Consider the following 72,089-nt stretch of genomic DNA (forward strand, 5'->3'; position numbering starts at 1 on the left):
GCGTCGCTATTTGAGTCGGCCCCACTCTAAGAACGGCATTCATATGCAGGCACCCTATTTTGTAAACAGGTGCTGATAATGTCAGGTTAAAGATCCCTAGGTGTTCAAAATTATTCTGGAGCTGTCCACTATTGCAGCTCTTTCCCTATATTTAGAGCATGTTTTAGATCTGGGGAGGGGGAAGTGGGGGAGGCAAATTTGGCAGAGTGCCAGTGCCTCGACAGAAGTGTGTGTAGTGGCTTCGTCAATTGTTGAGTAATTTTTTGAAGCGACAGCTTCACTACACCATGGCAGGCTGCTTGCACTTTACCGAGCCAGAGGTCACAGTGTAGCAGTATAGCTTAGCCATGGCATACCATCACTTGACCTTTGACGGCAGATACAGCATCACATGTTCCCTCTTGTGGTTGTGAGCATCCTTGACTTCACAGTCTCAGTGATCTGCCTTTTTATCACCACTTCGTAAGCAGCTGCGTCTCCCAAGGGCATTTTCAACCAGACGCTAGAGTTCGCCACATCTTGTGAAAAAGACAAATTTGATCGCTGCAAAACCATGACTGCCCGTGTCTAAACCTAAGCCTAACCAAAGTAAAGCCACACTCTTGCTTTGCCTAGCTAGGTTTAACAGGGTTAAACCTCAGTCATTTCTTTTTACTGGACAAGCTGAGCAAGCCCCATGGGCATTCCTGTTAAGGGCACTGGCACTTTGCTAAGTTCACCCCCTCCACCACAGTGGTTAAGTTGTGGTAGTCTGGTATTCAGTATGTTTGATTTACCATGTCGCGATTGGGGCAGGCACAACACACACTGGAGAAAGTGTACGACATTGCCTGCCACATGTTGACCTGGCTTTCACAACGCACATTACCCGCCGTACACAGAGCAGTCAGAACAAACGCTAAAGAAAGTGTCAGGTGTTCTCCCTGCCACAACTTTTTGACGCATGCACAGTGTGTGCTGCTGTGAGTGAAAAGAGGAAATCTGGATGGAAGGGAAGAGAGAAGGCTAGGAGAATTTTTCCTACGTCCATGCTCCTGCACACCCATGGAAAAGGAAAGAACGAGCGCACCTTTGTGCCTTGCTCCTTTGTGTTGTTTCCCTTCTCCCCAACACCACTGCTGCATTGGCTGCATCTGCTCCACACCAGCCGCTGCCAAATTGGATCCCTCTTGTTTCTTCAAGCATGTGGCTTGCAAATGTTACGTGGTGCTGCGCACCAAACAATCACAGCAGATTTGCATGTCTTTTGGGAAAATACTTTCCATGGCATGGTGCTGCTCCAGACCGCCCGCCACCGATCGGTTCTCTCGTTCCTTCCGCATGTGGCTTGCAAACATCACACAATGTCACGTGGCAAATGACCCAGGGTGAGGCGATAGTTAGAAGGCACACTTTCCTGTGTACGGTGTGGAGTTCAATATTGCTACTTGGTGGCATATAACAAGCGATGAAACACGGTGACATAACAAGAACAGAATGACGTGATGACATGACGATGAAATATGCTTTTAATGGCCAGCGGGCTTGGCGCGAGCACTCCACCCCACGCCACTGCCCACACTGTCGTATTCGTAGCAATACAATAAACAACCGGTGAAATTGGAGTCCAATATCCGCGAGTTTAATATAGTGTTACGATTCGGCAAGCCGATGAAAACAGGAAAACAGAGAGATGGTTGATGACAGTGAGATGACGCTTAATAAAATGTTGCCGGGCCTAGCGCGAGCGCTCCTGTCCGCGTCACTGCCCGCTTCTTCTTCCTTGATGTTGTCTGTAACATGACCCGGGGCCACCGAGCGATGATCGTGGACGAAGTGTACAATGTTGATGATTGCATGGCATGATGATGGGCGTGTCTGGATTCTTGAAGAAGAGGAAGAAGGAAGAATAGAACGGCTTGCAGGCACAATGATTCCCGATAAACCTTGGCCACGAGACTTTCGGGCCACACGTTGCCACAACTCTATGGCGGAGGTCAAGGCACGCACCACATGGCATAGGCAGGGGAGGATGACTTGAAGTGTAGCGGTTTCCTGGGTCGTGGGGTCACATATGGTCGTTCGGGTCTCTTCTTGCGTCTTGTGGTCATGTGTGGCATCTTGGGTCAGTCTCTCCTTCGCTGTGTCTTGGGGTCGGGGCGGGGGGGATGGGGTGGAGGAACGGCAAGGTCTTGATAGGTCCAGCAGGCTGGGGAACGGCGATGCGGTGCCTCCTAACCTTTCGCCGATGGTGCAAGAAGTCTCAGGGCGCTGATGCTAAGGACCAGGATGAGGGGGTGATGATGAAAACAGGAGAACAGAGAATAGAGAGATGGTCGATGACAGCGAGATGACGTTTAATGAAATGTTGCCAGGTCTAGCGCGGGCGCTCCTGTCTACGCCACGGCCCGCTTCTTCCTTGATGTTGTCCGTAACAATAGTCTAAATTTGAAATATCCAGGCTCAACTGTATTATATAGGAGGACTCTGGCTTTTATAATCTGCAACATCAAAACTGGTGCACACCTACCAAGGAAGAGGAGATGCAAGACGAGGTCTTCTGATGTACAGTCGTGAGCAAAAGTGGTATACAACACTCAGCCAGTGGCAGAGCGTGGGAAAACTGCCTTCCAATTTTATTTAGCGACAGCTATCTGGGATCGAGACAATTGTGGCTGTGCCCCATTTTGTCCCAATCATGTGTCACTGTGGCTATCCCTGGCGCTGTTGCTAGACAACATTTTGAGGCAGTTGTCCCGAGCTCCATTACCGGCTGACTGTTGTATATCACTTTTGCTCACGACTGTACCTATGTTTGTTCCCAGTGAACAGGAAACAAAAATTTCATTTCCACAGGCTAGTCGGCCCACTGTACACGAATACAGATGACGCCATTTTGGAGAGGGCACAGTCGAAAGGAGCACTAATATACTACATAATTTCATTGTGTGCATCATGTCAATCAATTGGCTGAAAATCACTTGACTGAATATGACATTCTGGGCCAGAAGGCAGACCACAGCCATTTAAGCGAGTTCTCCCAAACTGAGAAATGCAAGTCTATTGCTGTCTGCAGATGCAGCTTAAATCTTCCGCATGGACATATTATAAAAAAAGCTCTCAGTGGCCCAATCTGCGGCGCTGAGCAGACGTATAAAACAGCCTGAAATCGCTCGGCACACTGCATATGACTAAACCACGCCACATCCTCCCCTCCGCATGAAGATGAAAAAGAAGGCATCGTCAGATGGTAGAAGGAGCAAGTGAGCAGCAAAAACAACAAAATGTCGAACTTCTCATTTATTCTTAGAAACACGCGTGCATGGATCCGAAGTGAATAAAAGAATATAACAGTATATATTATTTCTTCATAAAATATAGCTCTTTAAATCGTCCCTCGGGTATAGCTGCACGCACATCGTCACACATACAGCCAGCACCCCCCTATACTCTCATACTGCGTAAGTGTAACAAAATGACATCGTCCTGTAGATAGCCTTTCAGTGTAGGTATGCAGTGTCCAGGGCGGCGAATCCTGCGCAGATGCCTCCCTCACTCATGCCAGTCGTCTTAGTCCGTAGAATGTGGCCTGCCTCATAGTTCTCAATGATGTCGTCTTGGTCCCTGCACAGTGAGGACGGGAGAGCACAAGGCACACATGCATATAAGCATTTGGGTTACGTACCGAATTCATACAACCGGATGCAGTTGCCAGAATTATCAAAAGGCATCTCCGCAGTGTCACTGAGTGTTTTCAAGTTTCCTGGCCTATCAGAGTTGTGTTAAGATAAAAATGAAAGATTTGCAAATCCTAGAGCACGGATCCCACACAGTCCGCCCTTTGAAAAGCAAGCATATTCATTCAACCAACAAAAACCAGGCTCCACTGACACTCTTTTCACTTTCTGACTGCTGGCAAAATTTGCAGACTTTTTCACCAAACCCGCTCCAGGGTTCAAGGTAACCTGCTTCTAAGTGCCATATTGACTGGTATAAGTAGCATAACCAATCATGCAGTGCTACCTTGCTGCCATCATGGTTCTCAAAACTGACCCAGAGGCATCCACTACAGAGTCCTTCGTAGGTTGCAATGCAGCTCTGCAAACTCAAAATATCTGCTGAGCTTCCTCAGTGCGTTGAAGAACTACAGATGGTCAAAACTAATCGTACCCCTGCACGTGGCGAGCCTCTACCATGCAGCTTGGTGTACAATACCTATTAACCTAACACATAAAATTATTACTGTACACTGTAAATGACACAGCATGACAGTGACTATTTCAAAGATCCAGCTTGAGCACACTCACTGCTTTAGCCCTACTTTTCTCAGCGTTGTCCTTTCTTTGACCTCTGTAACCGTAAACATAGGATTTTTGGTGTGTCCTTTCTTTGGAACAACATGCAAGTAATTAATGAACACAAGTGATCATATGAAATTTACTTTCACATGGTACTATATTATTTTATGATTCAATTTCTTCTCCCAAGCAATACAACTGAGATTTCATGATTGTAATTTGTTCTCAATTTCCCAGCCTGTCAGATGAGCTAGAACTGCATAATAAAAAACCAGCACCATATTTAAAATGTCATCCACACCCACCTTCAACCACCCTTCAGCAGAGATTAAACTGAAAGTCGACATCCCTGGGATGGTGCGCAAGATTGAAACAACTCTGCTAAGTGTCACAATCCCAATCAAACATTATTAAATGCCTAAGTTCTATGCATAAGGCACAGATTTGCTAGCAGGAATTGCATGAATCCGCACTCACCCGAGGATGATGCCAAAAATGCCGATCTCGCTGACGACACTGTGCGCTGTGACTTTGTTACCTGGGCGCACAATGTAGTTAGTGGTTATGGGTGGCCGAATGAGGTCCATCAGGATGTATCCCTCGCGCTCCTTAGTGTGACCCATGGCCTGCAGCTGCTGCCGGACTTCCTTACCGTACACGTTGTTGCCTGCAAGGCACGCATAATATATGCATGGCACAGGCCACACGGGGTAACATGAAACAATGAGCACATGGCTATTAAAATCTTATCCTTATGGTTTAGGGCACAAGTTCTTAAAGTACCTGAAACCCTTGGGTTCCTCTTTATGTCTACTTCATTTCTGGGCAGATTATACACAGATGCTTCCAGCAGATTGTGTCATTACACAGCCAGTGATTATTTACTTAATTCAGTCGTATTTTTAGAAGCCATGCATTCACATCCTCCTTTCCGCATGAGTGTTAAGGTGGGAGGCACAGCAGCCAAGACTCATGAGGTTTCTTACATCTTTTTACTCTATTAGGGATCCTCGAGGCTAACCTATAGCTCCGGGTGATCTTTGAAGGTGAGTATACTGTATTTGTTGGCTTAATGAAGTCATTTTTTCTCAAGAGAAATTGAGGTTAGCTTAGGGGGATGGTTCATTACGTAGGAAAGACTCAACATTTTTTTTGCAAGAGTTGTGAATCCTTCCACCCATCAGCCATCAACGAAAGCACGCGGTCAGCTGCGATCATGAACCTGGCTTTAAGCACGTTCCTTCAAAAGGCATTTGCTGCTATCACGGGTTCCAATGGTTTTGCCCGCCCCAAAAACTGCATAATAAAGAGAACATACCGAAAATGAGACTTGCGCAACCGAACAAAGTTTGCCCCGCTCCTTTCGAGCTAACATCACAAGATAAACACACCATGATGTTATCCCTTGGCAGCATTTTTGTGCGCTGTCAAGAAATGCACTGAGCTGCGAGAGTGCCAGGCACGTGCTAACAACTAAGACTTTGCTTTTTTTTTCTTTCAAATTCTCAGCGGCCATAACGGGGGGGGGGGGGGGGGGGGTTCACAAAGCAAGTACATGTGGTACTAGAAACAAGGAGATAATAGTTAAAACGAGCATGGTAAAGAAAGATTCACACTTTTCTCATGCCGCAGCTTCAATGAAATACATGTCCTGGTTCTGTCCTCTGCCAAGGACAATTTCATCAGGTTTGAGAATTTTAGAAAGGTGCACAGCTCTTCTCCACATCTATATGGCTACACTCAAGTGTATGCCATAGTGACCAATTCACTTGCTTCAGAGTTAACGCACACCTAAGACTGGCCAAGATGCCTGGTACCAATGTGACGCCAGAACAGATATGCACAAACAATTCAGGTAGGTGTATGCATGGACGAAGGAAGGCCCTTCATACTATCGCATTCAGTCCCGGCTATAAAGAGCAAAGTCAAGGATGCCAGATCTGCACATGCCCTGAGCATTCTTTTTTCATGTTTGCTGTGGAGACGTTCTGGCTGCGAAAGCTACTGTGCCTTGCCTGTGATAAAACTAGGTAAGTACGACAAAAGTTTAGGAGTGCATTTTTTCACAATATTAGGCTGCAGAGCTTAGAAAGCTCACATGTTCAGGCCAAAATGAGTGCATTCCTTCGTTGCGTTTTCCATGACTCTTTAGGTTTTTCACTGGAAGAGAGGTTCCATGGCCAACAGCGTGATGTTAGTCAGATTCCAGCACACCACAGTTTTCCAAGCTCCAGGTTGAAGGAGTGGCAGCTTGTCTTATGCAATGGCTATAATAACGTAAACACCCGTAATAAGACTACGGACATGCATATAATACAAGGTATAATTTCAGGATAACAAAAACGGAAAAATTAAAAAGTTTTCATATGCGTATAATGTGAGTGAGGAAGAATGGCAAAAACGTTTTTATCCGCGTAAAATGTGACCAAGGAAAGATCAGCAAAAGTATTCATCTGTGCTACATTTCGCAGTTGTGGGAGTGCAGACATATGCGCCCCACACTTTCGCTACCAACCCACCCCACACCAGGCATCGAACAGTGACACGAGCCTTCATGTACCAGTACTGGTTCGCTCCCCTTCTCATGCAGAGGCACTTTATCAAAGAACTTCACGCACCGTGAGGAGAAGAGCAGCTAACATTAGTAGCAGCGATCGCGGAAGCGATGTGGTCCTGCAGTTGTTCTAAAACCAGCAGTTGGTTCCAGCTTGGACGCGGCATGGCAATGCAGGAACTGCTGGCCATCATGCGCTGTGCTCGCGTCTGTCCACATCTAGCATCACGCACAGGCGAGCGGCACGTGCACCTGGGAAGTAGTCTCAGATTTGGGGTTTTCACGATTGCCATCGTCCAATCTACCGTCTGCCGAGAGTCCCTTGCTAAAGACATCTTTCTGTGGAAGCTCTTCTGCGGTACCTCTAGATACATTCGATATCCCACATTTCTCAAAAGCACAATGACATACTTCTTGGGAATACTGGTCAAACGTCCACAATTCAGCTGCAGGGCGAGGCCAGCATAGCTGCAGAGGTCCGCGTGAGACTCTGGTAACGTACCGCGTGATCATTCCACTATCCCTACATCATGCGAGGTTTGATCGACGTGCTTCCGGTCACGTGTGCATCGCGAGAATCTCGGGGTCGGTGTGGTAAAACCGAAACCATTGAAAGTCAACTGACTCCCCCATTAGATAGCACCTCCTCTCGCTGGATGCCTAGTGCTGGTAGCGCTGATTAAAGATGAAGGCGGAAATGAGGGTTTAGGCTGAAATTTGTTCAGATCCACGTTAAATATCAGGCGGGAAGCTGACAGGATAACATTTGGAAAAAAAAGAAACTCGTGCAGGTTTTTACAGTAGTCATCTTCACACAGGGCACACTCAAATATGCCCTTTCTGTTTGGTGTTTCTTCAGAAATAGATACAACACAACACTGTCATTCAATGTGCAGCACTTAACCTAGCACAGGCAACCAGACAATGCAACAGCTACTACTCAACAATAAAAATATGGTGAATATGAAAAAAGAGGAGAACACAGCTTTTGGCAATGGCTCTATCATATTTTCTTTTTCACACACACTAAGAGCAGTTCTATTGCTTCAAATCTGAGAACCCACTTTCATCTAACGCATACTAAAGGAATCTTTTTGGAAGGACCCTTTAAACCTTCCTTGCAATCAGTTAAGTTGTTCACTATATATTCCGTTTGGAACCACCTATGTGAGTTATGACGATAGGCTCATTCTTATGATTCATTCCTGGTTTCAAATGGAATACAGAAGCTTGAGTTCATGAAAAGTTTTCACGCTCTTTTAAAACTTTCCTCACTATACAGGGCAAATAAAATGGACTCTCGTTCAAACTTGCTTAATTTAACCATTTAGTTTATGTTCGAAGTGGCGATTTTGTGCAGTGTAAATGCAAACTGTATTAAAAAAAGTCATGCCCTTAGCTTAATATTTGCATAATTCACTCAATTTTCCATACCCTTCGATTTATTGAGCCTACAGTGCAAAGATCTTAAGAAGTGAGAAAAGCCAAGAAAGAAGTGGGGTATGAAGCAAATAATATTCCCGCATGTGTGGGTTTCACATTTATGGTACAGTGCATATAATCATAATGAAATAAAAGGATGCTCACCTCCACCTTCCCTCTGGGGCTTCAGCACAAAATCATTTGGATTGGCAATGGCCATGTTGGCTGCCCTGTTTCCGTCGGGAGTCTGCAGGAACACAATAAATGAAACATTGACATCACTTATAAGCTGTTCCGTCCTCATGCCTGTCTAGATTTTCTTTGCATGAGCCCAATGCCCATCACATCCCTGTTCAGCTCAAAACACCACACTGTCCCCAGCCTCAAAACAGGCTATGAGCATTCCAAACGACCTAACACATCACTATGGCAGTGCTATTAGTATTATATAACGCCAAACTATCCCAGCCCGGAAGACACCTCCTTGCATTGTCTCTTTGACCATTCAGACAAAAAGCAGCAATAAAAAATGATGTAAAAAAAGTAGAAAGTTAACATTACAGAACAGAAAGGCAGCTGTGCAAATTTGGGACAAAATGCAACTTGATGGCAATTCTAGTTGAATATGCCAGATCTATTCAGCAAGGGCTGTATTTCTTCACAAGTCTTATGAGGCGCGGTCTTTACAGGTACAACAAGAGTAACAGATCAGGCTAGCTAGTAATTCATGGCAAAGTCTGAAAGTAAAAAACCGGTTGACAAGATCACAACACTGAACAGATACCATGATGACATTGTGGTGCTTATCCTTACGGTATGCCCGCCCTGTTGCTTTGTTTTGTGATTTCAGACTTTACAAGAAGGCAGCCTTAACTGGAACACTGTATTGACTGCACATATTGAAAATAATGATAAAAAGCAGCCTGTGACAACTCTGCAGGTAAGCAATGCCACTGCTGGCTGCATTCTTTATTTCTCAGACATAAGGCATGCCCAAGACTATTAAACAAGCTTCCGAGCTTGCTATCCCTACCATGTGACCATGGGTTTAAAAACGGACATTAGGCAAAGCAATTGAGTGCTTTGCATAGATTGGAACAATTAAAAAGCCACAAATCAAGTGAAAATAGATTGAGAGTAACAGATGTTTGGTTTGGGCGAGTTAAGAGTAATATTTGTGCCTCATTCTTGTTAAGGTGCTTGTACTGCTTCAGTAGCAAGTGGAATTCTTTTTAGAATGGTTAAGAAGGGATGACCAGACATCTCTTTCACCAGCTGTTATCAACAGTTCACAGTGACATGGACCGTCTCACGCTGCAACCATTATAAACATTGGAGAAGTTGAGTTGTAGCTCAAGTTTGGCATCGAGAAGGCAAGTTAGTCGGAGAAAGAGATAAAGAGGGAGGGAAGTAAAGCACGTCTTCTTGAAAGCCAGTCTGAGCTTGTCTCGAGAGACTAAGCTCCACGTTTGATATTGTCACATGAGAAGACCATGAAATGTTATCAGATGGCAAGCCAAAAGACAAGCCAATGTGATCAGAGGTAAAGGAACCATTTAGCGGCTGCGGGCCTAGCCTACAAGCTCCATTTCGCACCACTTTTCCCTGTGAGACCGTACATGCCAGGGAGCTACAGTTCTAATGCTCAACTGTGGTCTTCTAGTCTAGAAGCATTTTCAGAATGTGTCGAGATTCAAATAACTGAGAAAACAAATGTGCATTCGCTTCAGTATAAGCGCTGTAGTATAAGTGACCCAACTTCTTTTTCAAAGACAGATTATGAAAAACTATCTGTGAGGTTTTTAAAAAGAAAAACCCTGCAATATCAGCAAAGCATGCTGTAATAAAAAATAATGCCACAGAATCTCCAAGTACTTTCCGTGACAACGGAACTACAATGATAGCATAGTTGAAAACTGGAAGGAAAACTTCGAATTCTTTTCCACAGACTCATACTGAGAAATATCCTCCATCACTGCAGTGCTTTGCAAGCGACAAAATAATGAGAAAACCACTAAAAAAAAATGTTTTGTATTATTGATGTAATGAAATGACAAAAAAAAAAATGGATTCTGCTTCACTATGCACTATGTGGTCTCCACTAACGATGATTAAGGTCCTCAAATACAACAAAATTTGCACGACTTTTTTTACAAAACTATAACACTGAGGTGTTCACCGTGGCATTCTGGACCGCAGTAGTATGTATAGCAAAATGGGAAGTTCAGGCACTTCGATCGTGTTGTTGCTCTACAGTTGAACTCCTTTATAAGAGACATGTACGGGAGAGCAGTTTTTGTCTCTTATATGAGAGGTCTCTTATAAGCAGGGTACCATTTTTTTATTTTCTAATCAGCCCTTATTTCAAAGTAGGTACCTTACGACTAAAAGAAGCACAAAACACTGGTATAGCCTGTTGCAAAAAGTTTATTATCATTTGGATTCATATTATGGCCTGCTAGGTCTACAGTCACACACTGAACACAATCCACATTCCTTCCACCAGAACTTTCTCACACTGCTTTGCGGGTGAAATAGTTCTCAATCTTGCTCTGTTTCATGGCTGCATTTACAGTGTTTTTTAGCACAGCTTCTTCCAGCTTCGTGACAAGGCCAAGGCCAAGAGCTTCATGCCCACTGGGCCAAAGCTGTATGTGATGGCGCACTTGCCCGAGTACTGAAATGACCTCACCAGAAGTCAGCGGTGGTGCAGAATCAGTTTCATTGTCGAACTCATCCGTTGCACTATCCTCTGGGTCCTCTTCCTGCACCATTCTGACTATGTTCTCATCTGTGAGGTCTTCTGCAACAAGAATATTGTCATCGGCTTCAACAAAGCTTTGGAATGTGCCGCACTCTTCAAATTTACTTTGAATGATTGGCCAAGTTTCTGGCTCCTCATCTCTACATTCCATGTCTTCATCTTCAGCGTCCCCTTCCTGCTGCAGATTAAAACCCGCTTTTCGGAAGCACCCTCTCACTGTGCTCGTTTTGATGTCACTCCAAGAGCCAGTCAGCATTTCAATTGCTGTCCTCACGTTGATAGTCGTTTCCCGCTTCTGCAGCATGTTAAAGAGCAGTCGATCAACGAGCCGCCCTCTGTACTTGGCTTTAACAGCTCTTATGACCCCCTGGTCCAGAGGCTGTAGCAGAGAGGTGCAGCCTGGAGGGAAATAGCTGAGCTGAACAGCTTTCAACGGCGGGGTTTTCATATGCACCGAACAGCTGTCCAAAAACATCAAGATCTTCCTGTTTTTTTTCGCCATCTTCTCATCAAAGCTTGTCAGCCATTTATTGAAAATGTCTGCCGTCATCCATGCAGCCTTATTAGCTGTGTACTCCACATTGATGGAGTAGTTTTTTAAGCATCTTTGGTTTTTAGCTTTGCCAATAACCAAAATTCTTTCTTTCTCAGTTCCGTCCATGTTAGTGCAGAACATAGCTGTAAGGCGCTCTTTGGAATTTTCGCCTCCGCTGCAGTTTTGGTTTGCGAAGGCAAATGTTTTGCCGGGGAGCATTTTGAAAAATATTCCCGACTCGTCAAGATTGTACACATCACAAGCCTTCCATCCGCTTAATAAAGACGGCAACGTCTCATTCTCCCATTGCCTTACGGTGTTTTCGTCAGCAGCATTGCTCTCATCGCAAATAGCTTTGTAGCTGATACTATGATGACGCTTGAATCTGTCAAACCATCCTTGACTGGCTTCAAACTCAATGCCAAGACCGAATGCAAGCTGCCTGGCTCTGGCTTGAATTAAAGGTCCGCTGAGTGGAATGTTTTTGCTCCGTGTGTCTTGAATCCAGAGAAGAAGCACTTCTTCTAGTACGGGATGGGACGACTTATGCAGCTTGGACCTGCTTGCCCCAGCGGGTGCTTCTTTGACGATCTTTTCTCGCTGAGTCCAGATTCCGCTGATCGTCTTGCGTGACAACCCAAACTTCCTGGCGACGTCTGCTTGCTTCATCCCGCAGTTGAGGTCCGCTATGATGTCCAACTTTTTTGCGACCGTAAGGCTAGTACGGCGCTTGACTGAGCAGTCCGCCATGCTGACTAGGCGCCCGGGGATGTGGTAACAGCGAAGCAGCCAGGTGGCGATGGTGAACGTTGCACAACGGTAACAATGACAGATAAGCCCAATTCACGATGTTCCTAAAAAGCAGCATCGCGGCGTCGCGTTGTGGCGGTGCAGTTAGGGTTAAACGCAGTAGCAGGAAAGTTTCATTGATGCTAACTGCGATGTTGCTGTCTGAAAAGCATGTGTGCGGCCGCTTTCGCGCTTCTTGTCTGGGCTTGGCTTGGCGATTGCCTCGCTTTCATGGCTTGTTCGCGGCAACTAAGACGCTATGGTGGCTACAGCCACCATACACTAGCTGATCGCCTCGCTCGCATTTGGCAGGTATATTGTGTGTGTGTTGTGTTGGGTTTTATGGCGCATAAGCAACTAAGGCTATCATGCGCCAAGAGCGAGGTTAATGTATGTTCTGGTTGCAAAAGAGGAAATGGATATGTTAAATCTATAGTTTATTTAAAAAGCTTCCTTCTTCTAGGAAACTGAGAACAGATGCTAGGTTTACAAGTGCTCTTTCTCCTAAAAGCAAGGTGGGATGGAATGGGATGGTATGATTGTAAAATATAGTAAAATGTTTTCTCCGTAGTGCCTCAAGTTTTGAGCATGTAATTAGAATGTGGTTTACAGTGAGTATCTCGTCGCAATCTTCACAGGTCGGTTTGTTATGTTTCATTAGCAGAAAGTTATGTGTTAGATGTGTATGTCCAATACGAAGACGGCATACTATCACTTCCATAAAACGTTGTTGATGTGTGCTCGATTGCCATTCTCCTAGTACAGGCTTTATGAGACGCAACTTATTATTTTCTTGGTTGTTCCATCTGGACTGCCATTTATTCATCTGTTTATATTTTATTAATTTTAAGCAATAACTATGTGGTATGTTTACTTTCTGAATCAATTTGTTGTGGGCAAGTGCAGCACATTTGTCTGCTCTTTCATTGCCGTCAATGCCTACGTGACTAGGGACCCAACAGAACACTATGTTATGTCCTTGTGTCGTGATCATTTTTACATTATGTATTATGTCACCGATTAGAGGCATGGCAGCATTTCTGTGATTTAAAGCCATCAGTACACTCAACGAATCGGTGTAGATGACACCGTTCCCAATGCCTTCATTCACTATTTTTTCTACAGCTGTCAGGATAGCATAGGATTCAGCTGTAAAGATTGATGCGCACTGAGGAAGCCTAATTATTTGTTCCCAGTTCTCTTCAACTACGGCACAGCCAACATAAGTAGAAGTTTTTGATCCATCTGTATAAAACTCTGTATAATTACTGTACTTTTCTTTTATTGTGCAAAATTCTTGTATTATATGCTCTTTAGGAGTTTGGCTTTTGTTGAAGTGTGTTAGAGTGAGATCACAGACATTTGGAAGTTTGTACCATGGGGGTAGGGGGCTGTTTTTTGGTGCAGTGTCGGGCAAGGTGTCCAGAATTTCTAGCTCACTGCAAATATCTTCGAAACGCATTATCAGTGGCCTCATTGCTTGTGGTTTATTTGTGAAAATTACTTGTGAGCGGCATGTTGAGACTATTGGATAGCAGAGGTGTTTTTTCTGTGACCTTATTCTAAGGACATAAGCACATGTGAGTGAAGCCCTTCTATCTTTCAGCGGAGGCTCATTCGTCTCTGCATACAGACTATCAACAGGGGATGTTCTGTAAGCGCCACAAGAAAGGCGTAAACCTAAGTTATGTACCGGGTCTAATTTCCTTAGATATGATGGTCTAGCTGACCCGTAGACTATGGACCCGTAGTCCAAGCTAGACCGCACAACAGATCGATATATATGTAGAAGACACGCCCTATCAGACCCCCAGTGTTTCCGAGAGAGAACCTTCAGTATGTTTAGAGATTTTATGGCTTTCCTCTTTAGGATGTTTATGTGAGGCAGGAATGTTAGTTTTCTGTCGAACGTTACACCCAAAAATTTATGTTCGCTCTTTACTGGCAACTCAATCCCATTTAGGTGTAGCTTGGGATTGATCTGTACACCTCGTTTCAGCGAGAACATTACTGACACGGTTTTCTGTGGGGAAAATTTGAACCCATTTTTAAAAGCCCATGAGTCTAGTTTATTTAGTGTTAATTGTACTTGTCTTTCACAAATTGATATGTTTGAGGATGTGCAGGCTATTTGAAGGTCGTCGACATACAGCGAGAACATAATGGATTTTGGGATTACCTAGCTAATAGAATTCATTTTTACAATAAACAAAGTTGTACTTAAAATGCACCCCTGCGGTACCCCATTCTCTTGAATAAAGTTCCTCGAGAAGGTGGTACCGAGACGTACTTGAAATGAACGACCTGATAGAAAGTCCTTCAGAACATTTAGCATCCGGCCTCGGATGCCCAAATCTGCTATATCGCGTAGGATCCCGAACCTCCAAGTCGTGTCGTATGCCTTTTCCATGTCAAAGAAAACGGCCAGGCAATTTTGTTTATGTATGAACGCTTCCCTGACAGTATTTTCAAGACGCACTAAGTGGTCGGTCGTTGCGCACCCTTTCTTAAAACCACACTGATGAACATTAAGAAGTTTATGAGATTCTAAGATGAAAGTTAGTCGGATGTTTAAAACACTTTCAAAACATTTTGCTAAACAGCTGGTCAGAGCTATGGGTCTGTAACTGACCGCTGAGGTCGGCGGCTTTCCTGGTTTCAGAAACGGAACAATAACGGCTTGTTTCCAAGCCTCTGGGAGTTTACCCAGAGTCCAAATTTTGTTAAAGAATTTCACAAGTGCCTCTACAGAGGATTCGGATAAATGAGCCAGCATTTCGTAATGAATTTCGTCAGGACCAGGCGCAGTCTGTTTTCCAGCAGCAAGGACGTTCTTTACTTCTTGGAGTGTAATAAAACTATTATATGATTCATTTCTGCCACCACTTGTTGGGAGTTTTTGTTTCTCAGCTATGTTTTTGTATTTTAAGAATGTTTCTGTGTAGTGTGACGAACTTGAAACGTGTGTGAAATGTTCGCCTAGTATATTGGCCTGTTCTTCTATGCTAGTCTGAACACCAGGGGCTGTGAGGATGGGAATTGTAAACGGGGAAAAGTTTCCACTGAGTTTACGAACTTGTTCCCACATTTTTTTAGACGTCATTGAGCTATTTATTGACGTGACATACTTCTGCCAGGATTCTTTTTCAGAGTTGCGACGGATGTATTGAGCTTTAGCTTTGGCCTTTTTAAAAGCTGTAAGAGTTTTGTGTGTAGGGTACCTTCGGAAAACACCCCATGCTTTATTTTGTCGCTTTTTGGCCTCCTTACATTCCCGAGACCACCACGTCTTGTGTTTTTGTCGCACCACACCTAAGGACTGTGGAATGGCGAGGTGAGCGGCAGTGATAATGCAAGTCGTGAACAACTCATTTATTCTGTCGACACTAAGGGCATCTATAAAAACTGCTCCTAGATTCGCCTCTACTTTAAAAAGCTCCCAATCTGCTAAGTGAAGTTTCCACCGTTTCGGTTTGGTCGGCATGAGTGATGGTGAGGATGATAAGCTGATTATTGCTGGCAGGTGGTCGCTACTATACGGGTTGTTCAGAACATCCCATTTAAAATCATTAAAAAGGGAAGGTGAACTAAAAGCCAAATCTAAAAAACTCATTTTTCCTGTCCTTGGTGAACAGTACGTGGGCTTACAGGAGTTCAATAAGCAAATGTCTGAACTAAGAATAAAATCCTCGATAAGCTGTCCACGTGTATCACTTTTTTCACTTCCCCACAAAGGAGAGTGTGCATTAAAATCTCCTACTACTAGGTAGGGCTCTGGTAGCAGGCAAAAAAGGTTTTCTAGATCATGGAGTGTTATTTTAAGATTTGGTTCAATATAGACAGAACACACCGTAAGAGTTTTAAAGGCAATTATTCTGGCTGCTACAGCTTCTAAGGGAGTGTTTAATTTCAATTCTTGAGCTGGAACTCCACTTTGCAATATGATGGCCGCACCACCCGAAAGCCTGCTTGCTTGCTCTCGATCTCGGCGGAAGACTTGATATTTTTTCAGTATATTCGAGTGCATGCAACCTAAATTTGTTTCCTGTACGCACAGTGCAACTGGCGAGACTGTATCTAGAATGTCTTTTATGTCATTAATATTCTTTAGAAGTCCTCTACAGTTCCACTGTACCAGGAATGCCATCTTATTTTGTCGAAAGCTTAGAAATTAAGTTAGATTTTTTCCAGGGCCCGTGATTCGGGCCTTGTCTGTTTTGGTTCGTTCTAAGGAGCTCCGCCGTCTCTGTGACGAAGACGGCAAAGAGCTGTCCTGACCTATGTCCATTACCTCGTCTGAGGTGCTGGACGAACGTGCCAGAGGCACGTGTTCCTTCTTTTTAGACCTTGCCTCGTGGGTGGAGGTCTTGTGGCCCGCCGACCCTGTGGGACACGTAGCCTGTTTTGGGGGTGGTGGAGGAGCGGGAGCTGTTTCCACCGGGGCAGGGGATGGCACTACCTCAGCCTCATTTGAAGTCTGGGTAGGTGCCGAAGGCCGCTGTGGTGCCCCGCCCTGTCGCACCACATCGGCGAGATTTGGTTTCGCTGTGAACTGAAATGTGTTCTTGCTTTTGTTGTACTGGGTACGTGCCTCTTTGTATGTGATGTTCTTTGTTGTTTTGAGTGTTATGATCTGCTTTTCTTCTTTCCATTTTTGGCAGGATCGAGAGTATGCGGGGTGATCCCCCTCACAGTTTGCACAGCGTGGGTCTGCGGTGCAGTTATCAGAGTTGTGGTCGTTCGCAGCACATTTCCCACAAGTTCTGCGGCCACGGCAACTTTGCGAACCATGGCCGTATTTCTGGCAGTTGAAGCATCTCCTCGGATTTGGGATGTACGGTCGGACGTTTATTTTGATGTAGCCGACTTCAATTGACTCTGGGAGGGTGCAGCTATTGAAAGTCAGAACCAGATGTTTTGTAGGGATCTCCTTGTTATCCTTTCGGATTTTTATTCTGTGAACCGCTATGACGTTTTGGTCTGCTAGTCCTTCTGCCATTTCATCTTCAGTGAGAGCAATGAAGTCTATCTCAGATATTACTCCTTTTACAATGTTCAAGGATCGGTGGGGAGTGATGACGACGGAAATGTCCCCAAGCGACACAATGTTTTTCAGGTTGGAGGACTGGCACTTGGTTTGTACTTCTAGCAAGAGGTCACCATTTGCAAGTTTTGATACTTTGTATCCAGGGCCCAGGTCTTTAGTGAGACACTTTGACACTATGAAAGGGGAAATTTTTCGAGCGGGTTTTTCATGCTCCTCGCTATGTATGACATGGAACTTTGGAAAAGTCTCTTTTGTTTTCACAAAAAAATGGCTTGTAGCATCGGTCCGCCCTCGTTTGTTTGGAGGGCGATCATTTGTTTGGGAGAAAGAATCCATGAAAGGGTTTGTGTTTTCGGTAGTTGTGCCTGCCACCCACCATGGAGCCCAACGAGGGGACGGGACAGGAACTTGCAAGAAGTCCTGCCCACGCCAGCAGTACACCGCTACTATAACCAAATATGGGCAACTCAGGGTAGCTACTCCACACAAGGTTAACCCTCGCCGCCAAGAAAAAAGGAAAAACAAGAAATGAGGAGGAGACAGGACAGTGCTGAAAAAAGAGATAGGAAAGTGAAAGATGAAGTGGAGGACAGGAAAAGGCGACTGCCGATTTCCCCCGGGTGGGTCAGCCCGGGGGTACCGTCTATGGGAAGCGTGGGCCAAAGTGGTGTGTTGCCTCCGCCGAGGGGCCATAAAGGTCCAAACACTCGGCATCGGCTCAACCACCAGGATCCCCTTTTCCCCAGACACGGCGATGCCACGCACGGCTAAGCGTGGGTGCTGGGGTCCGTGGTGTCGCACAGTACACGCAAACACCTGCTTTAACAGGTGCCCCCTGCGGGAGGCAGGTATATTGGTCATTAACGAAATGGAGCGCGAGAGATAGCACCCGCTGTGCGCTTTGCCAGGCTTGCGGACGCGACACCTGTGATTCTTGATTGGGAGTTGTGCGAACGAGAGTGCCCACCTCGCACTCCCGGTACTGCTGCCTCGGGCAGACGCCCGCATGCGCGGTCGCACTCGTACCCTTGGCGGTAAGTTTAAGTGCTTTCCTATGTTGCAATCCGATTGCAGGGGCTTCTCGTCGGTATTTTATAGCTGACCGACCCACTCTGGCTTTGCTGAAGTTATAATAAATAGTGACTGCGCACTTCTATCGTCCCCCTTTGCTTCCACAATGGGCGCAATTGCGATTAGCGACCGATGGCACTGCATCGAAAGTTAAAATGCCTGCTACAAGCGAGATTGTTGACCAGAATGCAAGGATAATTTGTCCTTTATAACCGATTGTCTTCTATGTCCGATGTCTGTTACAAAAGAGGTGAAATTAATGGGAGAGATAGGGCAACCAACCAAGTGGGTGAAGAGTGTCTCTTATAACGGGGTTCAACTGTATAAGGCCACAAATCGCACATTTTCATCAACTAGCAGAATGACAGAGTTATAATATCCTATTTGTAATAGTCGCAAGATGGCCATGTAATCCCTGAGCGCCAACACCACTGAGCTTCCTTCAACATGCAGCTAGCATTGCTACAGTAACAGTTTATTAACTGAGACACTTGGATTAAAAAAAGATATTTACATTATCCAAATTCCAAAGTGTCAAAGCATCAACAAGAATAACATCAATATAAATCACTACGGTAAACCTTCATATTAAAAACCGTAACCTGAACCTTCATATTAAAAACCGTAACCTGCTTGTCCAAAGCTTCTTTGCTGCAGTCTTGAAGAAAGCACATGTTTTTAAATTGCAGTTAATAAGGACATAAGGAAGCCTTTTGAAAACTTCCTCACGAGAAAGTTTGTTTATACTCAACTTCACAATGCTACACCTGTACTGTGGGAAAGAAAAGCTAGCGGTTAGTCACAATTAAACATAGGGGGGAAAAAAAAGTGACTACTGTGCAGTCCACTTATAACGATACCAGATATAACGATATATCGCTTATAGCGATCAAATTCTTGTGATTTATCATTTTTCCATTCCGCCTATGTAAAAATAAACCAGATATAACGATCGATTATTGGCAATACATCAGATACAACGATAGATTTATCGCCGCCTGGTAGGTGTTTACCATGAAAATTTGAATATTCAATAAAAGATAAAATATTTAGAAGACAATGATGTGAGAATTCGACATATGCGGCAAACGATCATATGTGACAAAAACGGAATAAAATTAGCACTATCATCATCGCAATCACAGCCTCACAAAGGGTGCTGCTGCGGCCGTATCGTCATCGCCATCACCGATTCCGCACCCGTAGATGGCGATGACCACATAGACAGACGGCGCGATAGCTCACGAGATGAAACGACAGATTCATCAGGATTTTTGGCAGGGTTTCAGATTGGAAGCCTCGTGAAAAAATATGGACATTTGCACTTTACGATTTTAACGATCATCAAGGCTGGGGATGTCCTTCAGTCCATCCAGCCGCTAATCGGTTTCGTGCAAGCAAAAAGGACTGCCGCCAGCGTACACGCTACTGTCAAGCTTCAATTGCTGCTGAAGCAAGCGCGAATTTCCGACTTCTTTAAGTACGCTTAAGTTACTCTATGGCTACTGATGTATATTGCAATAAAGTGTTTAGTGCTCTTTACGATGATTAGCATTGTTCAACCTGATTACTCATCGCTAGTAAGTAGGCAAGCCTACAGCATGATAAAATACGTGGGGGTGCCTTTTATTTTCTCATTTTTCTTTTTTTTTTCCCGCCGGTCCAGATATAACGATAATCGGTTATAACGATCAGATTTTCAGGTTTTCTCAATATCGTTATAAGTGGATTGCACTGTACCATCAAATTTTGGCATAGAGGCTTAGCCTAGTTTAGCTTTGATGGCTTATTTTTTTTTAAAGGGAAGCTGAAATGCTTTTTTGATAATTTCCCAAGATGCACGCATTAGAATATATGAAAGTTGTAGATTAAGCTCATGAAATGGTTTCGCGCTACCATCTAAAGTTATAATGTAATCTATTATTATATTTGCGACAATTCTCAGGCTTCTCCTCACAGCATTGCAGCAGTGTGGTGAAACTAGACAATGATGCCATTTTAGAGTTTCAACATCTTTCTCCCAATTCTTTCTGCGAGTCACCTGATGCAGCCAAATGATGCCTCGCGACCTTTACCTTCGTTAGCGTTGGTCTTCTTTCTCAGAGCAAACTTTTTCGGCTTTGAAAATGCATCATCTCTAGAGATGACGTCATCACTGGTGTCCCCCCCTTGTCACCGTGTACTGCGGATGCGGAGAAGCCTGAATGCCGAAACATTTCTATTTAGCGATAACATCGTGAATACAAATGCTAGCGCAAAATGGCTTGGCATGAATTAACCTTAGCCTTTGCACATTCGACTTTTTTAATTTAGTTGAATTCTAAAATCTTGAGTAAAGAAAACTTCAAAGGAAAACAGAAACTACACTAGAGATAACAATACCAGCCTGCTTTTCTGTTCAGAAAAGGAACTACATTGTTCATGAAATAAATGAATCCTCGATTTTCTCTCCCATTTACATATCGAAGCAACATGGAGTGTCGTCGCTTTTTTTTTAACATGTAACCATTCAAAGTTATGATGATTCAGAGGAAACAAACAAAAAAATGCTGCTTGACATGCTGGTCAGATAGGCACTCTGTTACGATATATTTATCAGTAGATGGCACCACGATCTTGTGTACTAAGCTTCAGGTTGTGAAGCCATCTTTTCAAAGCCGAGACCAACTGCAGTAACATAAAGACTTGTACGGGTAACACTGCTCTAGCATGCATGTCCTGGTGCATGCCTTTATCCGCTAGGGTGGAAAAAAATACCAGCAATGTGGCTTAACTCTTTCCTTACCGCGCCCATTGAGCATCATTAGCCCGCTAACGATGAGTTTGCAGGCCGATTGCAAATCCTTCCGCATTGCTCACTGACACGCTATAATAACTAGTGTGTAGTCGGATAACTGAAGTTTTGATTTTGATGCTGTTTCCATTTTTCCTGCGAAGCGGCTATTTTTGAGAGCACTCCGAATACGCGGCAGCGTCTCAGTCGCATGCGAGAATGGCGGCATCCGCATCGACGACGCGCACTTCAAAACGTCACAAATATGACGATTCCGCACTGTCTACGACCGATATTATCGAGGCCCCATGCAGTAGTGACTCTGAAGATGCTGCCTTATCGTCAGAATTCAGTTCAGACCCCGATGATGATGGAATTCAGCCCGGAACATCGGCGGCCACACCTTTTTGGCCTGTGTTGCATGTGTCTGGGACCGCTCTGGATGTTTTGTTTGTGTTGTTGGTGTCACTTTTCTCATTCCTAGGGTGTCAACCTCCTTTGGGCACGACATCTTGCCTCCCGCAAAACAAGGAGTGACGTTCTGTCAAAGAAGGGAATCAGGCATCCGCTTCGACATGGCGCTCTGCAGCGGCCCTCGTTGATTGTTCATTATGCATTAACAACACTATTCAATACTGCACTTTTATTTTTTTTCACAGGGAGTGCCCAATATAATGCTCTGCATTTTGTATATCTCGATAAATTTAAAAAAGTTTTGTTGTTTCATTTAAAAGCGCATTTCGTCAAGTTTTGTTCAATGTTTTTCTAAAATCTTGTTTTTGGGAAATTATATTGCGTGTTACAACCCACAACTTCATATTCAAAGTTGTATACCTAAGAAGCAAATTTATTTAGCTTTCTTTTCATTTATTGCAGAAAATTTTTGACATAACAGTTTTTACAGAAAAAAACATCTACTGAAACCTACAGAAAATGGCCATTGTGAATGGAAAGAGTTAACCTGTTGTGACGACTGACTGCTTCCAATATTTTATTTCAAGGAGGATATTGTTATCATTTATCCAGGCAGGCATCAGACAAAAAGCATGGGGACTTGCTCCGGCCCACACCACGGTATGTGGGTGACATGCACACACAGCTCACAGCACACTTTTCAAAAGAAACTCCCCAGCGTTATGCGAGAGCACAAAGAGCGTAACTCCCACCAGGTCAAGGGAGTAGAGTCCAGTGAAAGTGGCTCGCACACGGTCGGCAATCATCTTGTTGGTGAAGAAGCGCTCGAGGACGTCCGGCTGGGCCAGCACCTGCTGCACCTTCTTGGTCCCTGCGAGGTGGTACTGTGACGAGGGACACTTGATGGCCAGCGACAGCTCCATCCGGAGGCGCACCTCCCAGGCCTGCAATGTGCCAAGCAACAACTGGGAATGGACCACTTGGATGCGGTAATTAATAAGGAGCCCAAATTCCAAGTAACCACTACAGCTATACATCGGGTTCAGTTAAAGAGATCACAGTTATGGAACCCAATCCACTTATTTCAAACAACAAGTTTGTTCGAAATGAGCCTGACTAACATCAAGTGCATTGAAGAGTTTGGTTTATGCAGTGGTTTAACGTCTCAAAAAGACTCAGGCTATGAGAAACACTGTAATGGAGGACTTCAGAAATTTCGATCACCTGAGGCCATTTCCCATGCGCTGACATTGCACAGCACACAGGTGCTTCGCTTTTTGCCCTCATCAAAAACTGGCCGCCATGGCTAGGATTCGATCTTGCATCTTTGGGCACAGCAGTTGAGCGCCATAACCACCACACTACTGTGGCAGGCCACGTTGAAGGCACTGCTCTTTGTTTGAACTCCGCATACCTCAAGCTAACTTCTTGGCCTTTTTGAGTATGAATAGTAAAGAGCTATACAATGCAATCTGTGAAAACAGCTCCTCCAAATCATTTCCATCAGCAGGGTGGTATCAGGCTGAAAGCATTCCACTTTACCTCAGCAATGCATTAACACTGCATCCTCACAGTGAAAATCACAGCAGCTGCACCTCAAATATGTGTGCACCACAGGGCACGAGGAAGGCACTTCGAGAAGGAACGGTGCCTTCACAGTACAGTGAAGCACAGCAGCGACAGTGACGTCCGTAACGCAGATGATGATGATAAGCAATGACATTACATCAAAGCCAACGTTTTAAGAAATCTTTCATGACAGCATCGACCGTAAACCCAGCCAGGCACTGGGAAGCTACGAAGTGAGTTCATCAAAATCCTATCTTTACTCCATTACAGCCCCAATGCATGGCACACCTCGTACTCTTACCTTAGAATGCATGTCACCCCGCACCAGCTACATGCTGCTCGTCCACCCTCAAGCACCATCAGCTTCCCAGATTCTTTTTTCCTCACACAGCTGAAAGCTCAAATGACCTCCCAAGTAATGTAAATCAAAGAGCATAGCGCAGGAACAAAAGACAGGGGCGACAACAAGACAGGACAAGCGGTAATTTACAACAGAGGGTTAATTGCAGAAAGGATCACATATATACCCTTTGGGATCAGCAGGCAAAGAGAAAAATGAACAAATTGCAATCAAACAGCCATCTCTTTGCTTGAGAATGCAACAGACGCCTTACTGACACATTTATCCCCTGCCCGAGGTATCTCCAGTGCTTCCATTACCTCCCTTGTCAGCTCGTTTCGATGTCGATACACGATGATAGTCTTATCAAATTGAGGATGGCAAAGTGGTTCCGCATCCCATCTTTTTTAGCACGAATCCAGATGGTCATCTGTGGCAATGCTGCCAACTTTTTTATTGTGCTCCAGAAGACGCACGTTTAAACATCTGCAGGTTTGGCCAACATAGTGCTTTCCACATGAAAGTGTAATTTTATAAACAACTCCCTCTTGCAGGGCACGTAAGGGTCTCTGTGTTTAATCGGACACTCAGGTTCCTGCGCTATGCTCTTTTTTTTCTGTAGTTAAGCAAATTTGAAAATTATTAAGGCTGACAACATCACAAAGGGTCCAAAAGTTTATTTTCTGCACCATGAAATAGTTCTTACGATTTTGTGAAGTTATGTGTACCTCGATGTTGTTCTTGCCACCATGCAAAACACTCACATCACAGGCGCACGTGGTCCAGCATCTATACTTGTCACCTTTTTGCGAACTGTCAGAGCAAGGAAACTCAGTCATGCGCGATTACGGAAATACTTGAAAGTACTTCTTGGCTTTCGAAAGCATCACCGATCGTTCCAACTCGGGAAAACACAAAGAATAGTTCGGCGTTCCGCATTTTACTCGACAACCTGAAAAAGCCAACTGAAGCCTAGCACTGCTAGCGCACCCACAATCGTATAATGATTGGATTGCTAAATGAGCGAGCCAGCCTGAGGCGAGCCAATCCGAAAAATCTAATATGGCAGCGCTCGTCGGTTTCTCGCATTTGTGTTATAGCCGGCGGCCGTTAATTTAATTCAAAATGCATGCTGGTGACTAGCATGCTGGTGACTAACTACACCCGCACTGTTTTCCGGCATGGTAATGTTATGGGACGTTATAGAATTATAGCTATAGTGCAAAAAAAAAAAAAGGAATTAAAAAATTAGAAAAGAAAACACTGGGCTGTGGTGGTCACTTTTTGAGAGGTTTGAGGTCGCATCCGTATAATCGAGAGATGTAATCAAAATTCGGGCCCGGACAATTCGAGAAAGTTGGCAGGTATGTGAATGAACATAGCGAGACTAGCGCAAAGCAGACGCACCAACAAGCCCAAAAAGCCACCCATGTGAATGAAGTACAAAGGCATTTAGAATTGAAACTTTCACTGCACAAAAGTGTAGATTAGCGTTTAGAGACGTCCAGTTTGCGCAGCTCGTTTTTTAGCTCTCGAAGAATTCAGTCTATATTTACGTTGTCCTAAGTGCGGAAGAAGCAAAGCCTGTTCCTAGAAGGCAATTACAAGCCGGGATCGCTTCCTTGGTTGCTTCCGGATGCATCGAGCCCTTCCACCAGTAACATGTGCAGAAGCCATCGCGATGGCTTACAGTCGTTGCGTTTTAACTCATGCTGCGTCCCAGAGATCCAGCCCTCTCTTCTTATGTAAGCGTATAGTTGTAGTAGTTATTAAATGGTTCACTTCTATGCCACTAAGCCACCGCAGCACAGCGTTTCTGCTCATGAAGTCATGTTTCCTTGCATGTTGGCTCGGCTTTCTTTGATGCTTTGCCCCTCTGCACATAGGCACCGCAGGAAAGCGACTGTGGCGGGTGAGCGCCGCTTTATCGTTAGCACATGCCCGATTGATTGCAAAACGCATTATAAGACAACAATTTGTCAAAATTTCGAACATAGTAACCGGGAAATCATATTATTTGGGAATGTATTAACCTGGAGAAAAATGGTGTCTCTCTACGAAAGATGTTCTACTGCCCACAATTTTGAGCATATGAAATGGGAAATCGTATGAACAGGGAACATATCAAAGGTTCTACTGTATCGTGATCGCAGGCCAATATTTTTATGAAGTAGGGAGGCTGAAATTGATGTCTGCGGCCTTTTCTAAGTTTTATCCCCTTTTCTGAAAGGAGGACGAAATATGCTCGGCTATTGTTTATTAGTGCAAGACACTACTTCATGGGGTAAATAAGAAAATGAGAAGGGTTCAACGCTGCTGAACAGAATGTGAAGCGAAAGCATTAGCTGCAGGTGACGGAGCGTTCTTCCTCTTCATCTTCTTCGTCTCCTTTCAGTCTTCTTCGCTTTCTTCTTTGTCATCTTCTTCTCGTAGCTACACATCTTCACTATGTAGCTGTGGCAATCCGAGGCCTCGCTTTGGCTGCCGTAGTGTTGCTTTCGCAACAAAAACAGGAGATATGTCTGAAGCCTTGGCCAAATGGAGCTTCGACATTGAGATTGAATGGTGAGATAAGAACTGAGATAGGTATCGAATCCTTCCAGATCCTTGAATCCCGAGTTTGATACACTGCCTGTAGGCCATGCAGGCACGTTCATACAACGTGGTTAAAGCGGGACTTCATAGCTATGTTGCTCCTGGCAACTTGTACAGCCTACAGCCCGACCCTCCTCACAAATGTGCGTCTGGCATGTGAAGGTTAGCCAGTGACATGGCCAGAAACTGATTGGTCAGCAGTTTCCATAACGTCCTCTCTCTTAAACGTGTGTGATGTCAGGAGCGATATATATGTCATATGGTTTGACCGTATAAACTTGCATGATGAGCCAGGTGAATTCAGTCTGCTTCAAAACAGACAGCAAGCCTTGTCGTTTGCAACAGTGGTTGGAAGCTGAGATGCACTGCACCAAGCGGTGTGAGCAACAGCGGGCGAGATGACAGCGACGTTATCTACATTTGTCATTTACCAATATAATCTATGCCCCACTAGTGCTTTCAGATGTTATACTAAGTTCAGCCGATTCATCATCATCATCAGCCTGACTACAAAGTTCAGCAGATTCATCATCATCATCAGCCTGACTACACCCACTGCAGGGCGAAGGCTTCTCAAATATTCTTTCAATTACCCTGACTCTGTCCCCCAGATTAAACCTCTGCAATTTTTTCCTCCCTCTCATGCAATGGATTTCCCAATTGCTCATAACACTATAAAAGCTTTCTCTCATTCCAAATACACCTCGCTTACCTTCACGAGTATTTTCTTATGTAAAGTGAGACTTAAAAAAAAAACAAAAAAAAAAAAAACCAGGAAAAACTAGGTCAGCAAAGCTGCAAGTATGAAGGGTTATATGTTCAATTGGTGAAGATTATTGTTCCCCAATTGTACATATGGAGGTCAGCAATTACAGGTGAATACTTCACTTTTAGTGACGCATGACAAAGCTCAGATAAGACATGTCTCTGTGAGACACAAGGTAGATATTTTTTTTAAGTGTGCAGAGGTTCAATGTACTGAAGCGGCTTGTACAGAATCAAGCTTCCAGATGAATGCATTGCTTGCTGCAGCAATTACTCTGCACACTGAGCCCGCATAGCATCTCTGCCTGAATTCCCCATTTCCAATGGCTTTGTTAGCATGGAGTCAACCACTAAAAAGCTATCCAGCCTTCTCCATGCCAAATGGTTCTAGGTGGTCATCATCATGAGAACAGATGCATATATTTTTTTGGTATTGCAGGCCTGGGGACTTCCAATGTGTAAACTTAACGGAGAATACAACAAGCTCCTACCAATCTCTCATAAAATGTGGGTCATCACGTAAACTTAACGGAGACTACACCAAGCTCCCACCAATCTCTCATAAAATGCTGGTCATCACGTAAACTTACCGGAGACTACACTAAGCTCCCATCAATCTCTCATAAAATGTAGGTCATCACATGGATGGGGCATGCAACATTGGGATCACATTGTGGCCAGTAAACTGCTGGAAAAGCCAACAAAATCGCTGCAAAAGAAAGATGTCTAAGCAGACACAATGACTTTTAAACATGCATTACATTGAACTCTCAAGTACAGATTGTGCCCATTGGTGCTAGGGTAACATATTGCTGCTTCAGTGCTGTTCACAAGGAACTGCTGGCCCACTGTGCTCTGGTGCATCTCCTGTAGTTTACTGCAACGCTAGAGTGACATCCGAGGATTTAGTGTGCCCAAATGTTAATGTGTTACTCGTTCCCCCTGCATGGTTCACCAGTTTCTGTACATAGGTAAGCAGAGTAACAGGCAAAATGCATGCCCATGCTACTGCAAGAAAGAAACATCTTGAAAGAAAGCTGCACAACAGCAACAGCTAATAGTGCGGCTTTTACATTTGAAAGCATGCGTGACATCGAGCGATGGCCCACCTTTTCATCCATTTGGTCCGGGGCATATCCTGTCCGGTAGTATACCACGGCGATTTCTATCCCATCACTGCAAACAAACAATTCCTCGATGAGGATGCATTTATGTGTAGTCACATCACAGGCAGTAAGTACACAAAACGCACAGACAGCGAAAGGTGGAAGCACAGCAGCATCATTAGAGCTCGAAAACAACAGCCCATTCCACATCAAGTCAGGGTGTACTCAGCAGGTTAGAAACTTTGTGTCACATATTTGGCTAAGCCACATCAGCACCTCTTCTGTGCAAAAAATGTGAGGACTGGACAACCCAAGATATATTTACCCACGGTAGGGCTGCGAGAATTATTAATACATGCCTAACTATACAACACCATTGAAAGCTGATTGTAAAAACAAAAAGCACATGAAACATTCTCTTGATCTCTATTGTTGGAAGAACAACTGCATTATTAGGACAGCAAAATGTTCAGAGATCACTGCTTCCTCAGTATTACTACTCTGTACCTCCCAGCCTGCCAATGTTCGCAACGCAAGGTGAGCCGATTGTAAATACACGTGTCAAATGTGGTGGCACTTCACTTGAAGTGTAAGGTCACGCATCACCAGCCCGCGCCTTTTGCTTTAGCAGCAACACCTACCAATGACCACAAGAAAAACCAGAACAGCCCAGAAAGGTCCCCAATCGTTCAAGAGAAATGCACCACACTACTCGAAGATTTAACAACTTGGCAACCTCTAACACAGCAGGACTAGTGCCAGAAGCACCATTTTTTTAGTTATTTCTTTTAAACCACAATAAAAGTCCTAGCTCCTTTAAATATGCATTAACAAGACGTGCGGTTAGCAAAGCTGGTCTGCTTTGTTAAAGGTACGAAAGGTTCCAAAAAATTTGCAATGGCTTCCACTGCTTGGGGTGCTTTGACTTCAGCCAGATAATAAACCCACATAGTGATGATTGTAACTTGAAGACATAGCGCAAAAAAGACGGGGACAACTAACACAGATGTAGACAGGACAGGCGCTAACTGACAACTTTATTTTCAAGGAAAACCGCAGCATAGTTTATGTCAAAACTCACGTGACAATCAAGGGGCCTTATACTACGACCAAATACAGTTTTCAATTGTGCTGTGGTTTTCCTCGAAAATAAAGTTGTCAGTTAGCGCCTGTCCTGTCTACATCTGTGTTAGTTGTCCCCGTCTTTTTTGCGCTATGTCTTCAAGAAACTGCTACCAACCAGCCCAAACCAAACATCTGTTGATGATTGTAGCTCACCTAGATTTGCTGCAAAATATTTCCGAATAAAGTTTGAAAAAATATCCAAGAGAGAGAGGGGCATGGCTGTACAGTCAGTAAGTTCTGCCGCAATCAATTCAGTTAAGTCCACAGGTACGTCCCTTGTTGCTCCCAAAGTAAAATGCCAAGACTACCCAGAAAACTTTGTCAGTACTAGAGTGCACCTGGCAAAACTGACAATCATAACATAGTAATCTCTACTGATTCTATGTTCTCTATTACAATTGCTCACAAGGCAGTAACAAAGGATTAATATCTGACGGTATGAAAAAAAAAAAAAACATTTCTTTTGCATGACAAAGAGAGAAAACAAAACAAGGGAGCAAAGAGAGGAAAAAAATTACAAGGGCACTCTCTACATTTTTATCGGTTCAGAAAGGGTAAAGATGAGGCCTCGTGAAACCTTACAAGAGGTACCAGGGGCAGACACAGGGGTGAAGGAGCTGATCATCAATAAAACCAGACAAACAGTGAGCTGGAATCAAACGCCTACTGTTTTCGCAGGCCATAATTCTCCCAATACAATTTAGCAGTAGAAACGATCTTTATATTTGGGTGGCGATGGTGGCTCCTGTTTTATTAGGCACTGAGCAGAATAAATATGTAAATCTGGCACAATTAATTCAACTATTATTATTTTCACCTCATTAGGCTGTGAAAAACTTCACCAGTCCATGTTGCATCCCCCATGTAATGCAAAAGCAGTGAACAAAAGTTCATTGCTTGTAGCCTGCCATAGGGAAGGGTTGGGGGTGGGGGTCTGCATGGAAAAGCTTAGGCAGTTATTAAGACAACAGCGTTAAAGGCCTCGTTACCCAGAAAAATCTGGTGTTGGCGTTGGCGTTTTGAGCAGAAAATTATAAGCATGGCGCTGGAAGGTGGTAGCTGACATGGCCATGCATTGATTGGACATAGGGTTGCCTGCCATTCATTATGGAAGGGCGATATCAGGCTCAGCCAGCCAGGACTCTTGCATTCACATTGCCCCTAAGCCACTCAGGCACATTCACACAGCTTGGTTAAAGCGGGGCATTATATGTCGGAAGGCCGCCTGTGCTATTCCATCATACCCTTAAAGGCAGAGCTTAGTGTGCCCCATAGCTTTTCACCACTTTTATATGATGAAGTAAGTGTATTACCGCTATTAAATGTGCTGAATGAAGTGGGACTGGAAAAAAAAAAAAAGAATCCTCGCACAGTGCCCTGACTAGGTGAGTGCTCAGAAAATTTCATCTAGGCGAATGACTCTTTCAACTGCAGGATAGAAACTACCAAGCTCATTTTGTAATGCAGAGTGTTGTGGCACCAGCATTTCTACTACTAGAAAATGCTTGTAAAAAGAAAAAAGAGAACAGAACAGTCACTCCGAAAAACCAGTGGAACATTTTGGAGCAGAGGTATCACTGGCAGCACTGCTTTAATGGCTTGCTCCCCTTCTCTTGCTCAAACCCAGTCAAATCACGTGTATTTTTCTTCTGATCTCTTCCTTGTCCTCCTGATTAATCTGAATTGTCTCATTATTGACTCCATGAATGGACGACTGTTTACAACCATACAAAACATAGTTTCATTGTGTGGTCTCTCTCATACACCAGTCTCTGTTCTCTTCACTCCCCTCGACAAGTGTAAGTATACCCCTCGAGACGAAAGGGGCCAACAACCTTCTCCTGGTGTATGCGCATGGGCCTTGTTTCACAGGTAAGCAAGAAATAACAGCTGCTGAAGTGTGGTTAGGCCAAATGCAAATGTAGTGTGTTAGCACTACATGTTTCACTTCAGTTTCAGTTTCGAGGCACGCACACAGTGGAATCTCGTTGATACGATTCTCACAGGCTTTGAAAACAAAAGCATATTACTCGAAAATCATATTATCCAAACAGGTTACAAAAGGCTACAAATACATATGTTCTTGGCACAAAACCTGCTTTTATATTAAAGCGGTTTAAAATATGTCACTTTGCACTAGAGTTTTTGCTTTTCGAGGCCCTGCAGCAAGCTTTTTTGAAACTCGAACAAGCAAGTAGCAGTTTCATCATTCAGTGCCACACATGCAACAAAGCCACGAAGCACATCTAAAGCTTCGAGTGCACCGTCAGTAGAGACAATGGCTGATGATCAACGCTACTGTTTCCCGCGTCTTATTTGTCATCATCCCCATAGCTCTTCTCTTCAGCAGTAACATCGGCTATGATATCTTGAACACTTCATAATTCGCATATCGCCAGTTTAGTCATCCGCCATTACAAATTCTTCCGAAAACATTTCTACATTGAGATAACCCCATTCCAGGATCTCAATTTCGGTGCCATCACCTTTGTTCTCCATGGCATCGCCAGACGCACAAAAAAGCTACACTTCTTGAAGCAGTTGGCAATTGTTTCTGGTTTGATGCAATCCCATGACATAGCCAGAAAATAGATGGCATGAAGAAGGTCCGCCTTCAAGCTTGCTCCTTTTTAGCCGATTTTTGCCAACAAACGTCACACTAATAAGCTCCTAAGATGAAACTTGACATTTGACATTTTTTATTATGCCTGCCTCAAGGGATTGCAAGTGACTGTAGCAACTGGACAGCAGAAGATAACTTTCACAATCTGCAACCATGAAGTATAAACAGGGTATGCGGCACAATTGTCGAGAAAGAGAATTTTACAGTTCTTGGCATGCATGCAGGCATCCAGAAGGATGAGGAACTCTGTGAAAAATGCTTCGGTCATCCATGCCTTCTTATTCGCCTTGTAAAATGACAGGAAGGTGTGGGTTACGGGAGAAGCAGCGCAGCTTCCAAAACTTTCTAATGATTGTAGGCTTAAGCTTTTAAGTCTCGTCTGTGTTGCAGCACAACTCACTTTTTCTTTGCTTTTTTTGCCTCCTTGACAAGACTCACCTTTTATGCTGAGACTTTTCTCTACCTGTAGGTTGATGAACAATCCAGCTTTATCTGCATTGAATACGTCCTTTGATTGGTACTGCAAAATCACCACAGGCAGAGCTGAAAACCAGTTGAAGACCTCACCTTCATCGGTAGACTTCGCTACGCTGGAAAAGGTCTTGTATGACAACAACAGTGCCGTCCATGTTCATGCCCGCCACCCTTACTTCCTTGAACCATGCCAAAAAAATTTCTTCCACTTTGCCATGCTGTATGTCCTTTGTTTGCTTCACACCGGTGCCAAAGATTTGGATGTTCTTCAGAATTTCCTCTCACTTACCGACGATCGTGTTCAGCATGGAGATGGGAAAACAAAGTTCACGTGCCGAGTCCGTACATTTCTTCCGCGAAGTTTTGTCGACTTTTGAAAGGATGTCAAGTTTTCCTTTTAGCAACGCTTTCCGCTTTCTAGACACTGTGAAACGCACGGTTGAAACGCATCACCAAAGCAAAAGAACAGCAAGTGTGATCAAGCGTAAACTGAATGCGCGAAACAACCAACGCAGATAGCACCGACGATTGCAACAACGGCCTGTCCACACCTCGTACCGGTGAGGACAAAAGTAAACGGAGCATGCAATTTTCTTCTAGAGTTTTTCAGGCCTTGTATAACTGAAACGAGCAGTCATAGTATGTGCGTACCGGTAGTGTGCCCTAGTGCCCTTTCACTTGGACAAATATTGTTTTCTTGTCTCTACTGCAGAAGGCGTGATTTTAATTTTAATGGAAATGCGTGCTCCGTTTACTTATGTCCGCACATGTATCTCATCGTGAACGCATGGGGCAATCGTTGCTTCTTAGTCACGTTATTCTAAGCCTGCGAACGTTGCTCCTACAGGCCGTCATACTGCAACAGGAACTATTGTAGGCACTAAATTTTCTTTAACTGCAGAAACTATAGAATCCCTCTAGAAATCTTGCTGCCTCTTGGTGTGAAAATTGAAGTCTCGGGAGATTTTTTAAAATGTTTTCACAAATGTATCCTCCAAACCCCCGAGAAAATACGACTGTATTAGCCATACGAATTACCACTACAAGGCGTCAGCCGGGAAAAAAAAAAAGATGTGTTGTGCTGAAAAAAGTATTAAGCAAGATCATAACAATATTTCATTGTATTCATTACCATACAGCCACAATATGTGAAAGACCAGCTGACATCAGCTGGCCCATGGAACATCAGCTGACATAAGCTGACATGACCAAGTTATATGAATGTGTCTGGATGACCTAGAAGTAGTGTCCTGTCATTGTCCTGTCAATGCTGCATAATCCTGGAAGCTTCAGATATCACAAGCTGGCCAAATGGTGGAGTGAACCATATAGTGCTAACGCACTAAAAGTAAGCTAGTGACTCTCTCACACTCACTTTTTCAATGCTTCCCTAGTTTTTAGCATGTTGCGCAGTAGAGACTGAAAGGAGAAAAAAAGATGCCAAAAGAGACATTCCATTCCCTTTCACGGCAATTTTTTGGCGCCAGCGTGAAGTAGAGGTGCAACTCACACGAACAGCTTGCCTTCCTTAATGGTGCAGTGGTGAAGCTCGGAGAACTTGCGGCGCATCACCCTGGTGTGCACTTTCACCTTGCTCATGATGTACTCCAGTTGACGCTGGTCGCACACGTTGTAAGTCACCTCTTCCACCACAAACAAAATGGCTGCCCTGGAAATGGTGAACAAGTGCAAATGGCATGCATCTCTGGAGTCCCCTTCTTGCTTCAGGGAAACCAGTAGCAAACTAACTTGTACACAACGACAACATTGAAAATTAGTTCAGAAAATGGTTTGGTATATCAGCATTATAGGGCTACAGTGTTTATAAAGTTCCTTTGAGATCAAACTCGGGCTGTGAGGGATGCCGTAGAGGAGGCCTGCATTAATTTTCAACCATCAGAGGTTCTTCGATGTCCACAGACATCACACAGTATAAAGGTGCCTTGGCATTTTGCATGTGAAATGCGATCATCACAACTGGGAACAAAACTGCGTCCTTAAGATCAGCATTCTACTCAACAGCATTCTCAAATGCAGCTGTTGATGACCAGCCCCCTTCCCCTTTCTCCCATCATTGGAACAAAAGCTACAGTTGAAACTCGATTGGAATAAGTTGAGGGGAGACATGAAATGCTTCGTTAAATTGGGAATGTCGTTACATAAAGTGATGCTTTCTTGGTCATTTAATTTGATACAATCGATTGTATGGTGTATTGGCATCGAGAAAGCTAGCACAGCTTCATATTGACAAAGTGCAATTACATTGAAACTACAGCCCGAAACGAAAACGAAATTACAGCCCGTAAAAACAGCTGACACCACTAGCACAAAACTGTTACCTCAACAAGAACAGACCCAAGGGGCTACAAATTTATCTCCTAGCAAAGAAGTAGGTGATCTTTGCTTGCGTAAACTTCGTAAGCGAAGAACGCACGGATTTCACTTAAGTTTGAAGCGCATCTGCAGTACGTATTTCATCCCCTCGTGTGTTTCAGTAACCTGTCGCAGCAGCTAAAGGGCACGATCTGGTGAATTTATTTGAAAGTTTAAATCTCAATTTTCACACCACAGTTTCATGGAAGCGGAACGAAGGTGCTGTGCGACGTTACCCTTGAGTGGCACTCAATAAATTTTCGGGCATTCTCTACAAAAAAGGCCAAAAAATAACACTTTCTGACGTTCACTTTAAAAAAAAAAGGTTCGTTAAATAGTTTCATTCAGGCCTAACTATCCGTGTTTAATTCGGAAATAAATACATCTTTCTAGTCCCATACAGAAGAAATCCTTTCTTACGAGACAGTTTTATATCAGGCACCTATTTGCATGTAACCCTATATTTTGCTTCGCATAAGATCGAGTCTCTGCTCAGTAATTACAGCGATAAAGAAATCTTTAGCTTCTCAAAATTCCTTCCCAGAATAGGACAGTGCCCATGCGCAGTTTTTTATAATGCCTTCGCGGCAGCTGATTCATAGCTTGCATTTTAGCGTTATTTAAAATTAATCACTGATAGCGCGTGTCCTGTGTCTTCTTCTCTTGTGTGCGTCTTCCCGTGCGCTTTATGTTCAGTCAAATTACAATGCACCATCTAGCCCAACTTCAAGTTTTGTTAAGATAGTGCTAAAGTATGTCAAGTGTGTAAAACTTCTCTCACACACTGAAATTTATTGGCATTGTAAAAAAAAATCATTACACGACTAATTTATCATTTATCAACATCACAGACATCAGAAATTCCTTAACTTTCCTCAATTTCAGATTCTCTGACATTGGCCGCGAGTAGCATTTGCCTCGTTGTGAGCTCGGTAAGCTCAATCCACTCAGCGCTCTACATGCGAACAGCCAGCATTCCTGTGTGGCAAGGTTTGCTCTACGGTGTTGGCGTAATCTTGTTTTTGGGGAATACTTGTGCCTGGTTGTCTAGCCAGAGTTGATGTGCCTTTAGTCTACGGCAACCCACCGGGCAGTATGCTGTCAGTGCTACCTTAAACCAGCTTAATTCTTGAGTCAAGTATGATGTAATGAACCAGGCTGTGTCTCGATTCATCCGAAAGTATTGCAGGTCAGAGCATGAACCTTACATCTGTGTGTGCTTGACACTAAATTTGTCTGACTGACACTGTTAAAAAGACGGTAAGAAAATTAAAGCTGCCACTGGGCAAGTGGGCAAGTTTTTGTCACTTTCAGGGGTTTTGAACCACTGGAAGTGCAAAATTATCCAAATACAGTCGAACCTGAATATATCGAACCCGGATAATTTGAATTTTGGTTATATTGAACTCACGTAATATCCCCTTAAAAATCCCATGTGAAAGTATAGGAAAGCTGCGTCGTATATCGAACTCAATTTCACCCGTCGTTTGATATATCGTACTCCGCACCATGCATTAGACCTTTCCCAAAGACTATCGCACCACCCTCGGCCGTTCACCATGTGACGTTTTTCAAGCAACGAGTGGAAGGAATAGTTTGGCGACGGCTGGTCTAGGCTAGGGCAGCGCTGCACCTTTTCCCCAGAGGCGCGCGTATCTGCGGTGATGGCTGCTGTGCGCCAGCAAATGACGTTTGCAAGCCGTGTGTGTGAAGGAACGAGAGAGAGCCAATGCAGCCGTGGTGTTTGGGAGAAGGGAAAAACGCGATAGAGCAAAGCGCAAGGGTGTGTCCACTCTTCTGCTGAGCTTTATCTATCCCCTTCCTCTCTTTCCCAGTCTTCGTTTGCAGCAGCACGCACTACGCATGGGTGGAGAAGCCAGCTCAGCCCGTGGCAGATGCTTTCTCCAGCTTGTGTTGTGAACGCTCTGCGCGCAGTGGCTTGCGATACGAGTCTCGTGTCGTGCTGAACATGCATAAGCTACGGCGGCTGCGAACGCTAAGAAGCGGCAGTTTCTTTTTTTTTTTTTTTGCGGGAGTCGTTCATCCTTGCCGTCATGCTGAACGTGCAGTGCAGCATAAGCTATGGCGGCTGTAGACGTTAAAAATCGGCAGTTATTTTTTTCGAGAGTCGTCCATTCTTACATCTATCAATCAACGAAAGCACGCGGTCAGCTGTGATCATGACTCCGACTTTTAGCACTGTTATCTTCAAACGGCATTTGCAGCTGTCACGCTTTCTAATGATTTTGTGGCAGTAGACTATGCCCGCCCCAAGCGCGGCGTGATAAATAGAAGCAGGCTTGTGCAATCAAGCCATCACGGACACTCTGCCAAATTCGCTGCTTGCCACCGCAGGATCTATCAAAAGTATAGTCAATAGGTAAACACGCTGTGACGTTATTGCTGCGTAGCATCTTGGCGCACTGCCAATAAATGAGCTGTGAATGCGGCGGTCGAAACAGAGGGATGCGCCACCGAATGCTTTTTTTTTTTCAAATTCTCAGGGGGCAAAAGTGGGGGGTGGGTTCATTATGTGAGTGGGTTGATTATGCGACAAATACAGTATCATTCTTCACGATCGCAAGTGCCATCTCAAGCCAATTTCTGTATATCGAACTATTTCGCAATCCCCTTCGAGTTCGATATATCCGGGTTCGACTGTAACACATACTGGAAGAAAAAAAACCTTGGCCACGACAAAGGATGCAACATGCGAGAACCCCATGTGTGTATGGCATGGATGGATATGCCAGCATTTTACCACATACACTACACCATGCCAGCAAGGTTCTCACAATCCAAAAATAATGACTTCAAGATACTGGAAGGTGTCAAGAGTTGCTGAGACAGCAGTTTGTGGTGACTTAACTCTGATATGTTGGCACATTTTGTGTACTCACACGATGAAATTTTTACACACGCCTAAATAATCAACCCTTTGTCTCAAGAGCAGCGGCACCAGAAACAATGCTTCAATGATGGAGAGGCAAGCCAACTACTCTAAGTACAGTGCATTTCTATGAACCTGAATTCATGACTTAACCAACAAATGAGCTACTGCCTCACTGGATTCATGCTGTACATCAACATCACAGGCAATTCTTTTAGCCTTTCAAAGGTTCTCGTCGTGCACACCCAGAAATGAATTTTTGTTCTTGCAGACTTTTTGCCGCATATGTATGGTGACAATCTAGTCTTCGAATATTTCACACCATACTGAAATTACATGCTCACCAGGAAATTCTGCAACCCTCTAGGAGTATTACTAAAGTGTTTGCCTGACAGTCTAGCGGGAAAAAAGAGCACATATTTGGCCTTCATTGTCTTGCAAGGTTTACAATAACGAGCTTGTGTGGTTTTAGCTACTCCACGAGTGTCACTTGATATTGTAGAGGCGTAAAAAGTTAAAAGCTAATTGACACCATCCTTGGTTTAATAAGAACAGACAATAATGAGAATTTTATAACTCTCTGGGTCGCTCATTCATTTTCCTTTAAATTATTCAGAGCCTAGTAAAGTCTTATGACCGCACGTGCCATCTATTCTTGTTGCAGTGACTGTGCTAGCTCCTTTTACTCACATTATGCACTAGATACCCAGCTGGAATAGGAGGAGGATAATAGCTTGTCTTCAGATGAACTACATTTCGTCAGGAGTGTCAAAAAGTGAAAAAAAAAAAGAAAGAAAAAAGATACTGGACATTTCTGCAGTTCTCATTTATACTATTACTGAAACAATGCCTCTAAAATTTTGTTTGCTATTTCTGCAAGTTTCGAGACTTTTTTTCTTTAATTGGTTCACAGGAAAGGAAAGGCGCAATATCTGTCCACTTGTTTTATGGACACCTGCACTGCCCAGTAAGGGAAGGCTGGATGGTGGGAGTGAAAGCCGAAAGAGAGAATAAGGAGCTGTAGTAGAGGGCTCTGGAGTAATTTCAACCACCTGGGGTTCTTCAACATGCACTGACATCCCACAGCACACGGAAGCCACTTCATTTCTCTTCCACTGAAATGCAGCCGGCGGCGTTTGGGATCGAACCCAGGAACTCCGGCACAGTAGTCGGGCATGTTACCACTGTACCACCGCAGCGGGATCTCTGTTTGTTCAAAATCAGTAACAAAAAACATTTGACCGTGGCAAAAAAATTTTTTCACAAAGGAAATTCACCCCTTGGAAGTCTAGCTGCTGATTACCATAACTTTTACAAGATTTACTTTCCTCATTGCCATACACTCACAACATTCGTATGTTATGTGATGTTTGTGAACAAAATATTTTGCATGCTTGCTAACATTACGCCTTTCAAACAAATGTCTTCGCATTTGGGACTTTGGCATGCGTACTCCAACTCTTGGCACCTCTGTGATTTGTAAAACCTCCCCTTTCCAGTTTTTCATCTGGAACGTTTATTGAATGCACACAAGAAAATGTGTCCCATTCACACATGTACACACGCATGTACACCTGCTACGAAAAGTTTCTGGAATGAGACATTGGCTTAGGTTACATGTTCAATATCTTTGCGACCGGTCTTCATTGCTTAACATTAAATGGCTTGCGTGCAGAAAATTGGGGCACAGGTATCTATTAAAAGCTGCGTGCAAAGACGGCTACTGAATTTTTCGGTAATACTGAATACCATAAATTGTTGACATGGGAACGGATCTTATGAAAATCAAAGCAATCAAGCAAGCCTGTTCATCCCAACAGCTTTCAGCTGGCCTTTTTCCTGCAGTTGCCCAGGAGACGTATTTTTACGATACGCCAATTTTGCACCATAAAAATATCAGAGCTCTGAAAGACACTGCAGAGAAGTGCCTCAGTTCGATTTCAGCCAAACAGTTTGCTTCCGTGTGCATCAAATATCACTGCACAGAGTATTTCTCCTCAGCTTGTATCAGTTCACAGCTGCAACCACTTTGTATCAAACTCCGATTCTCTCCCACTCATTGTGATGAAGTCTGTTACTGTGCCAGTGCCATTATTTCAAATCTCTTTAAGATGCTACATTAGCGCGAGGATGTGAAACGGAAAATTTATCACTGACTACACATATCCACTGCAAGGGAAGTCAGTGACCACCAAATAATTCTGTCCTGTGCCAACCAACGGAAAAGCAAGGAACTTCCAAATGTGCCTGAAATGGGTTTGGCTCCACTAGAGCTCCACTTTGGCAATGCCTCTGAGAAGTACACCACAGTAAAACCTCTTGCGACACATGTAATATAGAAAACTCACTTCTCATTTTTGTAGGCTTTCCAGGCACCCAGAAGACCATTGGAGAGGAGCTTGTCTGTCTTGCACTCGGACATCTACAAAGTTGAAGCAATGGTCAGCAGCATGCCATGACTGAGGCTGCCAAAAATCAGGGCTCCAAGTAGAAATCGTCATCGCTGGCAGGCACCACAAGCAAACTTCTTGTGTAAGCACCAAACTTCTCCGTAGACGCCAAAAGCTACGCTACCCTGCCATCCATTCACTTCAAAACGAAGGAGTCAATCCTTCTCAATGTGGATGTCACGTGTTTAAAATCAAGGAGTCGTAAATGGACTTTATTGAACCTTTAATGACCCAGCAATCCAGTTTCACTTTTATTTTATAATTCACCACACATGCACAGCAGATTGAACAAGTGACGCATGGAAGCGGGGAAAAAAGCTGGATGTGATGCCTTGATTGCTCTTGCCTCCCCTTAACTTTAAAGTTCCCCTTCAAAACGACTGCAGGACAAGGCGAACAAACTCCAACCGTTTTTACAGCAAATTCAGCCTTCAGCTACTTATCTACATATATTAGCAACTGTTCAGCTCACACAAAGGTGCCCTCTGTGCAGGAAAGAAGCATAAGAGCTGTTATTGTGCAACTGACCCTGATGAACTCCCTCTGACTGTGTGCAAGGATTTTTCATCACATGAAGGTGGACTAATAAGCCTCATGTTGCTCCTTCAAACCAAGTTATTTTGAAAACACTAATTTACATGGGCTAAAACAGTTCACAAACATATTAACCACTCCAAATGAAATTAATGAGCGGTGGTGGCCCTGAAGTGGAATGCGCCTTGTAGCTGTGTTTCAGTATGTGTTGTCTAAACACCACCTTTATTTGGATTCCTGCATTCTACAAGCAAGAATAAATTATGGGCAACAGTTAGGCTCTGCCTTTTAAAAGTATGAAGCGATAATGTTAGAGACTTCTGTCTGCAGCTCACGTATGGTTCCTCACTCGCGTACATGTAATCTATACTTGCTTAATTACCAATCCCTTATTTGTGACTAACATAAATATATATCGCACATTCTTATTAACATACACTGCTAACCTATCACATTATACAACTACTGGTCGTAGGCAAACAGCTGATATAAAAACAAAGCAATAATTTAATGAAAGCTGCATTTGTCAGTGTTTGAATATTGAAAACATGGTATTAGCATGACATGGACAAGGAACGAGAAAGCGTTTGTGGTCTTTTGCTCATTCTTCATCCATGCCATTAGAACTTATACCATTTGTTCAAAACCTTAACTCAAGCAAGCCTTACAAATGCGTCTGCATGCTCTAGTAGCATACCCAACAAGTCATCGCAGAGCCATGGAAGACTGATTCATATCGCACCATCCCACCTCCAATGAGCAAGCAGAATTTGCAGCTCCTCCCGACTTTGTGATAGTACATGCGAACCCGAATATATCGAACCCGAATATATCGAACCCGAATATTTCGAATTTCGGTTATATCGAACTCACGTAATATCCCCTTGAAAATCCCATATAAAAGTATAGGAAAGCTGTATCGTACATCGAACGCCAATTTCACCGGTTGTTCGATATATCGAACTCCACAACACACACTTTACGGTGCGCCTTCCCCAAAAATCACCTTCGGCTGTTTGCCGCGTGACGTTTTCAAGCCACATGTGGAAGGAATGAACGCGTTGTTTTTCCTCCTGCCTTTCATTTAATATTCTTTGTCCCTAAAATCATCATAAGACTCATTCTTGTCAATATGAACAACAAGCGTAAAAAAAAATATTCCCAACGTTTGCCTTGAACTTGTAGACTTCGCTTCTCTAATTTGTGGTCCTGATATGTCATAAAAGTGACACAACCCATTTTGTGACATAACCTATCGAGAAACGAACGCTTGGCCATTGTAACCTGCCAATTACCACCTGCTGGAGCCATGCCCCGATTTTTTTGTTTGCAATGCCGACGATGCTGACAATGCCGGATTTTCTGAGGAATGGGGCCTTTAACACTATCGCATTAAGAGCATTTTTTCCTACAAAGCAGATGACTGTATTCCAAACGTGCAATATTTAGAGCATAACAAGAAGGAGTTCAAGAGCTGCCCACCTCACGTGGTAAGGTGGGCGGGAGATGAATACAATACTCACTGCAAGAACCTGAGAAAAAATATGAATGGAATGTTAAAGCGCTGAACCTGCATGCAATATTGGCGTTCAAACGAAATTGAAGACTACAGAAAAATAAAAAACCAAGGGTTATAAAACAATGGTACTAGTCAACCATCAACAAACTCGCCAGACAAAAATAAAATCGAAATAAAATAAATGCAGACCTCAGCAACAAGAAGGAACATCTTTGCACCATTGAAAATCCAAAAGATCTGTTGTGACTCAATCTTTCTTTACCCCCTTTTATTAAATTTTATAAGCTTCAAGAGACTGCTGGACACTGTCAGTTCCAAATTCCAATTGCCAAGGCCCTCCTCAAAGCATTGAAAATATGAAGAACATAATTGCGGTTGGCCTACCTATTACATGCCATCTCTCAGCTGAATCAGTGGTCTGACAGGACCAAACACTGACCCACACACTGAGAAAGCAGAGGTTCAAGCTGTGCATACCATTATGCTCACACTATCAACACACACACCTCGTAATCTCCAAAGATCAGTATTGCTACAATGCATCTCACAAAATATTTTCTTAACTGATTATGCATTTCACACTCAACGGGTACCACTGCTTTCATTGGGAATCTCGCAAAAGAAGGGACAAAGAAAAGGCTAAGATCAATTCTGCTCATTATACTCTCCCTAGGCATGCAAATCTCCAGATGTCAATTACATTTAATGCAAAGAGTCTTACTGCGGGCTTGAAAGGGTTCATATACACAGAAAGAGCTAGAGAATCAATTTTTCCTCACAACAGCATTTGGGTGGAATTGCCCTCAGTGCAGCTTTAAGGGAAGCAATTTAAAGTGCTGGGGACTATGTAGGCTGTTCCACTCCTGTCCCTTAACAGTTTCCGAAGTGAAAGAAGTAAGAGATGCCTTGTTGCAAAGCTTACCTGTGCGTCGGTTGGAGTGGCACCCAAGGATTTCATAATGTGTCTGTTAGAAGAAAAACAAAAAAGACACAGAAGCAGTCTGCATGGTGCACAAGGAAATATAACAAATGAAAGCAATCAACCTGATAACACTACCAAGTAATTACTCTAACAAATAATAGACTTTGAGGATACAGTCGAACTCGGATAATTCGAAATTTATTTATATCGAACTCACTGATCACCCTATTGCAAATTCCATGTAAAAGTATAGGAAAGCTGTGTCGTACATCGAGCTCCAAATTCACCGGTTATTCGATATATCGAACTTCACACCACGCACTGGAAGGTGCACCTTCCCAAAGATGATTGCATCACCCTTGGTCATTCGCCGCGTGACGTTTTCAAACCAAGCACAGACGAAATGACAACAAACAGTTCGGCAATGGCTGGTCTAGAACAGTGCCGAGCATTTTCCCCAAAGGTGCACACATCTGCGGTGATCGTTTGCCACGCGCCAGCATGTGACATTTGCAAGCCACATGCATGAAGGAACGGGAAGGAACCAGTTTGGCAACAGCCGGTACGGAGCAGACACAGCCAATCCAGCCGTGGTGTTTGAGAGAGGGAAAACAACGCAATAGAGCGAAGCACAAGGGTGCGCCCCTTCTTCTGCCAAGCTTTCTCTCCCTTTCCTCTCTTTTTCCCCGTCTTCGTTCGCAGCAGCATGCACTATGCATGCACTACGCATGCACTGACAAGCCAGCTCAGCCCATGGCAGACAGAACGTAAAACGCTTTCTCAAGTGTGTGACGTGTGGGTGACGTGCGATGACCATCTTGTGTTGTGCTGAATATGCAGCTTAGTGTAAGCTATAGTGGCTGCAGATGTAAAGAAGCGGCAAATTTTATATTTCTTCTTTTTTTGCGAGAGTCGACCATTCTTTTTTTTTTTTTTTTTTTTTTTTGCGAGAGAGTTACATCCTTGCATCTATGAATCAACAAAAGCATGTGGTCAGCTGCAATCATGACACTGGCTTTTAGCCTTGTTTGCTTCAAACGGCATTTGCAGCTATCATGCTTTGTGGCAGCGGACTACACCTGCCTCAAGCGCGACGTGATAAATTGAACTAGACTTGTGCAATCAAGCCATCACGGGCACTCCGCAAAAGTTTGCTCCCCCCCACCGCAGGAGCTAATATCAAAAGTATAGTCAGAAGATAAAAACACTGTGAGGTTATCGCCACACAGTATCTCGGTGCACTGTCAATAAATGAGCTGTTTATGTGACGGCCAAAATGGAGGGACGCGCCACCGCCTAACACTTTTTCTTTTTTTTAAAACTCTCGGCGGCAAAGTGGAGGGTGGGTTCACTATGCGAGTGTGTTGATTACGCGACAGAGACGGCATCATTTTTCACAATCGCAAGCGGCGCCTGAAACCAATGTCTGTATATAGAATTATCGATATATTGAACAATTTCGCGATCCCCTTCGAGTTCGATATATTTGGGTTCGACTTTAGTTGCATTGATTTTGCTCTGCAGGAATATAACTAATTTAAAATCTTCCTGCCTGCTTAAGGTCCTCCTGGCATCAACAGCCATTTCATTTTAGCCTCTCTGCGTTGTGCCCCCTGACTAGATAAAGTAGAAGCTCAACACATAGACTGCCATTATGATAAACTCGGTTAAGATGAACAATGTGAGAGTGTTGGTTGGTTTTCCTTGGGGCTCAAATTAAAAAAAAAATTAGTTGTGGTTTAGCTCTGGTTAACCCTAGCTGAATTGCAAAAAAAACAGCGGAAGCTTAATTTGCTTGCTACATTATTCCCTTACCAGTGTAAGGTGCTACATTATTGGGGACACTTATGCTCATCCTTTAAGGGTATGACGCGAGAACGTAAGCTACCAGCCCACATATAAAGTCACGCTTCAATCAAGCCGTATGGACGTGCCTGCGTGTTGTAGGGGTAACGAGAACGCAAACGGTTCTGGCAGGCTGGTTCTGATATCACCCTCCCATATGAAAGGAGCGACCCGAGTTGGCAGCTCCTGCATATGGCATAGGAATAACGTGAATGCGCCTCTTCCCGGCGTAGCTGGGCCACCCGAAATCTCGCTTTGGCTGTCGTAGTATTGCTTTCGCAATAAAAAGTCCACATGAGATGAACTGTTTTGTGTGTTCTTTAATAAAGGCAAACTTTTGCAGCAACAAAAAACTCCTAGGACTCCACACAGCTGTGGAGAAGGTGCACATAGAACTTCCTCCACTGCTGTGTGGAGTAGCGGTGTGCATGGGCCGAAATTTCGAGCCCGAGTCCGGCCCGGGCCCGATGCTACAGACCCGAGCCCAACCTAGCCCGACTTGGTAAGTACTGAGCCCGGCCCGACCCGGTGCTTAAATTTATAGCCCGGGCCCTGCCCGTTATGCTATAATTGCAGTTGAAGCGAAGAAAAATAATAAAATAATTTCAGGGTGATATGTTTAAAATGACAAATTTGCTGAATATATAGGGGCACAGCACGTATGTAGAATTAGCTCATTGCACAAAAACACTAAGTTATCCATTGAATTAAGGCATTTGCGGCGCTCTTGGATAATGAACCCAGTAGCGCTAAAGTTTCTTTCAGTGCTGCAACTTGTTGCTCGAAAGACTAACACGTTCTTTGATAGGAAAGCAAGTTTTCAGTAAGCAGCTTGTTTGCTTTTCCAAAAGTGCGCTAGCTCTAAACCTAAACAAGGGTCTGATTTTGTGGCCTGTACTTGGTGAGCTCGCCTGGCCCACCGCGTGCCTTCCAAGTGAAATATTCGCAACAAGAGAAACAACAGGAAACTTTCACCGCAAATGCTTTGAGCTATGTCCTGGTTCCAACGAGGCCATGTTGATGCAGGAGTAAGTTACAATAGACACGTTTGATAGGCAACAATGTGACGTAAATTTTGAAACGGATATCTAAACATCGGAGTCAGTGTTACTAAAGCGGAGATCACAAACTCTAAACTAAATTGCCCACAAGTGGCCCCTCTCCTCATCACTGATGGCTACCAAAAAGCCGTTCGCGGCAAGGAGGCAGAGAGGAAAGGCGAGTCAGTGCCAGGAAAGAACTCGGCAGCTCTCGCGTGGGGACGGCACGGGAAAATGCTGTGCATTCTAGACGCTTATCGCACTGTGGCCGTATTCGCACTTTCGCAAATATTGCTTGTGTTTGTGATCGCGGTGTCCAGCCTGGCCCGCCCGAGACAAATATGCACTGGCCCGTGCCCAGCCCTAGCTTGAGCAAAAGGGCTTCCGAGCGGCCAGAGCCTGGCCCGCGGGCCGGGTACGGGCTGGCCCGAGCCCGTCCACAGTTCTAATGTGGAGTCCACATAGGACGTTCATCAAGCAAATGAAAGAAAATATGTAACATACTTCAGTGCAAGAAACCACATCTCCAGAGAGATGGCTTGTGGGGACATCATTGCAAAGAACAGCAGGAAACCTACCTTGCAGCAACATGCTTTCTTGGGGTGATGGGCTTTGCCAGAAAGGAAAAGGTAGGACACCGAAGACAATAGTCCGCGATGGCAGAGGTCCAACATCTCGGCAGTGGGCATTGCATCATGCTCTGCGTGCTGCCTCTGACAGGCTAAGCGGTGCCTATGCACAATGCACGTCCAGCCGGTGATTTAAAAACCACACGGACACATTTTTACCAGACGCGGTGTTGCATGTCCATTATCTAAGTGCAATTGTGATGGCTAGAGAATAGAACTATGCACGTAGCTTGCAATGTACAGAAGCCTGCTCGGGGGGTTGATAGTGGGGGTAAGATGAGAGAAACATCATCAATGGCTGCACTGCCGAGCACTTTTGCAGTATTTGGAGCAGGATGAACACAAACATACCAGCCACTGTGGGATACAGTGAAAAAAGATGACATAATGAAAAAAAAATTAAAGAAGTAGAAGTAGGCTAATTAGTATCTAGGGATGTGCAAATATTGAAATTTGTGAACACGAATCGAATATGAATATGGCAAGGCTTCAATAAATGAAGAAAAGAAAAAATGACTTTGAATATAGAATACCTGAGCAGTGAAAAAATGAAAAATGAAAAACTAGTAAACACTGTTCATATTTGCTTCGCTATGTTCACAGCTTTCTGTCCGCAGACCGCGTTCGCAGCAGTTGCGGGTAATTGAGCAGTGGTAGAGGTTAATGAGTGGTGTCAATCGATAGAGACTGACGTAATATTGCTGCAGAAAAAAAGATTAGGCCAATAAATTCATTAAGTAATTAATTACAGGCCCAAATGTAAAAGTTGTCGGCAGCAGTTGTAATTGAGAAGTGGTAGAGGTTAATGAGTGGTGTCAATCGATAGAGGGTGATGTAATATTGTGTCCGAAATAATAATTAGGCCAATAAGGTAATTAGAGACAGAACTCGCAAAATCGTGTCCGCAGCAGTTGGAGTAATTGAGAAGTCGTAGAGGTAAATGAGTGGCATCAATCGATAGAGGGTGATGCAAAGTTGTGCGTGAAAAAATAATTAGGCCATTAGGTTAATTAGGTAATTTATTTGAGGCAAAAATTAAAAAGTAAAGGCAAAAATGGTCGCATTAGTGAATGGCTTGGCGCTGCATTTGAACGTGTCAAATACTAAAATAGTTAATTAAATCAATCAATTAGGGTGACAGCACGCAACCGGAAGTAGAGCCGAAAAATGGCATAGGAAGGGATTAGCGCGCAATTTGAAAGTACCGAAGACCAAAAAAGGGGAAACAAGAAGTGAATTAATGTGACGTCAAGGATGTGACGTCACGCAACCTGAAGTAAAGCCGAAAAAGGGCATAGGAAGGGATTGGCACTCAATTTGAAAGTACCAAAGACTAAAGTAGTTAATTAAGGCGGTCAATTAGGATGACGTCAAGGATGTGATGTCACGCAACCGGAAGTAGAGCTGAAAAAGGGCATAGAAAGGGATTGGCGCGCAATTTGAAAGTACGGAAGACTAAAATGGATAAACAAGAAATGAATCAATGTGACGTAGAGGATGTGATGTTACGCAACCGGAAGTAGAGCCGAAAAAGGGCAAAGGAAGGGATTGGCGCTCAATTTGAAAGTACCAAAGACTAAAATGAATAAACAAGAAGTGAATTAATGTGACGTAGAGGATGTGACATCCCGCAACCGGAAGTAGAGCCGAAAAAGGGCATAGGAAGGGATTGGCGCGTAATTTGAAAGTACCGAAGACTAAAATCGGTAAACAAGAAGTGAATCAATGTGACGTCAAGAATGTGACGTCGCGCAACCGGAAGTAGAGATGAAAAAGAGCATAGGAAGGGATTGGCGCATAATTTGAAAGTGCCAAAGACTAAAATGGGTAAACAAGAAGTGATTTAAGCAACCAGAAGTAACCAGAAGCAACCAAAAGCAGCATCCGTGCTTTCGCATTACTCCAATGCAGATTCTGCAGTGCTCTAATTTTTTAGAGCTCACAAGGCATTTTAAAATAAAATTAAACTAAAAGCCCCCAGATGTGCACACCCCATTGAAAAATCCAGTATAGATTTTATAGCAGAAGATTCCATACACCAGTCTTATGCACAGGAAGAAACAGGGTGAACCTGTCATAGTGCTGCTGAATACAGTAAATTCTCGCTAATTCGGCCTTCGAGGGACTATAAAAAATTCCCGCATTAACTGAAAGCTTGGATTATCGAATGGGCTTGAAACATGCCAAAAACCATTTTCACCCCAGTAATTTTATCTGATGAACATCTGGATGATGGCTGTCTGCACGAGATAAAACCAAAGTAAGAACTACATTTTTTTTCCGGTTTTGTGAAGTGCTTTTCTTTACGCACACTGTAGGAAAGGCCTCCTTCATAAAACGGCCACATCACGTGTTGAGAATGCTTCACTGCCCAGCCTGCACAATCAGGCATTGCAGTGAAGCGCGCAGCGCAGGGAAACTGAGGTGAATTGGAAAATTTTCGGTGTATGCAATAATTTAAGAATAAAAAAATTTAGAATATCAATTTCTCTAATACAAATCAAACAGCAAACATATTTGATTCGGATTTGAAATTTTGAACACCCCTACTGTTTTTTTTCAAGCTGGATAAGATGAGCGAGTTATATGATCTCAGTCTTTGGCCCACTTCACGCAGAGTGCAATAAATGCTCTATCTGCAATTGTTCCCGTGCCAGAAAGCTATTATTACAGCAATTGTTATGATGTAGAATAAATCTGAACACACCAACCATGCTCACTTAGTATATATATTTAGGGGCACTTCATTTAAGATAAACTTGAAGGCACCAAACTTGTGATAAGACAAACAAATTTTCTGGTGCCTTCAAGTTCGTCTTAAATAAAAATCTACATTTATGATTGCCAACTTATTTCAAGACTGGTGTGGCAATCATAGCACATTCAATATTCAAGGGCCTTACTCTTTTCAGATCAACGTCATCAAATTTCTGATGTGCAGACGCTCAGCTAGCCCTGACATTGTCGTTTGATTATACATGGTTTTTGGGCTTCTTCAACCGTGATATCCATGAATGCCTCTACCCTGACCTTTCTTTGCCCGACAAATTTCGGCACACATGCGTACTTTGCTCTCATTCAATCTGCCATTGTTGATGGCAGATTGTTCCACTGTACACTAATTGAATTGGGTCACTTTCCGAAAGGCTTCTGCACATTTTTTTGCATTTATAGAAGATTTGTTCTCTTTTAACAAAGAAAGAGGAAGCTGAAGCAAAAGGCCTGCAATGCCTCATGAGGCCTCAACTCCCTTGCACAGTTTGGGGTACAGTGCAGCATAGATATGCAATGTCTTACACAGAATAAGATTGCTTTAAAGGTGGTCAGGGCAGAAAAACAAGACGGGACATAGAATGGGCAGGAAAGGCTCCCCGAGGCTAAAAAGACCAAGAAACATTTCCCCCGAGACAAAGCAGGTGCACCACGAGTACATTGCATAGGACTAACAACTACAGCACCCTGTGCCCAGAACATGCTTATCCCACTCTGGTGTTCTGTTCCTGGAGGATAAGGATGATTTCAACAAAGGTGCCGCCCTGTTTCTCTGACCAAGGTAATGAGATAAGACGAATACAAATAAACATTCCTTATTCGTTTCATGGCATGGACAGGGTATGTTACGCAAAGCAAACATACAGGGTGAACCCTGAAACAGGGCAGGCATAGCAGGGAGATAGCAGAGGGTCAGGTGTGTTGATGGGATTAGGAAGTCTGTGCAGAGCCACAGCTGCCACAGGACCAGGTTAATATGTAGGACATTTGCCTAGCAGTAGGTGTAGACAATAGTGGTGAAAAGGAGGTTGGGGTGGGAAGCATGCCTACTTGTGCTGTCTGTGGAGTATGGGCGAAAGTCCGCCAAACGATGATGCGATGGTGTTCACCTCCACCTGCTTGGGGCAGGCCTTCTTTGGGTCGTCGCCCGCTGCCTTCAGGTCCAAGAGGTAGTCGCTCCGCAGGAGGCCCAGGCTCAAGGGCTGCATCCAGAAAACTCCTATCTTTCAAAATTACTAGCCCTGACAGCTGTGCGAGGGTCCTTCACTAGGATAGACAATGTCAACATTGGTTGCTAATGAAGTATCATCATTATCATTACATATCTCGCAGCAGAGAGAAGGCTTGTACCACATCCTTCCAGTTAACCTCGTCCTGTGCCAGCTGCATTTACATTATCCCCTCATTTCACTTTCTGCTGGCCTCTGGTAAAATGATGATCAGTTACCTTGTCTTCACATTACATGTCCAGACAAAGCCTGTTTCCTGTTCCATTTGACTAACGTATTAACTAGCATTTGTTCTCTGACCCACAATGCTCTTTTTCTGTCAGTGTTACACCTATCATTTTTTCTAGCCTCCATGTTTCTGCCCCATTGTTGAGTACCAGTAAGGTACGGCAGTTATTACTTTTCTCTTCGGGGATACTGGTAAGCTGCCATTCATGCTCTGAAAGTACCTGACAAATGCACTCCATCTCATCCTTATTCTTCCACTTATTTCCCTTTGTGGTCCGGACTTGCATGTTTTTACCTCCCTTAACTATACATTATCTTACCACTTCCAACGCATCACTGCCTATTGTGTACTTGCAGCTGTCATAATGCAGTATCTCCTGCATTCCCTTCCCGCTCAAAGAAAAAATTCACATGCTGTAGGCCTCGGCAATAAAAGTTCCAAAGGCCACAAAGTGAGAGTGAACTAGACATGCTAAATGAAAGGTAGTCTGAGCCAGCACCTCCTTGATCCCAGATCCCCACCAAGAAAGCAATCTGAACATCTTCATTGAATCTCCGAAGTCTAGAAGCAGCTGTTCAACTAGGATGGATTACTGTTTGCTTAAAGAAATGTATACACTTAATTTTCAGTAGCATGTTGTATTCTTTGCAACAATGCATATACAAGGATCATCGCATGCTATTTGCCTGCAGCTGCTAAGTAATTTACAAAAACATTTTATTTCTTAACTAGTTTTGGTTTGAACAGCCAAGCGATGGCTATACAGTCAAATTCCCATATAGGTCCCTTCAGGGCTGTAAAGCTGTGACATAATCGCTCTTTTATCTTCATTCACTACAATGCTAAAGCCACTTCTCTCCAAGAATAGGAAACGCAATAAGTGAAGAAGCATCAATGATAATGCAGTTTTCTGACCCCGCGCCTGATCTATATATATGTAACTTTGAAGTCGTAGCCATTACTCGCCTATCAAAGCTGGAACAGGTGATAAAAAATTAAATTATTCATTATGGAGTGGTCGCAGGGGAATACCACATGACGATTCATGTACAGCAATGTCTTACATGTCATTAACAAGAAGAAAAATGCAAGAAATTTGCTGTCCACACTCTTTTAAGGAGAGATCAAACATCACTGAGATTATAGTGCTGCACTCAGGCCGATGTTCAAGGTTAACAGTAAACAAAAAGAGTGCGTTGCTGGGCGAGTCGGTCAGACATATCTTCAAGGTATACTGCGCACACACAAAGCAAGGACGAGAAGGGTACACAACATCTGCGCTTGTTGTGTACCCTTCTTGTCCTTGTTTTGTGTGTGCGCAGTATACCTTGAAGATATTAACAGTAAACCCTTGTTCCCATTATAGCCCTCTATTTCTTATTAAGCCTTTACTTTTATAAGAAATAAAGCTGGAACAGTGGCTCCCAGTAATAATTAAAAGCTGAAGCTTTACAGCTTGCACACATCCACAGATCAATGCTCCTGTAATAATTACAAATTTAGGCCTCCCATTTACTAACATCAGAGGCGCCTTAATAAGAAATGCATTAAAGTTGGAAGCTGCTCACATCACTCCAAACAATGCTGAAGGCATAAATATCTGTGCCCCTTCAGCCAAAGAAGGTTTTTCAACTTCAGACGAATTCAAAAGCACAAGTTAAAGCTTGCATGTGTTCAGATGGAACACTTCCAAGTCTTAAAGCGCCTTCATCCAATACCCTGGCATCATGGAGGGCACTCAAAGTCTAGACAGCCTCCATTGTGCTTAAAATTGTGTGCTAAAAATCGAACCTGCTGTTTGAGACTCGCTTTCCATGATTGGTAAGATAAAGTTTAAATGGTGCTTAAAACTTGCTCCATTTACAATGCACAATAGTCATCCTTATTTGTTATCAAGAAAATCTTTCTCAGCGCAGCATACAAAAGACAGAAGAAGTGCTAACTCTACTGCTTATTCAGAAAGAATGAGCATACATACATGCATTTCAGTAATCATTCGATCATTATACCACAGCTTGTCATATCAGAGCAGCACGATGATGAGCTATGATATGTTGGTCGAATGATTACTTGAAAACATGAATCAGCTTGCCCAGGAACAAACGCTCCTGTCCTTATTTGTACACATCCTATATGCCTGCTTATAGATTGCGTGATTAGGTCAAGGCAGGAGTCTCAAACTCATATTGCTGCATGGGCCGCATTGAGAACACCTTAAACACAATCCCCCACAGGCTAGGAGCAAGAAAATAAAGATAACAGTAAAAGCAATGAATCAATGTAAAAATAAAAATAAGAAACAATAAAATAAATAAATCTCCACCGAAACCGTCTCGTTGCCAAGCGACACTGTCTCATTCTGCGTGAAAAAGAAAATCGGGTTCATCATAAATGCCGGACAGTCGCCACTTCCGGATGGCTAGGAGACAGCTACTGCAAGGGTACGACTATGGTTAATAGCAGAGTTGCTTATCCTTAAAAGAGAGCATGTACAAAAAGGAAATTTATGATAAAAGATAGCGCGGGTTGTACGGCACCTTGCTACTGAAGGCAGCCGACGTTCATCCGAAATTCATGCAGAATAAATTTGCAATGCCCATTTTCATCTTAACAAAGAATGCGCACCATCTCGGGATGAGGCCTCAAGCCACATGCAACCCATGGTCTAGGCATTTTGAGACCCCTGGGTCAAGGAATGAGTAGCCGGCATTAGAAGCCTTAGGACTCCCTTCCCCTGTTGCCACATGGCAACAATGAATCCACCAAGCGAAACAGTTCAGACAAGATAGGAAATTAGAAAAGCAGGACAGACAAGCACTAAAGGAGAGAGCAAGAGGTTGTCACTACAGGCATAAGAACATGATTGTGTGGCGCAACTAACAAATCATACCTGCTCACAAATAGGAACACACTACAACTGCCACCAGTAATGGCCCTTGAAATGCGTTTCATCTGATCTCCATGGTGTATGGCCGCATTTTGATAGCATTAAGAATAACAGCCATCAGACAGAAGCTCTGGAAGAGCACTGCCTCAAGCAATCCTTAAAGCAAAGGGCTGCTACGCAGTTTAAATATTTGATTAAAATAATGAAACTGCTGCTTAAAAATGGTTTTTCAAGTCGAACACTACAACAGTTATCTCACGCTGAAGGAACTTCTCTGTACTAATGTGGCTCTGGCAAAAACACCAAGAGTGAAATGAACCACGTGGCCCACCACTAATGGTTACAAAACAGCAAGACAGTTAAACTGTACAGTTACAGTTAATACAGATCTAATACAGATCTACAGTTAATAGATCGATTCCGTAGAAGAGAACTCCAGAATTATCGTCGACAGACACCCCAATAGACTTTGCCTTTCACAACTACTGATTGTAAACCATAATAGTGCAGGAGTAAAAATCAGCGTGCATCCCAAAACACAGCTCATGACAACAGCGTGCCGGTTAAGCTAAATTCACACCTATGCAAGGCATGGGCACAGTCTCTTAAAAAATGGCAGTGCACTAACAGCAGCTTCGAAAAGACTGTAGTAAAGTGCAGTAGTTACATATGCTTAGCAAGTAAAAAAAAAGATGACATGAAACCACAGTCCTGCAGCATTCGGAGAAATTTTCACTGTGAAGATAGGCACACTAACCTGAGGAAATCCTGCCTCCCGGACTTTTTCGTAAATATTGAAAATGGATGCTGTGAACTTATCCGTCTCGATGGTGCTGAAGAATGAGGAAGGATGCCGGGGGGAGGGTGCATGAAAACGTAAAAACAAGACAATAAAAGCCATATGATTAAGCACTAAGGAAACACGTTAGCCAGAGCTGGCCTGCTACCTGTTCAATATCATTAGGCAGTACAGTAATCTGGCTAGCTACCTGTTCAATATCATTAGGCAGTACAGTAAAGCCAAATACCCCTAGAAGCTATCCTGAAAACAACTTCCAACAACTTCCAGAAAGTAACTGCACAATGAGCCCCAGCCCTGTCATCACAAGGTTGATACAGAAGGTAAAGTTGAATTAGGTAATAATTATTCATTTATTATTATTATTTCACTTGAGCTGCTGATTAGCCCTGCCATTTACTGACTGTAAGCTCACTTGGTGCAGCGACAAGTCCAGGATATAAAGCCAAATCCTACAACTGCATAGTCCCAACCGCTATGCATCTCACCTGAAAACACTACATTCATATTGCACTCGCAGCAATACATAGTAGCACACTTGCCAATGGTTAGACTTATCATGAGAAACGGCCTGTTCAAAAGTCACAAGGAGTTATCACTCATAGTCTTTTTTGGACGTCAAAGGTGGCACATACAGCTGCACCCTGTTTTGGGTACCAAGCTGAAGCAGTGCACTGCAAAGCAACATTTACAATGGTTTACTGGGCTGTCGAGGCTTGCCTGGCTGCGAATGAGGCCACAGAGATGTGCAGGCCTTGCTGGAACAAAAACACCTTACTTCAAATCCAGCATTTCAAGTCCAAGTATTGTAGTTTACCAATAAAGTGATGAGTGCTGTGCTACATCTCCTATTCTTTAAAACCTGTCTCCAGAAAGTGGCTGGATTTCAAAGCAAATTTGGCCACGGGAAAGAACGATAGCGATGACAAAAACCTCACAGGTTGCCAACTTGCCTCTGTAGGCAGTCACGGAGAAATTCATAGTCATGTGCAACACGGTGAATGAGCAGGTTGATGTCCTCTTGCAACGACTTCACTTGCTCGAGGGCTGCACGTGGAATGGGCGATGGCAGCAGGCAGAACGGCAGAAACGTGTAGCTATCTTGGTCACGCGACTTCGACTTCATGCACAAGCCTGCAAGGGAGAAACACAAACATAAATAAGAGCCGAAAGGTGCACATGCACAAGCTCCCAAAGCCAAATTCTACAAAAAATATATTTTTTTTAAATGCAACAAGTTCCATCATCAAACGCAGAACAAGTGTGCATGTCACTCCGTAAATTTCACTCTCCTCACCTCATAAGTTCTATGCAATTAGAGACGGTGAGCAACAGCTCACTGTTACAGCTGTCTGGGCACAATGCAGATACACAATACATTCCATTCAGCAGTAGTTTTCCCATTACTTCTCACTATCTCCCATATTGCCCTGTTTCATCCTGATATGCTTGGTTTCAACAGGACTTGGTGAAGCACCAATAGGTCCTAGCCGAGAAGGTACTCTCCTTAAGAGGCCCTTGCACAGGCCTGCTATATAGTTCCTCATCCCATGTCCATCACGTTTGTGCTTTCTGCTAGAGTGCCGCAGCCATGTAGCCAACTTGGCAGCAGACTGCACATGGGTAAAGTCTTCTAAGAGTTTTGGTGCTTTGCATGAAAACTACATCAGGCACAGACCAAGAGATTTTAGAGATTTATGTTACATGAACACCACTGCCATTTGAAGAGAGGAGAACAGCTATGAGATGGAACTCGAAATAGACTTCTAGTGTCATTTTTCAATTATAATTTTATGAATATTTAGAACACGGCATTGATACTATACGTATCCTCTTCGATGATCAGCAATGTTTAGGATATAACTGACATGTTCTTTGTAATTAAGATCTAACTTACCATTAATGTACCGATAACATATTCAATTCTACTGCAACTTGACAATAATTTTACATCGCCAAAATGGTTGGTGCTACCAGGGCGCCTCTGTAACCAATTCGTCCAAAAAGCCCCTGTTTTATCAGCAAGACGAATAGCAGTGTTGTCGTAACCTGGCCCTGATCACGCTGTACGACCGGAATTTGCAACAAGTGTTGTCTTCATATATCGAGGTCAACGTTGTGCTTATCACTGATACGTTTCAAGTGTCTTTTGAATCCCCTGCAGATAAAGGCTGGAAAGCTTCCTGGGGACGGTCGCATAAATAGCCAAGTCACAGCTGTTTTCAGGCGCCACACAAGCCACGTTAAAAGCCGCGCTAGAAGGGCTGCGTGGGTGGTTTCAGTATAGTTGCAGTGAGTACACGGCTGCACATAAAACCGATAAAATTCCTCGAATGCTGGTAAACAAGATGACACTGAATTTTAAGCTAGCTATGTAAAAAGCATGATTCAAACATGAACACGAGCGTTGATAAGGTAGCTGACGGCTTAAGAGAAGTTTACTTGATCATCGGGTGGAACTACAAGTGCGCGAGCAAGCCCTAAAACATGCCTTGATCAACACAGATATATATCAGGTGAACACAGAGGAAATTTACTGGTGATGATATTTAATAAAGTAAATGCAGCACATCTCAAATAACGGCAATCCTCGGTGTTTGTTCATTTGTGAAACCTATGGCAGCGAAACGAGAGCATGTAACCAGCAGACAAGGTATTCTGTCCATCTGAATCAGCTGCCCGGCTATTAGCATCTGAACTAACGAATGAATCTGCCCGAGAATTCCTGTTGCTGCTCATTACATGCTCAGACCGACAAATTACCTTATCAGCGGGAGCATGCAACCGAAACTGTTCGCCGACATTCAGCAGCACTTACCGTTGGATATTGCATATTCTTTCGCGTCTTGTACCACATGATTCCGAACGGTTTCATCTTGCAGCGCTGCATGGCAAGCGTCCAAAGGATCCATGCTATTTCAACGGACGCGCTTCATGCGCAAATTCAGTTACAAGCAAATTTGGACGCGAGTCACCAGGCAAAGCTCTGCATCTGTTTCTACTACCTCTACCCCTCTACTTGCCGCCACCACTCTTGTCGCTTTTGAGGAGGCGCTGATCGGAAGCACGTGACCCAAAACGGCAACCCCGAAAAGAAAAACCGTTTCGGTTTCGGTTTTGCTTCACATTCTCAATTAACGTTTATAGATATATATAAATGTTGCTCTCAATCATATTGTAAACGACCATTTGCCCTCTCTCGATATTTACATCATAGAGGTTCTCATTACCCAAAGAACATTCTAGCGCTATCATCTATGCAAGCCTTTTTTAACAACTATGGTCACAAACTCGTGTTGTCCAAACGAGGGTTTGCACCACGGTGCAAGAATATTTAGGTGGGGACACAGCAAGGGCGAGGCACTGGACGCAAGTTTCCAGATAAGGTACCAGCCACGCTCTTCCGAATCGGGCCGCTGATCGCAGCGTCAGCGTCGATGTAGCGGTGAATCTTCGCTGGAAGAAAAAAACACATACATCGACAACACCGTTGCGATAGCAACCCGCTGATATCGCGCGGCGCGTTTCTCCTGCGTGAGCCGTTTGCGTGGCCCGAATTGTTTCCCCGCCGTCGCCAGAAGCATCACCGTAGCACTTTATTCTTAAGCCATGCTCATTGCATCAGTGCAGAAGCGAGGTCCATAAAACTTTATTGGCTTCTCAATACTATTGACGTAATTTATTCCTAACAACGAAGTGAAGAAAAGGTTGAAGTTGCACTTCATGTTTAATCATGGGGGAGTGAGTACTACATTACTCAACCATTCAGTCATCGTTATTCAATTGAAGGCGCCGGGGAAGCAGTTTTGTCACTTTGGATACCGTAAATAGAGCAAGGAAAGCGAATCCTGCATTCGATTGGGCGAAAGGGAGAAAAATATAAAAATTCATGGGGTATTCTTAATCACTCCATGAAGGAAATGCAAAAGCTCCCCGTACCGGTTCTGTACGCACACATCACTAACGTGAAAACTGAGTGGAAGAATGAAATAAGCAAGCGAGGAAAAGTATACGGACATGTTATGTGTACGAAAAACGTCACAAATCCCAAGCAAAAAAAAAGTGTGTGGCAAAAGATAGGGCCGACCTTTCTCGCCGACCAAAAAGTGGCCGGCCGACCTTCGGCACCCGAATGAGGGCCGGCGTCGGGGATTGACACTGACCTAACGTTGGCCGATTTTAGGCAATCGACTACGGCCCGACCTTTTGGCCCGACGTGACCGACCACCTGCCGCACGTGGGCCTGCCGTCTGCCAGCGTTACTGAATGGTCGGCCGCTCGTCTGCCCTAGCATTTTGCTGACGAAAGACCGCACGTCGGCCGGTTGCTTCCCGACGCCGGTTGCCGGCATCGCCCCTCGTGCAGGTATCATGCCATGCATTTAATATATCGTGGGCCATGCATATATAACGGGGTAGCACATACAAATGCATCAAGAAAAGCAGTAGCTTTTCTGATGCCATGAAGAAACAAAAGCTGCAGTATTTGGTGAAAAATTTATTTGTCAACAGCGTTCAGAAAAAGCTCGCGATTTGCTTTTTAATAAGCGTGGATATATGACTGCGCGTGTGCCACATATGGAAGATGGGCTTGAGGCTTGGTCTCCTTCTTTTGGCAGCCTGTCGATCACTTGATGTCTGCGACTGGTCGGATCTGCGGCAGGTTCCATCTTGGTCAGCTGTACGAAGACAAGTGTTTTAATTAAATATTTCCTTTTCGCCTAGACTTTTACATTGCAGGCAAATATAGGGTGAAAGGTAGAAAACATAATGTCTGCTCACTGCCACCAACTGCACTATCACATCAATATATTTTATGCGCTTGACTTCATGCGACCCTACTGAAAACGCATTAGCGCAAAGCCGCAATACGTAATCAGGATCCGTGAATCCGCGAGAAAGGCGCGATCACTTCGTTTTGCTGGAGTCATGATGTTGCAATTTGAAACCGTAGCGCAGTCAAACCTTATCCTCCCGAAGCGCGTTCTTGAATGCTAATGCTGCAATTTAATAATTCTAGCAAAACCAAGTGTCCGCGCTTGTCATAGAGCGCGTATGAGGGATTCCAACGCGGCTGAGCAAACAGTTTCCGCGATATTTACATGAAACCTACAATAAGTTTATTCCGTAGAATACAGCTTAATTTTCTCAAACTAGATGGAACTTTTACAGCAAAAGCGACCGGATATTTAACGATAAGTCATCTTATTTATTTTCGTTATTTAACAACCGAGCTTATTTTAAAAATTGTCTCATCAGCCAAGACGGCTATTTAGACAGCCCAACTCCTAGAAGCTTATAAAACCCGTTGTAAATTTTTAAAGTTTGAAACAGGTTAGCTGAACACCTCATGAGCATGTAAGCACCAGGAAATAATCCGCACGATGAAAATACAACTGCTTGCCCAGAAAGCAAGCGCACAGAGCAAAATCAATGTGAAACAGCTCAGATCTGTGTGCATCACATATGATTCCAAAATCCACAATACGAACGCACTGGCTCACTTACCTTGCCAGCATACCGCATCACTCAATCATCAATTTTCACGTATAGACATCATTACAGCAGCAAAATAATAATAATAATAATAATAAACACGGCATAAACCTTGTACTCAGTCCTGGCACGAGCTTGCTTGGCAGCAGCGATGATGCTTGTACAGCTTCTGATCGCTCCTATGGCGAGGGGTGCTGCAATATTTATATCAGTGATAGCATTTGACATTTAACTGGCTTGCATGCGTCCCATCGATGTGAGTCGGATAATCGAATTTTCCGAACAAAATCAGCGCTAATACCTGTCCGGCAAGTGCACCGCCATAAAGAAGTGAAAGGCCAGCGTTTTAGTGTAGAGGAGACCAAGGACTTCGGGCTTCGGCGAAACGAGCTTCCACTGTCGCAGCCAGTTTCCAGATCAGCTGATATCGCCTCCCTGCACGATCAGCGCAAGGCGCGCACACCAATTACAAAATATGCATTTACAGTAACAAGATGCGCATAAGTCTCAAAACAATACATAATTAGTTGCAGTTCATTATCGTATAGAAGAAAATCAGCGCTAATTTGACTTACCTGATGGGTATACATGTCAGTGCATGCACTTCGATATGAAGAAGTGAAAGACGGGCGTTTTGGGGCAGAGGAGATCGGACCTCGGACTGCAGCGAAAAGAGCTAATTCCACCGCCACAGCATCGTTTCCAAGTCGGCTCAGCACGTTTTCCTGCGCAATCAGAGCGAAATGCGCACACATCGATTATATATATATAAAAAAAAATGCACGCAGTAACAAGATGCGCATATATATACGCGCTCCAGAAACAGTTGCAGTATATTGTCGTATCGAACAAAATATGTGATAATTGGACTTACCTGATCGGTATAGTGAGTGTCCCTCCATGTTAAAAGGCGAGCATTTTGGGGCAGGAGATACCGAAGGACCCAGACTGCAAAATGAGCCAATTCTGCCACCGCAGCCAGCCGCAGCCTTGTTTCCAAACGGCTCAGCAAGTCTTCCTGCGCGATCAGCGCCCACATCAATTATATATATATATATGAAGAAAGATGCAAGGAGTATATAATAAGACGAACATATGCTCCAAAACAATACATTATTATGTTCAGTATAATATCGAATCTAGCAAAAAGCTCCTCTGATCAAGACCGAAAGATCATGTACTTACGCATGTTTTGGTGAACTTCGGCACGAAGAATCTGTACAGAGCGGCTGCAATCATCAGCTGCATATATGGGCTGTTCTTTTCAAACGCTGACTGCACCAGGAGGTTGAGACAGATTGAATTTGCGCGAAATAAAAGCGGACGATAAGATTAGGCAGTACGCATCGCGCCCACACGGAGGCTGGCCGTCGACTGAGTGACGCCGCGCATCTTAGCTCGCGCGGGATGTGTTTTCCCGCCATTTGGACACGTGACCTCAATAAGGGAGGAGGGTGGGTGAGAGAAGCTGCAAAAAGCAGGGAGAATCTCCCTGTGTGCGGTGCATGCAATTCTTTTTTTTTTTTTTCGCCGCTCTCTCTCTCTGCTTCGGCATTCCTGTCGCCCCCCGCGGTAGGGTGCCTCGATGCCTTTCGCCTCCCCGTGGTTCTTTCCGCTTTGCCGCAGGGAAAAAGAGATGGACCGATGGGGGGCAGCGGGTCCCGAGCAGCGAGAAGCAGTTTTCTTTCTTTTTCACGTACGCTCCCTCCCCCTCGCCCCCCCCCCTCCCTCGTCGTTCAAGAAGCGTCGAGGTAGTTTCTTTTCTTTTCTTTTCTTTTCTTTTTTCTGCGGCTTCTGTAGAGCCCTCGTCTTGATACCAGCAGCTGTAGTTCTTTGCATGAACAAAATATGGCTTGGAGTGAATGTATGTAATGTTCTTTTAACCGAATATCTTCCACATAAACCAAGTGTGGGGCAGTAGAACACCTGCAGCTTCATTTAGCCAAAATAGCAAGACCTAGCTACGTATATAGTGTTCTGCAACTTTATCGGAACCGTCTTTTTCCAAGACAGTTAAGTTGCAGAACACTGTATATTATGAGTGCTTTTGCAGAGATTACATACTCTATGCGGATTTATACTTCCCAAAGCAGTACGTGGGTTATTTAGAGCCCCTCGGGCTGTCATACTAATCGCAAACCACATTTCCGTTTTCGCGTTTGGTTTCCATCATAATGCGGCTTCTGCAGCTCGACTAAAGCCCGTGACTTCGAGCTCAAGCTGGTAAATACCGATTGAACCACATAGTAACTGCTGCAAGTTTCTGACAAAAATATATTTTGTCCATTTGTTCTAGGGATGCATGAAAATCAGTAGAAGGTCGCAGGGCAAAGTGCACCGGATCCGGATGAAAGCTCATAAAAGCTCACCGCCTCTTTTCTTGACCCCGTACGAAATGTAAACTCACGGAGGCTGCGAAACTAATGGGCGTTTAGGATTGATAGGTTTCGATGGCACTGGCAAAAGTAATTGACGGTTAACATCTTAAAGGCACGTGATCTCTTCGGTTTACCATGGGTTTGCTTAGGGTTATGTTATAGGTTAACTTTATGATGACATTGTTTAAATTCAGAGGTTACCATTTAACCATAAAAAAATGGACAATTACATTCGTAGGTTCATAGCAGTTACCGCGCAAATCTTAGGCACTTAATACTAAGTATGCTTCAAACAGACAATCAGCGCCTACCAGTTCACAAATTCAAGCATAAGTTCATGACAACTCGCGATCAACTACAGAGTGTACCATACCCGCCGCGGCTCAATTAGCGCGCGGTTAAAGCGTTATTTCAAAATATGTATAAATAACAGTTAATTTCACCTTCTGTTGCGCAATGTATAATTCTATCAGCAGGCTCAAATGATATAGTGTCAATATATATCATGCACGCGGTATAACTCAATGTTGCATAAAAATAGCTGTTTCAATGATACGAATTTTCCACTTTTCTCCTGCTAAGCCGACTGCCTCATGGAACGTAGAGGGGAAACCTGCGGTATTGCAGGATACTTTACTTTGATATGCACAATGTTATTTAATGATATATTATAGCAGCAGTGAATACGCGGCTGGGGAAAAGGGGATTCAAGGAACTTTATATATATTCTGGCATTTCATACCATATTTCTGCGTGTGAGGCTGACGTTGAAGAATTTAACACAATGTAGACCGCCACTGGTGCAGGAGCCGATCGATCCTCGTCATGTTGCGCGGGATTCTCAAAACGCAATCCCTTTGAATTTTCTCAAAAGAACCAAAGGTTACTTCTTGCACAATGCTTGTGTTCGCAGGAAGTTACGTTCGACAGGCGAATCGTCCGGGCGATCGGCTCTTTGCGTGCCTTTCATTTTTATTTGAAAACTATCAGGACCACATTTGTGTTCTGGATAAAGACAGTTGGCCTCGGCATATTGATATATAAGGAATAAAGCTTTCCTAATCCCCGTGTTTTAACTGAGGCGGGCAAATATTTGTCCCAAGCTGTTCCATTTATCCTCATGTCGGCAATATACTCGAGTTTCGTCTATCGAGAGTGCAGCATATATGTATATATGCGAAGCGCTACAGCTCATTTGGTCCAAAAGCCACCTCGCTAACCTGGTTTTCGCTTGAGTATCGTCGAGTTTTGTCTGAAATATTCGGAATGTGGTAGTAAATATGCAGATGCGGTCCAGGTTCCCACCGGGATCTGTGACAGATGCTGCGCCTTTACTTTCCATAACCAATTTGCAATTAACTGCGGTTGTCCACCGAAATAGAGAGATAGAGAGAATAATGAGAAGGCGTTGTATCCCGTCAAATGTTAAGGGGAAGCTTGAGCGTCCCCTAATTTTTATTTCCTTCTTTCAATTATTATTAACTATTCCATCGTATACCACTGTGTAAGGTCGTGGAACAATTTACTCTGTGCGACTGCAGACGTGCGTAAGTGCGTGCGTGCGTACGTGCATGCGTCACAATAGTCACACTAGGGATAGACTATTAACTCAATAATCTCGGACATCTTGTTCATCCTAAAGTTATAGCTAATTAACGTATGCGCGAAACTTCTGATAAAGTCGGCACACAGGTGCCAACTTTCCCACATCTGTGTTCCTTGATTGTTTATTGATCCAGCCTCCCAATGATACGACCCTGCATGGCTTAGCACGTGTTTTCTTGTGTATTCCTCTTGCAAAGTCAATCTACTTTGATTATATTTTCACTATAGCTAGGTGGTGGCGCCTATTTGGGTTCCGCCTTGTCTTCATTATGCCCTTTGTTGTGCGCTATTGGGTATCCGAGTTAGTGGATCACATAGATTACGTTGGGCGGCCTTAACTTTTATACTGGCTTGGAAGTAGAAGGCATATGTTTGTAGTGCATGGTCAGGGGAAACAGGCGCACGTGTTCGCATAGTTAGAGGAGATGTTCGTAGACGGAGCATGGATAGCCATAGCAGTATCTAATCTCTGCGAAGCGCTCTGCTATTCTGCGCCCCTAGACATATGTGCCAAAGGTATGCGAAGTGGGAGACGCCTGTTGCACCCAATCTCCCGCATGCTGTAAGAGACTTTCGGTGGCGCACTGAGTGTGGCGTATTCGATCCCCACCAAATTAAACAGGCTTTACAGCTGGCATATTGATCTGAACTGTATCAACTTTGGTCAGGTCGAGTCTCACACACGTGTCCTTAAGCACTGCTTCGCAGTTTGGACATTCCGCTGCCTAGCGCCGTGAGCGTTTTCGTCGCACAGTGGAAGGCCGCGCGAAGCGTTCGAACAACGTGTAGCGAAGTCCATGGGATTGATCATTTGGCAGAATAGGAACGCGGTCGATCGTATTCTTTCGGTGACCCCGTTGTCTACTGTTCCCCATGCTAGTGCGTCTCACCTAGATATAGCCAGCTGTTAGTTCTTGGAGAGCAGAGCTTTATCCGGAGGTTGTTGACGCGGCACATCCAACTCAGGAAGGTCACTTGTACATCGAAGTGATTTGAACTCGGTTCTTGTCTTGAAAGACGCAAGCCTGCGGCTCACGCGTATATGTGTGAGCACAAAGGATCGAGCCATCGACTGTCTGGAAATTTGTTAGGTGGTCAGAGCTCCCGAGGGAGTCCTGTTGCAGCTGCGCATTATTGATATACAACGTGTGACCAGAAACTCACTGCATTATATATTTCTTGCCGCTATCTTATATGTTCGGTACTGTTTGCTGTTTTACTGAAACATTATTTATTGTCCCAGTGTGCTTTGCTATTTCCATGTTTATCAATAAGATTTCTTTGGTTCCCTGCTATGTAAATGGTTGAAGTTCACGCCTATGACGTCATGATCGTTTCTACTCTCTTATCCCGGTACTTTTCAAGCAGAAGTCCTAAGTTTCTGGACCTATGCAGCATTCCTTCCATATGCAGGGCTATTCTACAAGCGATCTCTCGGCTTAGTACGTACGACAGATAATTCGCTTTAATCCCTTCCGATACATGTTCACGCCTTAAAACTAAAAGTTCTCCATATTATTAGTCTGAAGCCACAACAAAAACCCGAAATTGCGGCAGCTGCTTCAGGAAAGAATTCTTTTCAATTAGCTTCTTTTATTGCGCGTATACCTCGTGTAGTTCTCAATAAATATTATTAATTTTCAATCACTCTGTATAACATAGGGGTCTCAAACTCATATTGATATGCAGGATGCGTTGAGAAAATATGTCTCTCGCGGATCAGGAGTGGACAGTAACAAGCAAGAAAATATAGAAGCCATAATTCAAAACAATCTGTAAAACAAAAGCGAAATACTAATAAAATAAATAAAAATCAACTGTATCGTTCCTATGAAACCACACTCCCATTATTTGAGCAAAAAGAAAAAAAGAAAAAAAAAACAGAAAAACAGAAAAAGCGGAGCATCTTCGATTTTTTGTGTCCAAACGCGCCGGAGGAGCGCGTTACTTCAGGATGGCTTGGCGGAGGTACTGAAAGGATACAGCGGTTGAAAACTATTACAGTCACTTGTCCTGACAATATATAAATGCGAATGAAAAAGAGGTCTGGTTGTCCAGCGTCTAGTTATTGAAGGTAACAAAGTTGACTGTCTTGTAATTTTAACTAATAAGCACAACTTTGGAAAACGCGCTTACATTTCCAACATTTCGTTCGCACGTACAGCGTCCTCGCGCGCTCAAGATCGTCTCTTGGTCGCGCTCTACACTTCTGCAATGAACTTGAAAGCACGCACGCACCCACGAGCACAAGCTGCCGAGTCTTCCAAGAACTGTTGACAAGAAGCGGGGGAGGAGAGGGGGGTAGTTTCCGGTCCATTGCAGAATCGGACCGCTCGCTGCGAAAATGCGCCCCTCCGACTTCCGAAAAAAAAAAGAAAAATGAAAAGAGCCGCCCGTCCCACCCCGGCAGGTCGTAAAAGAGGATGAATGGGCCACACGCAAAGAAACAAAACCAAATGACAAGGACGCTGGCCCGTTTTCTCGCGGCTCTTAGCTTTACCAGACTGTTTTGAGAAAAAAAGTATGCGATTAATAACCTGCACAATAATCATGTTCCTTCGTTTTTTTTTTTCTTCATGTATTTGATCGTAAGACAACTTTGTTCGAAAAGAGCTCCTTCAAAAATAGTATACAAATACCACAAAACTGCATGCTCTCTTCAAAGTCGGCGTGTACACACCTCTTCTCTCGCCCAGTCAGGAACGCTCGCCACCAACTTTCGAGCTGCGGGGGTGACACAGTTGCCCCGCCCTTCCCGCCCTTTCCGCCCTTCCTTGGAAACGTCCGAGCACGAGGTCGGTTTGTTTCGTCCGGGTAGTCCGGGTCTCCCTCCGTGTACGCATTTCTCTTCTCCTGCTGCGAAGTAGTGTTTTTAGAATTTGTCTCTTTGCTTGCCTGCTGGAGCGTTCGCCGCGGCCAAGGCTTGCCAGTGCCCTACGCATAATTTCTGCCCCCGTGTGCTTTTTCTCTTCTGTCCGCTCTTTATTTTACACAATAGCCTTCTCCTCCCAATGCGAAGTTGCGTCTACTCAAGTGCCCAGCTGCCATATAGCGGACGAATTTCAGTGAGTGATACGGGCTAAATGGGGTGTACGGGAGCTTGTGCGCCAAAAATATAACTGATGTTACATCACCTACAGCTGCGCTTCGTAATAAGCAAAGAGTATAATGTATAATGACATGATCTACACATGAAATCGCGGTCACCTTGTGGCTTGCTGTTTATCAGAACTCGGTAAATAATTTTACTAACAGCTATAAGGTTCACTAAAAATGTGAGCGACAAGTTAAACAAACAATAGCATTAATTAATGTAACAAAACATTTACACTAAATAGCATGTATCATTTTGTTCCATACTAAGCGCAAATTACATAACATCGCGAAAAACCAAAGCCAAGTAACAGGCAAATTTAAAAAAAAAGTAGCAGTCGTGCTCTTCATAACTTTTTTTCAATGTACCGCCTCAACAGTCGGGCCGACGCATTGCCGCACTCTTGCCATTAACCTGGCGCCGTGCCCGGCATTTAGTCCGCCCAAAAAGTCGGGCCAAAGCCCGCTGCGAACTACTTGCCGAAATGGCTAGCGGCTACCTCCGGGCCGACCGCTTGCCGTGGTTTACTAGCCGACTAAGTAGGCTGCCGACCATTTTCCGAACGTCGGCCACACGTAAATGGTCGGCCAAGGATGCTTGGGATGCTGCCGTGACTTAAGGCTTTTTTGCCTCAAGCAAGCTCAACTGTCTTCAATATTTGCACGAATCCCGACTGCACGAACGGCTGCACGATGTATCTATCTATTTATGTTCATCAACTGATTTATATGCGTCTTTGGCGCACCACATCACATTACTGTTCACCAATCTCTAACGTAGATTCAAGAAAGCTGGTAACCGTAATTTCGCCTCTATTGTTTTGTAAATTATACTTGGTGTTTTTTCCATTGTGAAATTCTCTTCCCCTCTGTACTGTACCCTATACCCTGAGGATGAAAGAATAAGGGAAAGGAAAAAAGAAGTTAAGAGAAGTAACGGTATAGAGAAAGTGAGAGGAAGGGGGGAATTCAGTGGGAGCTAGCAGAATCTAGTTAGAGGACCTCTAATGTATTGGAGGAATAAAATAAGGAGCGAACTAAGGATGAGCGGGCACACTGATGGGCGAACAAAAGATGTAAAATCAAAGGACAAATGAAACGACTGATGGTTAATGCTTTGTTGTCAAAGTGCCGCCGCATATGCGTGCAGCAGGTTCAAATTCCGCGCGAAAATTCATTCGCCTTTCGCGCTTTTATTTAAGCATTCACGAATCCACAGATTCATAAAACTGCGCTGAATAAGGGACCTAGACAAAAACAACGTGACAAAAATATTTTTCTCTTATCATCGGACCCAGTTTACGAGAAAATGGCTCTAAAAAAGTGTGTATTCACCATAGAAAAACAGTGCCTCCCACTACGTCACAGGCCGCTGAGCGAACTGCCATCTCGTATGGCTTAGACTAACTAGGGGACTTTATCTTGAACCGGCGCGGTACGCTGTGTCCCCACCTATATATCTTGCACCGTGGTTTGCACCCAGGACGTGAACTGCAAGAGCGACAAACTCCGCGCCAATCGAGAGGATTTTGCCATTTCGAGCCCCGATCGCAGCAATTGCGATGAGCGGACGCGGCACCTACGCAAACCTTGTCTTGTTTTCACTAGATTCTCACTTTTCAGCCCCGGCGCGGCGAGTAATAGTCGGCAGCGCATATATAATAACTTTATTTCACCACCACAAAGAACATGGTGGCAGGATGCCTACAGTAAAAGCTGCCTCTTGGGCAGCTTGACAAGGCCACAGGCACCCAGCCGTTTACTTTGGCGGCAAAAGTAGCACATCATATTTAGAAAAACGACAATACATGTATCACAGAAAACTACATAAGCACATGACGAGTATTCGTCACAAAAACAAAAATAAAACCCCAAATGTAATGTGTTTAGGGGAAAGATAACGAGCACCCTCATTTCCCCTTCATTTATCTGCTTGTAGCTTACGGGTGTCTCGGTTCTGGCAGACTTGAAGCCATAGGTAGCGTAGTTCTAGCACAGCTTTCGCTCTCGCTCTTGATCACGTTCTACGTGACGCTGGCGGTAACACAGGACGTTCCAAGTCCACCGCGTTAGTTGAGGGTGGCGCTGGTGAACACTCTCAATGTTGGTATACGTACATTAATACCCAAGAAAGTAGCAGGGGGGACAGCGGCCGATGTAGCTCAGTTGGAAGAGCACCGGACGCGATATTCGGAGGTCGTGGGTTCGGTTCTCACCATCAGCACGTTGTTTTTCCTTCTACTTTGTGTTTATTTATCTTTCCCCTAAAACATTAATTTATGTGATTATCAAGTAAAAATTAAAAAAAGAGACGAACTACGTACAATCCCCAATGCTTTCCTTGGCCTCGCCACTGTTGGCTTCTTTCCTTCATGTATTATAACGAGCACCCCCATTTCCCCTTCATTTATCTGCTTAAAACGTAGCATAGTGTAAAGAATTTATAAAGAAAGAAAAGAAATACCGAGCTCTTGCTCCCGAAAGAGCAGCCAGCAAAAGTCAGCGCGTTCCTAGGTATAGGCATGGTCCACTTTCCCGGAACGACCGGGGAACGCGCGATTGGGAACAAGGGTCGGCGTGGCACCCCGCTGAGGAGAGAAGAGGGGACGAGGAAGTGTGGAACGCACCCTTCGTCGGAGAAAGACGCCTGTAAACTTTGCTGAATATATCCAGTATTTTTGTTACCGTTAAAGAGTTTTTGTCCGCGTGTGATTTCTTCACTTTTATTCGAATCCCCTAAAGTTCAAAGTTGTAGTAACAAAGTTCAGTCTAATATAAATTCATCAACTACTACACATAGAAGATAGTGAAAGGTTTTCTTAAATTGACCTGAGCCACATGCTTGCTTACGTATAGGCATAGTTAAAATTTGTGAACTGAAAGTGGTCATAAGAGCTAACATTTGAGCATAAACAGATTATCGCATTTCACTCCACATACATGAAATTATAATTCCTCGAAATTAGAGCTCATTCAGTAGATACCATAAAATGAATTTTAGTATTTTGAAAGCATACAGCTTGCTGGTCTGGAAACCATTGGCCGCTGACGTCACAGGAGCATATTGTCAAGAGGGCGCTGGGTCTACCCATCTCCTCTTCTGCGGAACGCCTGATAGAAATGGGAGTGCATAATAGCTGGACGGAACTTGCTGAAGCGGTGAAAATTGTCCAACATGAGAGATTAAGTAGGTCGAGCACGGGTCGAACCATCGTAGAATGGGTGGGTCGAAAAATAGATAGAGGCACAGCCGACAAGGTTGCCCTACCGCCACAATGTCGCGAGAACATCATTGTCCGTCCTCTCCCCCGCAACATGCACCCAGAATACCACAAGGTCCGGGACACAAGCTTGTGTTCGTGGGCGTTTCTGTGGACGCGTGTAGATGGTTGTGTAGATTACACAGTGATCGCTACTAAGAGCTTCCCCTGTGTTCAGCCAGTCGGCATGGCGTATGTTGCGTGTAAATGTGAGGTCCGGGCAAGTGTCGCGTTGAATCGAATTTCCTACACGTGTTAGGTTGGTGGGGTCAGTGTGAAGGGTGAGTCCGAGTGTAGAAAGAAATTCCGCAAGCTTCGTCCCACGTGTGTTCTCCCGGGGGTACCCCCAGAGCCTGCTCTGAGTATTAAAATCACAGTCAATCAAAAGTGGGTCCCTTCCCGCGTAGCTTGCGTGAAAATTTCGCTTAACGTAACATGCTTAAGTTTCGGGGGACAATAAATGTTTAGAATGTGTACATGTGGGTCAGACCGCCTAAGGGGTACCGATATCACCGTGTACCCGAAGGGTGGTGTTGTGGGGAGTGTGACTTCTTGTGTGTGTGCGCTGGGGCCGCACTGGTCCCAGTATCGTTTTGGAAATAGTCGGATGTCTGGAAACTGGGAGGCGAGAAATAAGGTGTATATAAAAAATGTTCAAGTAAGTTCTTTTTGATTCGAAGTCGTTGCGCCCCTATATAGAAAACAAAGGCCGTATCTTTTATCGGAGTTACCATTTTCGTTAGGTCGTTTTGAGAGAGACCACTATCGGCGCAGCCCTAATCATCTCAGACACACTGAAGATTAACGTATAACTTCTACTGGAATTCAATATTGCGGACTGCCATGCATAATAAACTTCACAGCTCTTCTTTGTTCTTGAGGGCACTCTAACACGATGATTACTGCCAAAATGACCAGTGCGGGCTCAATAACAAGCTCCAAACAGGTCCCACGCATTAGCGACTGTAGCCCACACCGTCGCCCAGTATGAACAGTGAAAACAAATAAAGAAAACGAAGGAGAGATTCGTTTATCGAGCGATGGGCCCATGAGAAAAAAAGAACAACTTACCGCGCTTTTAATGCATAATAATTTACGTGTTTCTCAAGCTTTCGCGCTCCACACGTATCGGCAATAGTGTGTGTAAAGACACCACACCAAATCTTATAGCTTCACTTACCGGCTCCCAGCAACTTCTTGGTTCCACACCAAGGAGTGCTTAGGCAGTGATCACAGCATCCTTGAAATCCTTCTTCAGTTCAGTTCAGTCGTTCAGTCGTGTCCGACTCTTCGTGACCCTAAGGACCATATCACGCCACGCTTTCCGGTCTCTCACTATCTACCTAACATCCCATAACTTCATCTGCAGCGCCTCGAGGATGCCATCTAATCATCGCGTTTGCTGCCTATCCCTTCTCCGGTGACCCTCAACCTTTCCCAAAATCAAATTTCTTCTTATCAGGTGACCAAAGTAGCTAAGCTTTAACTTTAGAATTTGACCCTCCAATGAGCAGTCAGGGTTTATGGTCAACAATATCGACTGATTTGATCTTTTGGCAGTCCAAGGAACTCTCAAGAGTCTCCGCCAGCACCACAATTCAAACGCGTCAATTCTTCGGCAGTAAGCCTTCTTCACAGTACAACTCTCGTATCCATACATCACAACTGGAAAGACCATAGCACGAGTTATACGGATCTTGGTTGGCAGTCTAATGTCTCTGCTCACACAAGCGGTGACGGCATATACCGCAACAAACCATTCCCACTTTGTGCAATCGTGGTAGCCGACAAATTATATTTACGAAGCTCTCAAATCATGCACACTTCACACCTAGCTTCACACACGGCCCAAATAGCAACTGCCGTATGCTAATTTGTTCAGAGCGCTTTTCATGAT

General features: G+C 44.0%; 1 protein-coding gene and 1 long non-coding RNA gene across 2 annotated transcripts; both read right to left on the reverse strand.

Annotated features, from left to right (window-relative positions):
- Nucleotides 1–3,263: 3,263 nt before the first annotated feature.
- On the reverse strand, nucleotides 3,264–57,407 carry LOC146200121 (glutathione synthetase-like). Its single transcript, XM_084595373.1, has 12 exons — nucleotides 57,180–57,407; nucleotides 55,315–55,495; nucleotides 54,320–54,395; nucleotides 50,268–50,419; nucleotides 42,932–42,974; nucleotides 39,855–39,928; nucleotides 33,754–33,912; nucleotides 28,025–28,091; nucleotides 22,399–22,590; nucleotides 8,419–8,500; nucleotides 4,755–4,944; nucleotides 3,264–3,603 (listed from the first exon to the last, which is right to left on the reverse strand). Exons 1-12 carry the CDS (start codon nucleotides 57,271–57,273, stop codon nucleotides 3,480–3,482), a joined length of 1,434 nt encoding a protein of 477 aa, XP_084451499.1. The 5' UTR covers nucleotides 57,274–57,407; the 3' UTR covers nucleotides 3,264–3,479.
- A 1,438-nt stretch (nucleotides 57,408–58,845) lies between these two features.
- Nucleotides 58,846–60,570, reverse strand: LOC146200122 (uncharacterized). Its single transcript, XR_014704800.1, has 3 exons — nucleotides 60,432–60,570; nucleotides 60,158–60,291; nucleotides 58,846–59,039 (listed from the first exon to the last, which is right to left on the reverse strand). It is a non-coding gene; the product is annotated as an uncharacterized LOC146200122 (long non-coding RNA).
- Between the last annotated feature and the right edge of the window lie 11,519 nt (nucleotides 60,571–72,089).

The sequence above is a fragment of the Amblyomma maculatum genome, chromosome 2 (assembly GCF_055883805.1).
Source record: "Amblyomma maculatum isolate TAMU_Amacu chromosome 2, ASM5588380v1, whole genome shotgun sequence".
Classification (NCBI taxonomy): domain Eukaryota; kingdom Metazoa; phylum Arthropoda; class Arachnida; order Ixodida; family Ixodidae; genus Amblyomma; species Amblyomma maculatum.

Coding starts and splice junctions, on each gene's coding strand:
- LOC146200121 (XM_084595373.1), bottom strand. CDS start 57,273: ATGGATCCTTTGGACGCTTGCCATGCAGCGCTGCAAGATGAAACCGTT. Junction 39,929..42,931: donor CCACTCCAACCGACGCACAG/GTAAGCTTTGCA, acceptor TCAACTTTGTAG/ATGTCCGAGTGCAAGACAGA. Junction 3,604..4,754: donor ATTTTTGGCATCATCCTCGG/GTGAGTGCGGAT, acceptor CTCACTGTGCAG/GGACCAAGACGACATCATTG.